Genomic DNA, 72,089 nt, shown 5'->3' with positions numbered 1-72,089 from the left:
CGATCCCGTGCCCAGCGATGTGGCTGACGCATGGAAGGAGTGGATGGAGAGTATGTTGGCTCTGAAGATCGTGAGTGTTCCACGATGCTATGTGGAAGGTGGGCTGCAGGACAAGATGACTGTAGAGCTGCATCATTTCTCCGACGCCAGCGCTGTGGGCTACGGGCAGTGCAGTTACGTGAGGACGGTTGACCAAAATGGACTGGTCAACTGTTCACTGATCATCAGCAAGGCTCGTGTGGCACCAACCAAGCCGGTTACGGTGCCAAGGCTCGAGTTGACCGCTGCCGTACTCTCTGTGAGGATGAGCAAGTTCCTCCAGGACGAACTGAAGCTGCAGCACCTACAAGAGTTCTACTGGACAGACAGTAAGGTGGTGTTAGGCTATATTTCGAACGAAGCGAGACGTTTTCACGTTTATGTCGCGAATCGAGTTCAGGAAATTCGCAACCATACTGAGCCAAGTCAGTGGAGGCACGTGACAAGTGAGGAGAATCCAGCCGATCTTGCCTCCCGAGGCATCAGAGCCGAGGAACTGGTGGACAGTGCCTTGTGGTGGCACGGACCTGCCTTCCTGTCCCGTGCGGTCCTGCCGGAGGGCGAGGGACCACGGGAGGTTGGAGACGAAGATCCTGAGGTGAAGTCACGCTCTGCTTTCAGCTTCGCCACAGCAGCGCGGGAGGAGTTCGCTGGAATTCCGAAGAGGCTCGAGTGCTTCTCTAGCTGGTGGCGAGCCAAGCGAGCAGTAGCGACGTGCGTCCTGTACGTGAGGAAACTTCACCACCTCGTGATGATGAAGAGGAGTGCCGTGCAGTCACGAGATGTTCCCAAAACGCAAGTCGGAGTAGAAGAACTGGAAGAAGCAGAGAGGATCATTCTGACAGCATTGCAGCGACAGGAGCTGCCAGGTGAAGTCGACCGCGCTGGACGATCGGGACAGGCAAGGACGGTGGGAGCCGGACGGCGGACTGCCACGGTTCCCAAAGAGATGTCTCGTCTCGATCCAGTTGTGCGAGACGGGTTGATCTGTGTTGGTGGGAGGCTTCGCAGGAGCGGTTTTCCAGAGAGTGAGGTGCACCCTGTTATCATCCCCAACCGAAGCCATGTGACGTATCTGATCGTCAAGGAGTGCCATGAGAAAGTCGGACATGCTGGGCGAGGTCTCACTCTCGCTCGACTGAGGTCATCTGGCTACTGGGTCGTCGGAGGGAGACGATCGGTGGCACGCCTGATTCTGAAGTGTGTCAACTGCAAGAAGCTCCGTGGCCACGTTCTGAATCAGAAGATGGCCGACCTGCCGCATGACAGACTGGAACCTGCGGCGCCTTTCACCTATTCAGGCGTGGACTTGTTTGGTCCATTCCTGGTACAGGAGCGACGGAGTGAAGTGAAAAGGTGGGGCGTTCTCTTCACGTGCATGTCGTCTCGGGCAGTGTATATCGAGACGGCAAACTCACTGTCGACGGACTCTTTTCTTAACGCCTACAGACGGTTTGTGAGCCGAAGAGGCCCGGTGAGGGTGCTGCGAAGTGACAGAGGCACAAACTTCGTGGGCGGGAAGAGAGCCTTAGAGCAGGCTTTGGACGAGATGGACGACGACAGGTTACGCAGAGAGCTGGTGAAGGAGAACTGCGACTGGGTCATCTTTCGGATGAATGTCCCAACAGCCAGCCACGCAGGAGGCGTCTGGGAGCGCATGATTCGCTCCGCTCGGGCTGTCTTGGGCGGTCTCGTTCAGGAATGTCACGGGGCTCGGCTGGATGACGAGCTCCTGCGAACGCTGCTCTGCGAAGTGGAAGCTATCGTTAATAGCAGGCCCCTCACATCCTTCAACATGACTCCCGATGAACCCCACCCAATCTCACCCATGACTCTACTAACACAGAAATGTAATGTAGTGCTTTCGCCGCCTGGTGCCTTTCAGAGGACTGACGTCTACTGCCGTCGTCGCTGGCGACGCGTCCAGTACCTGGCAAACCGGTTCTGGCAACGATGGCGCTCCGAGTTCCTCCCGAGTCTCCAGGAAAGGAGGAAATGGGCGACAGCGCACGAGAACATCGAACTGGACAGCGTCGTGCTCGTTGTCGACGACAACTCTCCCCGCTGCAAGTGGATGCTGGGGCGCGTCACGCGGCTTCATCCGTCCGACGACGGATTCGTCCGGCGGGTCGCCGTACGCACGAAAGACGGAACATATGATCGACCGATACAGAAGCTGGTGCGGCTCCTCCCGTAGGCGCCGACTTCGGTGGCGCTCGGCGGAGCTGGGCCGCGCGCTGCTGGTGGCTCCGGCGGCGCTTGAGCAGAGTTGGCGGCTGCAGCCATCGACGGCGCTCAGTGGGGCTGAACTGTGCGCAGCTGTCAGGCTGAACTGTGTAGCTGCTGCGTAGCCTGGACTGCTGCGTAGCCTAGACTACTGCTGCGACCCTGAGCGTTGCGCGTGGGGCTGTCTGTGGCTCTGCGAGTGACGACGGTGGCTCATTTGATGACAGTGGCTCAGACGTTGAAGGTTTAACTGAGACATGCAGTTATGCAGTGCCTCAGAGCGTGCGACATAAACAGTTAACAGCCACCGACAGTGTGGTGGTTGTTAGTGCGTTGTGAACTGAGGAGAGTGGCACGTCAGCCGACGAGTGAGCTGACTAGTATGTGTTGGCGCTACGTATCGTGAGCGGCTGACGCTTAGTGATGGACGACGGGCAACTCCCGTGACGTAAGATGATTTCAGTTTGCCACCATCTTTACCGTCGTCGGTCGTGTGGCGCAGGATGGTTGCGCTCCGCGGTCGTGTTGCGTGTGGACTGTCTTGTTAAAGAATCGTGACCGATTGGTGGGAGTGTAACCGCCGCCCAGAGGTCATTGGGCAGCGATGTTTTCTTTTCCCCAATTTGCCGCCTCCAATTAATAGAACCTTGAACAGGGCGTGGCACGCGGTGAAGCGTGGCCATTGACACATACGATTGTGATACTGGGACGTCAGATCCCACAAAAGTAAGATTATTGTCCATTGATAATTGATTAATGTTTTACGTACAATATAGCGGCACCTAGTAGAATGGCGGTTTATCTGTAGAAATTGATTTGAATGGCCGTTACACTCAAATTGAAAATGATCTAAGCGCCAGCAACGTTGATTGATGACTAGAGTCTGATCAACGATGATTATAGAATCTGAGTAGCGAATTGATTGAAAATGGGCTCAAAAATGAATTTGAAAGGGGGAAATTCCCCCTTCCCTCCCTAGCCGCTCACGCACAATTTGAAAGGGGAGCGGAATTTTCGAAGGGGGGAAATTCCCCTTTTCCCCCTTTAAAAGTTACTCGGGGTCAAGGGTGCTAGATTCCTTCCGTCCTCGCTATCCTCAGGAAAAACCAATCCGCATCGCCCCTAGTCTTCATGGTTCCCTCTCTGGACTGGAGGTCGCCCCACCAGCCAACCTGTAGTTGATGTCGGTTCCATTCCAGGACACATAATCCTCTTCGGGTGACCGTTGGGGAGACGGCTGGACCGCCCCCGCGACAGGGCAATCGTCCCACGGGAACAGTCACGCCTCCGCAAATCACTGTCGCTGGCTCGCACAACCAAATTACTACACCAGAGCATAGTTAAGTCATAGAGCTCTGCAAGGGACTTCTCAGACCGAAAAAGATGGCTCCCAACAAAACAAACAATTTTATCATTCATTTTTGCATCTCATCAGGCACCACCTGTTTTCAGGGTGTTTATTCTGCGTTCCGTCCAAAAAAAGCGCAGTTCAACTTTCTCCCATTGACTTCAGCGATCTCAAAATTGACCCGACCTTTCTGTCAGCAATGTCAAACTTGCAAAAAAAAAAAACGTTTCAAATCCATATACTGTTGCCCATTCAAATCGCTGAAGGTTCTAAAGCGATCGGTTAGTCGATGTATTTAGATATGATGACTGATGAGCACAGGAACTTTCCTTGAGGTAAGGTCACTTAACGTGACCTGGTGCTATGACCTTGAATGACTTGACTTGGGCGGGAAAAAATGGGTCATTTGAAATCTTAAAATGTTATATTTTAACAATAATTGCAAACACTATCCCGGCCAAATAGTGAGTGAGAAGGGAGCGATTCCCCAACCCCATGTTTAGCTCCTATAATTGAGCTAACTGCTAGAGCCTCGCGGGAAAAAACGAGCGCTTGCGTCGTTACGTGACGCAGCGACTGTTATCCCATTTTAAAATATCAGTGACCTCTTAGGGCAGGTCAAGGGCCCCAAGGCATTGGATCGGTTTTTGGTGAATAACTTCGCCAAAAAATGGTCGCATTATCGTCATTTCGATACAATCGTGTTTTCTGTTCTCAGACGCGTCGATTTATATGCTTTTTTGCTTAGGTGAAGCAACTTAGGATGTTTAGGTCAATGTCATGTTAGGGCAACACAGGTCACGAAGCTGTTGAAAGGAGGACATGTTGCATAACATTTGATTCGGCAAGTCTTGCAGAGTCCATTGATGGCTGTCCCGACTGGCTAGCTCATTTTGATTGGGAGTTATTGACGAAGCACTCCTATTGACGAGCACTCCGTCACGCAAGGTGAACAATGCAAAAGTAAAGCATTAAACCTTGCCAAGAATGTATGAAGTCACGATTTCATGTGCTTGAGGTATAGTTTTTAGGTCATTTCAGACGCCAAATTAACTGTTTCCATAGTTTCCCATTATGCTTATATGACACTAAGTGCGATACGATTTTTGCATCATTTTATAACCGACAACCGTGCAGTCTGCAGAGGTTTACTTAAGACGTCATAGTTAACCCGCGCACCGACGGGGGTCTGCGCCAACTTCGCACCGACGGGGGCGCGGATGACCGCCCCCCCCTGAGATCTCGAGAACGAAGCAGGATAGCGACAAGCGGTAAACGGCATCGGATACGCACGGCCAAGATCTACAATTTTTACAAAGGTCATTTTCAGGTCAGGTCAAAGATGACGTCACAGGGGTCGAAAAAGTCAAAATGGCGGCGCTAGATATGGAGAGAGTTTTTCTCGAATAACTTTCGAATTAGTCAAGATAGGAACAAACTAAGGGCATCATCGTGATCCTCTCGTCAATCCGCATCGAATGATATATATGTTGACCTCGAAAGGTCAAGGTCAAAGGTTGACCTCAGGTCTTGTGACCTCGAGGTCATCATGTATATCATTCGATGCGTCTTGACGAGCTGAACACAATGAGACCATCCACGCGTCTGTATCTTGTTCCTCTACGGAGTTATTGGCCAAAAACCTTTGGTGACCTTTGATGACGTCACATGACCTCACAGCTGCCCAACAGCAAAACAGACCTCAAGGTAGTGAAGGTTGATCGTATATGAAGTCATGTATGGTATATGGGGCCATTCCGACCCGTTTTAGTGGTAAAAACAGGGAGTTGATTTTTCCCCCATTGACTTATAATGGGGAGGTCGCGAAATTGACCTGACCTGAGGTCACCAATATCAAAATTCCGAGATATACAAATTGTACTACTAATGACCTAATAATATCCTGCGACTTTCAAAGGCCTCCGACATCTACTGTAGCTCTGGCACGGTGACAACGTTGCAAAAAAGTGACTTGAGGTTGGGTCATTCAAAGTGACCTGGTGACCTGACCTTAACCCGCGCCCTGCTGGGGGGGGGTGTTTGAACACCCCCCCTTGTGGTTTTTCGCGAATATCTCAAAAACGGCGGCGCGGAGCGCCGCCGTTTTTGGTACACCTTATCATACATCAATTCTACACATGTTGTGAAAATTTCAGACCAAGGTCATTCAAGGTCAGGTCACCAGGTCACTTGAAGTGACCTCACCTCATAAAAAGTTTCAATGTCTGTCATAGCTACACCGAGTGACCGATCGCTTTGAAACTTTCAGCGATTGCTAAGAGCAATAGCATGTACAAAATGTATATCTCAGAATTTTGATATCGATGACCTAAGGTCAGGTCAATTTTGCGACCTCCCCATTATAAGTCAATGGGAGAAAATTGAAATGCGCCTCTTTTGGATGAAAGACATTATAAACACTCCCAAACACCGAATTACAAGTGGTTTAGACACACTGAACATGAAAATGGTGTCCGTGACCCTTGTTTATGCCCTGAGGTCATCTTAGGTCACGAATGGTATCTAACAGTTTTTCGCAAATAACTTTTGATAGAGGCATGCTAGAGCGATGAAAACGCCTTAGATGTGTTCAGCTCGACGATACGGATCGACTGATATGCAACATGACCCTTTCCGGTCAGGTCATGACCTTGACCTGAGGTCAAATTTTCAAGTTGACGTTTCAAGGTCAAGTTATAGTTCATTCGATGCGTCTTGACGAGAGGAACACGATGCCGGTAAAAGTAAGCTCGTACAGGGCTTGGGTCAAAAGTTATTGCAGAAAAACTGTTTCCGAAAAAATCGGCTATTTTTGCATTTTTTGCCCCCTGCAGGCAAAACCGTTGACGTTAGGTCAAATCTGAGAGAATTACTCAGAAAGGGCGTTAATAGGGCTATCGAATGCGCTTTTCCGCGGCGCTGTAGCTCTATTGGTTCCCGAGTTATGCGTTGGGTTCTTGGAAATTTTCGCCATTCGACCTGGAAATCGGCGAAATTTTGCCTTCAATGACCTCTGGTGACCTGACCTTTGACCTGACCAAAAAATTGACCGAAGTGATTTCGTCATTATTTTTGACGCTCTTTCGAACGCCGCCTTCCGCGTATCGCTACGTGGCCCAGGAGCCGAGTTACAAGGGGGGGTGTTCAAACACCCCCCCCCCCCCAGCAGGGCGTGGAAATCCAGGACCCCCAGCCGGGCGCGGGTTAAAAAGGTAGGAGGTTCAAACTTGCACACCATGTGTAAAATTGATGAGGTTATAGTCATACTAAATTTCGCGGCGCTACACGCCGCGGTTTTCCCGCTATTCGCGAAAAACCTCAGGGGGGGGGGGGGCGGATATCCGCCCCCCGTCGGTGCGAGGGTTAAGTGACCTGACATGAAAACGTGGTTGATTTCAAATGATCCGGCTTGAATCAAATGTAAGGCATATGAAATGTCAGCCTTCTATCATCAGTGTGCTTTGAGCTACCGCAAAAAAATACTTGGTGGCGGCATCCATCCCCTCTTCTCGGCCGGCGAGGGTTAACCCGCGCCCTGCTGGGGGGGGGGTGTTTGAACACCCCCCCCCTGTGGTTTTTCGCGAATATCTCAAAAACGGCGGCGCGGAGCGCCGCCGTTTTTGGTATACCTTATCATACATCAATTCTACACATGTTGTAAAATTTTCAGACCAAGGTCATTCAAGGTCAGGTCACCAGGTCACTTGAAGTGACCTCACCTCATAAAAAGTTTCAATGTCTGTCATAGCTACACCGAGTGACCGATTGCTTTGAAACTTTCAGCGATTGCTAAGAGCAACAGCATGTACAAAATGTATATCTCAGAATTTTGATATCGATGACCTAAGGTCAGGTCAATTTTGCGACCTCCCCATTATAAGTCAATGGGAGAAAATTCAAATGCGCCTCTTTTGGACGAAAGACATTATAAACACTCCCAAACACTGAATTACAAGTGGTTTAGACACACTGAACATGAAAATGGTGTCCGTGACCCCTGTTTATGCCCTGAGGTCATCTAAGGTCACGAATAGTATCTAACAGTTTTTCGCAAATAACTTTTGATAGAGGCATGCTAGAGCGATGAAAACGCCTTAGATGTGTTCAGCTCGACGATACGGATCGACTGATATGCAACATGACCCTTTCCGGTCAGGTCATGACCTTGACCTGAGGTCAAATTTTCAAGTTGACCTTTCAAGGTCAAGTTATAGTTCATTCGATGCGTCTTGACGAGAGGAACACGATGCCGGTAAAAGTAAGCTCGTACAAGGCTTGAGTCAAAAGTTATTGCAGAAAAACTGTTTCCGAAAAAATCGGCTATTTTTGCAGTTTTTGCCCCCTGCAGGCAAAACCGTTGACGTTAGGTCAAATCTGAGAGAATTACTCAGAAAGGGCGTTAATAGGGCTATCGAATGCGCTTTTCCGCGCCGCTGTAGCTCTATTGGTTCCCGAGTTATACGTTGGCTTCTTGGAAATTGTCGACATTCGACCTTGAAATCGGCGAAATTTTGCCTTCAATGACCTCTGGTGACCTGACCTTTGACCTGACCAAAAAATTGACCGAAGTGATTTCCTCATTATTTTTGACGCTCTTTCGAACGCCGCCTTCCGCGTGTCGCTACGTGGCCCAGGAGCCGAGTTAGAAGGGGGGTGTTCAAACACCCCCCCCCCCCAGCAGGGCGTGGAAATCCAGGACCCCCAGCCGGGCGCGGGTTAAACCTCGTTTCGAATTATTGCAGATAATGATGCGACCTAAAACAAAGCATTTATCTGTGTCTAGAACGGCCGCTGACTTGTTGGACAGGATCCCCAATCTTAATTTGCTATAGATGGGAATAAAATACTCGGCATATGATACATATATACCCCACGATTTGCCCTCGCGCTAAGTCAATTCTAATCATCACTGTCACTTTTTTATCCGATATGATGTCGCCGCTAAACGGGTTGTTTTGTTTGCTTGCTTGCGTTGAATGGTCATTACGGATTATTGAAGGATTATGATATAATAGGAATGGGGCAAGGGAGGATATGCACTGCAGTGCAGGTGTTTAACCCGCGCCCTGCTGGGGGGGGGGGGTGTTTGAACACCCCCCCTAAGGTTTTTCGCGAATATCATACATCAATTCTACACATGTTGTGAAAATTTCAGACCAAGGTCATTCAAGGTCAGGTCACCAGGTCACTCGAAGTGACCTCACCTCATAAAAAGTTTTAATGTCTGTCATAGCTACACCGAGTGACCGATCGCTTTGAAACTTTCAGCGATTGCTAAGAGCATTAGCATGTACAAAATGTATATCTCAGAATTTTGATATCGATGACCTAAGGTCAGGTCAATTTTGCGACCTCACCATTATAAGTCAATGGGAGAAAATTGAAATGCGCCTGTTTTGGACGAAAGACATTATAAACACTCCCAAACACTGAATTACAAGTGGTTTAGACACACTGAACATGAAAATGGTGTCTGTGACCCCTGTTTATGCCCTGAGGTCATCTTAGGTCACGAATGGTATCTAACAGTTTTTCGCAAATAACTTTTGATAGAGGCATGCTAGAGCGATGAAAACGCCTTAGATGTGTTCAGCTCGACGATACGGATCGACTGATATGCAACATGACCCTTTCTGGTCAGGTCATGACCTTGACCTGAGGTCAAATTTTCAAGTTGACCTTTCAAGGTCAAATTATAGTTCGTTCGATGCGTCTTGACGAGAGGAACACGATGCCGGTAAAAGTAAGCTCGTACAATGCTTGGGTCAAAAGTTATTGCAGAAAAACTGTTTCCGAAAAAATCGGCTATTTTTGCAGTTTTTGCCCCCTGCAGGCAAAACCGTTGACGTTAGGTCAAATCTGAGAAAATTACTCAGAAAGGGCGTTAATAAGGCTATCGAATGCGCTTTTCCGCAGCGCTGTAGCTCTATTGGTTCCCGAGTTATGCGTTGGCTTCTTGGAAATTTTCGACATTCGACCTGGAAATCGGCGAAAATTTGCCTTCAATGACCTCTGGTGACCTGACCTTTGACCTGACCAAAAAATTGACCGAAGTGATTTCCTCATTATTTTTGACGCTCTTTCGAACGCCGCCTTCCGCGTATCGCTACGTGGCCCAGGAGCCGAGTTAGAAGGGGGGGGTGTTCAAACACCCCCCCCCCCCCAGCAGGGCGTGGAAATCCAGGACCCCCAGCCGGGCGCGGGTTAATTTAGATCACAAAGGCATCATTTCCGGCATCGTGCAGAGTCACTGTCTTCCCCTCCTCTACAAGGCGGCATCTCTGCACCCCACGCACGGCGTCCTCACCCCACGGCCGGCCGCCGCCAACCACGGTACATAGAATACTAGGTAACACCGGTTTGTCCGCTCAACACAGGGCCAATGGTCACCACTTTCTTCAGCTGACGTCTGTGACCTTGAGCTGACCTAGGATGATAAACAGCTGACAATTTAGGCCATTTGGAGCTCACTTGACAGCTGAAGAGCGTGATTTTAAATATAAATATTTGTCAGGCACTGACAAGATATTATTCACCAGTCATTTTTTAAGCACATTCTGTCATAAATTAGCTGACTCCCTCTGGTCTTCCACACAGCAGAAAATGCAAGTGCAAATTCTGCCGTCTTGAAGTGAGCCAAACGCTTATGATACACATGATCGTTTCTCTCAGAGCACAACGGAAACTGCGAGAAAACAAGAGAGAGTCGGACTCTACAAATAAATGAATTTGGAAGAAAAATAGCTGTATTTTTTCCTGTGTAAATGTTGGCTTTGAAAACATTGGCCATCGACTTTAAAATTGCCCCCAAATATGAAAATGTGTGAATTGACAAAACAGGCATTCTTGCTGTTTTTGCCCAAGTTTGTTCATGATTGAGAGAGATTCGATGCGAAAATGCACTGATATATACTTTTGAAAGCGAGGTCTCGATCAGTGTATTAATTTTGATTTTTAACTTGACGCTAGTCCCACTTTTCCCTCCAAGAAAATATATTTGTCAATTTTTCAATAATCATATTATGCGTCATTGCTTTAAAAATAAAGAGAGTCGGACCGTAATTCTTTCAAAATGACTGATCGTGCTCAATATCTATCGGAATATATCAACAGATTGGCCAGACTCATTGGCTAAATATGTTTAAATTGCATTTTTCTTACTTTCTGCAGATTTTCCTGCAAAATTTTACTGTAGTTTAAGCTGCGTTTCCTGCAGATTGTGTTCACAGACCAATGGGAGACAAGTATTTCTTCATCAACAGGTTTATTCGCCATCAATTGGTCTAGCGGGTGTTTTTCGTATGCGCAGCTTATGTCACAGCTGCGTAAGAACACGTTCGCTTTGAATCATTATGGATCATTATAGAGTTCAGTGTTATGGATATTTCTTTTCGGAATATCTATACACTGTGGGAATATCAAAGGTCAATGTTGATGCGTTTCATAAGATTTGTGGTGGCGGGATTATCGTCATTAACTAATTACTTGATATATTTTAATGAGGAGTGGTGTAATGCCCGCACGACTGTTGACTTTCATTGTAATTGCTTGAGCTGGTTCCTGGGCCGCCTCAGATAGCAGGATGGTGTGTCAAGTATCATGGCCTGACAGGAAGGTGGGTACCCAGACCCCTAGCTCAATATTAACCTCAGATGAAGCCCGTATATATGTCTTAGAGTTTGTTAAAGTTTTAACCTCACCTTCATATAACCTAACATAACCTGAAATAACCAGACATGCTAGAACCCTTATTTTGGTCAAATGCTGATGAGCAGAAAATATTAACTTTTTGATGATTTGCCATGCCTACCTATTGCTATGTCTGGACGAGGGTTTCTCGGTTACTGTGTAGATAAACTATGGTGAAGATAAAAAACATCATCTACCCTAGCCTAACCTTTGCGTACTAAACTACCACTTTTAGTAAATGTTCAGAAAGAGTGATTCACTTTTCAGGCATACATTTTGTACATTCTTGCACTATTTGACATCCTGAATCCAGATATGATATTTACATGTGATACAAATACAAAACAAAAATCAAACCTTACCTAACGGCTAACCCCATGCCAGACTGAAAACATCCATACACCATGCCGGATGCCCGTGAGACTATCTTGCGCCGAAATTCGGCACAAGCGATTTTGCGCCGAAATTTCTGAGTGATTTGCGCCAAAAATTAGGTGCCTATTTGTGCGAAAATTAAGCCCTTTTCATATAAAGCACATGTGCACATATACTGATCAAGGCTATATCAACCAGGCAGAGTGTTTCGGGGCTTTGTACACTATCCCATGTTTGAGCGTCCAAATTAGTTTTTATTTCCACGTAAACCCAATACCTCGGTGGGAGCCAGCGAGGGCCCGGCAGCGGAGCAGCACGTGCTCCGGCACATCAGCCTCTTCTCGGCTCACGGTGCAGAGCGCCGCTGGGCACCGCTTGTCTGGGCACTGCTGACACGCGGCGGGGTGGAGACAGCCGATTCGGTGCCGTATTGGAGCGAGCTGCCCCGGTGTTCCGCCCTCATCTGGTGCACCGAAATGGCATCCTCTCGGTCCTCTCCGGGGAGAGGGAGCGGCGGCGTGCTCCCGAGGAGTGGCTTGAATAGTGATTCTGAGCAGTTGTCGCGCCACTGATGCGAGGCCGCACAATGAACCGCCCTGGTCAGCGATCGGGCGTTTGAGGGCAGGGCGGCCGCTAGTTTTGCCAGATCGTCCACGCTCTCATTCCCCTCGATAGGTACTGCAGTGGGCAGGAACCCACTGCTATTGCTTAACGACGCTTGGCGACGTTCAACAAGGTTTTCCATGCCTATCTCTACGCCGAAGGTTGAGGCCTCACCTGGGCGGCCGTTCCTCCGCTGAGTAGACTCAGGGCGGCTCGCCAGTTCGAGCACGCGACGACCGGGGCGGGGACGTCTCGTCCCGCAACCTCTCCAGAGCTGCCCACGGGGCGAATCTGCTGCTAGATTGACCAGCGTACCGCATAAATTCGGTGACTGTTTTCGCCAAAAAATTATGCGACCGCCCTGCACCGAAAAATTCGTCCGCCGCCATGCGCTGAATTCGGCGCATGCGAAGTTACGCCGGACGTGCGCTTAAATTTTCGGCGCAATCCCGCCACTACGCCGGACATATTCGGCTTAACGTGTATTTTTTTCCAGTCTGGACCCCATGTTGCATATTCATATGAACTGTAGATCAGATATTTTTTGAACAAATACCCATCTTTCATCCTTTCAGCATGCCTACAACCTACTAAACAGCCTTGGTATTAACCTACCATTCATACTTTATCTACACATACATATTGATATATGGGGTATGTTTGGTTCAGTAGGTTATAGTAGGTCAGGTGCCTACATGCTATCATTTGTCATGCTTTGATTTCAGGTGGTGTCTTGTGGGCTTTATAGTGGGCTTTGTGGCCCTCTCTAAGTGCAAGGGTTAAGTGTTGATGCACATAATGCAATGTGTTTTTTTTTCCATGGGCGCAGGAACCTCACGTAAAGTGTGGGGGGAGGGGGGCAGAGAACTTCTATGTCACTTTGTGGGAACCCCAATACCCCTATGAACAAATTCTTTACAGTTTCGTGCTTATCTCACCTTGCCGAACAATTTCTTGCTGTTAGTTTTGAATTTAAATGAAAAATAAATATTTTATTTTTAGCATAACTGAAAAGTGGGGACATCCCCTTCCCGATCCTAGGCCGCCTACGTTTTCTTTTTCTTAATGGTACAAATCGTCCAGATTCATATGAGAAGGGTAGGTACTAGGTAGCTACCTACAAAATCAAATCAATGCCTCAATTGTTTATTGTTTTATTACAATAAGTCCCTCCTCTGCCAATCACACTAAACTATCTACTGTCACAATGCAGTGTGCGTCATGATTTCTCAACTCTATGCATACAATATATTTCCATTTGTCAATCACATATTGTTTTTTTTTACAGGCTTTCCGGTTATGACTGAGGCCAGCATCTCACGTGCCCTGGCTACGCCAAATCACTGCGGATGCCGGATGCCGAGGACCGGAGAGCCAACCGCTTTGAGGCGTGAGCTCTGTGGCGTGGCTCGAGTGATCACCAGTTTCTGACGGCTACGGCGCCGTCAACCTGGTTGAATAGGTGGGGCCTGGACGAGGGTGCCCTTATTACGGTGGTCAATCGGTTACGTCCGAGGGACGCTCGAACACGCTGCCGTCGCGTGGCTGCCGGCGGCCGCCCCCTCGCACGTGAATCTCCTGGAGCGAGGACTGCGGGAGGCGACCGCATCATCACCTGTGTCCACGCTCAACACCGTGCCACGCACTAATGGCGGAAGCCCGACTTTCTCCGATGGAGGAGAGAAGCTGGACGCTGGCTGCCAGGCTGCTGGGGAGGGCGCTGGGTCTGCCATCAGGGGACCCCCTGCGCGCGACCGCCGAGGCCTCGGCACCGGCGCGCCTGCCTTCGGTCCGAGGCTGGAGATTGCGAGGCCGCCAGGCCTGGCGAAAGCGAGAATCCCACCGTGGCAACAGACGGCTGGCGTCACCTTCCGGTTGGACGTGTGCCCGATCCGGGCTGGGGCCACGGCGGCGGAAAGGGAAAGCATGGCTACGCTGCACCTCGCGTTCCTGCCCCTGTGTGCTGTCCGGCTTTGGACGGACGGATCTGTGGAGGGCGGAGTCTTCAGGCGCTGGGCGGGAGCCGTGCTGGTCTGGCTGGACGAAGAGGTCGAGGAACTGCGGGCCCCGGCCGGAGAGTTGTGCTATAGCTACCGCGCGGAGATGGTGGCGCTGGTGACCGGTCCGGAGACCGTACTCGGAAGAGACAGAGACCAGGACCTGCGGTCCGTACCTATCTGCTAACTGTGCGGTAGTGCTGGTGTAGTGCAACATTTTTGGATGGCTAGCTACATTTCACGATTAAATAGCTGGTACGTTTCAGTGCAGGTGGCGTGACGAACAATGTATCTGTTGGCCACTTCTGCGGCCGCTGCCATTTCCTACTCGAAGGCGGGCGCGCTGGGCCGGCAGGATGTTCCCATTATGTGTCGACGACAAAGCGAGTATATTCATGTTCTTTTAATGCACAGAAGTCTGTTGTATATTTGAAGTTTTATTTTAGGTTAACGATTGCGAAGGGCAGATTCATCTTCTCTCTTGCATTTGTGTTGCCACTTTAGCGTTCATGTTTGTCATAAGTGTCCTGGTCCGGCTTGGTTGTCATCTTTATTCGTGATGTATTTTATTTTACGAACATGCTGGTGATCAATGCAATACACTTTTGATTAATAATGCTGCTTTAGCTCTGATCCTTTGTGGTATGTCTTGATTGTACTACTGCGATAGTGATTTTTCCTCACCAAAATATGCAGGCAACAAATGTAAATGCTGCCAAAAGTTTGTCATTGCGTGATGTATCTAAAAGACATAAAGTTTCTGAACGTGGTCGTGTACTACGCAACCGGAAACTCAATAGGACGTGGAATGCTGTGAAGCAAAACTACAGAAGTGAGGCTGGCCACGCCAAAATCAAGTGAGATATGTCTGGCCTTTCTCCAGCCGCCAAGGCTTCGACAGACTATCCGCGGGTTCGGTGTCTCTCGAACTACGAAGATTCAACGTCGTCCGGCCAATCCTGGTTAAGGTCAGCGGGGACTAAGCTGTGGTTATGGAACAGGATTGGCTGTCCGAGAGACTCCGAACCTGGGGTATGTTGCAGCACAGCTATGTCGACCGAGTGTCGTCGCAAGCTGCCCCACTCGACGAGAAAAAGTAAAACCGTCCCGTCCTAGGCTGACTAGGCTTAGCTAGGTGGCAGCACAGTCGCGCCGGCAGGGGGCAGTGCCACAACCAGCCGACTGATATTTTCGTGTGACGTCAGAACCGGTGCCTCCCTGCCGCCAACTGACCCACTCGCCGGGCGCCGCGACCTGACCCGTGTCACTGCCGCGGCCTGCGCGTGCGCAATAGAGTCGGGGCTGGAATCCGGGGGTTCGGCCGGCCGGCCGCCTCTGGAGCGGGGGATTTTTTTAGTAGACCTACTGTACAGCTGACTGACCTGCTGACCGCTGTGACCGGTACATCCGTACAGAGTTCCCTGGGCGCTCCCAGCTGCATTATACGCAGCTGGGAGCAGCCGTGAAGGGCGGCCAGTGAGGCGTCAGTGATTGCGCCGGACAGAGAGCCGCCAAGTGTGACGTCTTCCAGGCTGGTGAGGGCGGACAGCAGCCTCTGTAAGGCCCCGGCAGTGACACGCGGGCAGTCTGGGAAACACAGACACATACATATATGGTAGGTGAATGGCGTGGGAGCTGCTACGCTACTCGCTAGCACTGCTGAGACATAGACAGGTATGACACTACATGCTGCATACGAGCTGACTGTTAGGTAATATTGAGCAGTAAATAGTGATAATGAACACATTTAATATTATTTGTATGTATATTTGTGTATATGTAAGTACGTATGCATGTATGTATGAATGTACAGTTTTTATATCTGCAAAGAAGTAGCTATATACGCATGCATGTATACCTACACTGAGAAAACAAAAAACACACTTAAGACACTCCCGGCCAAAGTGTCCGCCCTGAAACCCCTGTAGAACACCTTTCTCGAACACCTTTAATGGTGTCAGGCTGTTGTACACCCCATGGGTGTTTATCAAGTGTCGATTACACCTTATTGGTGTTGTTCGGGTGTTTTGGTCAATAGACACTTCGACAAGTACCCACGAATCTTGTCTTAAATCCCTCTAGAATTCCCGTGGGATGTTCAGTGGGTGTCAACACCCCATACACCCCACAGGTATTAACCCTCGCCCATGTAGGGGGGGGGGGGTTGGTGCAACCCCCCCCCTGAGGTTTTTCGGAAATAGTGCAAAAACGGCGGCGCGCAGCGCCGCCAAATTTTGGGTACCTTATGGGGCAAACCTTGCGCATCTTTTGATAAAAAAAAATTTGACCGGGTCATGTCAGGTCACGGAGTTATGACGTCACAAAGGGAACAGCCTCCGGCCGGATTTTCACAAACTGAGTGCCAACGCCCGAGGTTTCCTGCCGGTGGTACGGAGATCGGTTGATGGATCGTGATGAAACTTCCGATGCATGTTGGGGCAAGTATTGGCTATCATATGGTATAAGAAACTTGACCGGGTCAGGTCAGGTCACGGAGCTATGACGTCACAAGAGGAACAGCGTTCGGTACTATTTTTGAAAAGCGCCCGAACCACTATTTTGCTAATTCTTGTCACCTCAATGGGAATATGCAGCAATATTAGCTTCTATAGGGAGCAAATGGACCTCCCAAATCCAAAAAATACAATCAGATTTCAAAAATTTAAAATTTGATTTTTCGAATTTCTGCCGCCGACTGTGACCTTGCCGACTTCCGGCGCTCCCAACGCGCCATTTTTAGAGCTAGGGAAACGAAATACATACCAAACGATAGAGAATTGATCAAGGAACACGATAGTGAAGGTTTCCAGTCGATATCTCCCACCGTTTTGTTGCAATCGCCGCCAAAAGTTGAAAAAAGTCTATTTTTCCGAAAATTTGACCTTTGACCGGTCAAAAGTAGGTCAAATGTTGACCTAGGACCAAAAAATATACCACCAATCGCGAGATCTCGGCGAGAGCAATCCGTTGGTCTTTTTGCTAAGCTCTACGACGCTCCGTTTTCAAACGCCAAGGGGGGGGGGGGTCGCACCAACCCCCCCCCCTGCATGGGCGAAGGTGGCAGATCGCCGTTTACGGGCGAGGGTTAATGGGGTATTTCCGGCCAAACTGTCCGCTATGAAATTCCCGTTGGGTGTTTAATGGGTGTCAACACCCCATACACCCCACAGGTATTACTGGGGTATTTCCGGCCAAACTGTCCGCTATGAAATTCCCGTTGGGTGTTTAATGGGTGTCAACACCCCATACACCCCACAGGTGTTACTGGGGTATTTCCGGCCAAACTGTCCGCTCAGAAATCCCCGTTGGGTGTTCAGTGGGTGTCAACAGTACCTTTTTGACACCCACTGAACACCCAACGGGGATTGCAGAGCGGACAGTTTGGCCGAAAATGCCCTTTAGTAACACCTGTGGAGTGTAAGAGTGCTGACATCAATTCACCCAACGGGCATTGCAGAGCGGAACGGGCATTGCATAGCATTTCAATAAGGGCATTTCAGACAGTTTGGTCGGAAATACCCTTAACGTAACACCTGTGGAGGACAAGGGTGTCCCGAACACGCATCAGGTTTGCGACGTTTTTTATCAATGGCTCATTGAAAACACTCCGTTTAAATTATACTTTAGAAGTTTCCTTATGGATCGCATATGTTAGCGTAGCCCGTCACACAGCTAAGCGTTTCGGCTAAATGATCACTGCATTTCCGGCGTTATCTTCTCAGAGGGTTGATGGATCAGAACAACGATTCGAGGTTTGAATGACATTTGGCGATGACACGCAAATCCGTTAGGAATATATCGAAGAAAAAAAAATCACGAAAGGGGTGCTTGAAATTGTACTGGAACATATCCACCGGTAACGCACTTAGCTTGATGGTAACTAGTCGTTTATGGGAAGCGGTCCAAGCTGCCCAAAAAAAAAGAATGCTCCGCGTTTGATAACGTATATTTAAGAACAAACAATCTTGAGTAAGAACGGTGGTCATTATGAGCACAAAGCATTCTCTAGGCTCTATCCAACCACCTCTCCACTTTCCTCCGACTGCACATCAGTACTTTATCTCTTCAGCTATTTAACCCTCGCCCGGCCAAGGGGTTGATGCAACACCCTAAAATGGCAGTACTATACGTCACCAGGTTTGGCATACTTTATGGAACATCCTTTTGGCATATTCCCTGAAAATTAAAGTTCCAATTCAATAATATCAGGTCAGGTCACCAGGTCGCAAAAAAAAAAACGTTATATTGTCAAAATAGCCATGAAACTACACTATATATTTTCTATGAAGCCTGAGTTTTCCATTGATGACATTTCAAAGTTGCAGGGTATGCTAAGCTCACCGAGTACCATAACATGTATCCTCGTTTTTGAAATTGTCTTAACCTGAGATCATCCAAATTCTAGAGCCAGGTCATGACGAGTTATTAAGGAAATTTTATGAATTATTTGAATTGTAAAAATATTAGAGAAATCCGTTCCATTTAAACGTTTTTGTGTTGTTTTACCTCAGTTTATACATTGCATGACGTGTTTGTTTGCTGCAAGAACGCTAGATAGGGTCAATTGAGGTCAAATGGGGTCAAACTACGTTTTTGCTAATAACTTGATAGACGGTGTGCCCAGAGCTTGAAAATGGTGCCATTGTGTTTCTTTTGAACAGCCGCCTCGAAAGATATGTTATACTGACGCATTTTAGTAAGCCTGTGAACTTATGAACTTACTCGTATATATTGACTTTATGAACTTATATATTTTGGGTGAACTTTAAAAGGCCACTCAACTGGTGTAATAGTAAATCACTCTATGTGCATTGACGTGCTGAGTTCACTGGTGCTTTTATTTTTGCTCTAGCTTTACTAGATTCAAGTTACTCGTATAAGCGAAAAATTTGTTGTGTTTTAGCGATTTTTTCATTTATTTTATACACCCATAAGCACTAAAAATTGATCTGGAGTAGCCAAATTTTAACGGGGCTGAGATGTCCATATGGTTCCACCTACTCTGTGAATTTGGTATTCCCAAGTGCCATAGGAGTTAATCACCAGGGGTTCGCACCAACCCCCCTTCCCCTGGCCGTCCGCGTTATGAAAAAGGCCCTGGCCGGGCGAGGGTGAAGTCCCTCCTCCCTCACACTTCACAGTTGGCACTGCAGTCTGCCGTAAGCTCAAGAACGATTTGTCTTGAATGATAGCAATCGCCAATAAAACAAAAACATGCTCTCTTGGATCTCTCCCAGGTCCCTGTCCTCCTACCCAGTTCGCAGCAATATTCTCTCAAGCTCTCTGGGATCCTTCCCTCCCCTCGCACTTCGCAAATCACTGAATCCTGTCGCTAACGCTGAGTTTACGAAGAGCCTAAGCCACACATGTGCACGGATCCGAAAAAAATGTATCTGGGATCTGATCCCACGTACCTTGACCTGGAATTTAAAGGGATCATAGATAATAGATCCCTCTCTCAAATTTGTCGAGAAATCATCAATTGGGGTCTTAGATCCAAACCTGCCTAGAGATCTGGTGAGATCATAGATCCGTGTTCACTTTTTGTCAACATAGACATATTCTAGGATCACTTGTAGCAAATCGCAGTGGTTCTATTTCAGAGATATCATGTGGTCACACATCACAATTCATAATTTTATTTATGGCACTTATTTGCCATGAAGTCGCATGGAAACATGGTTTCATTAGGTTGCATGTGGTGGGATTCAATCGGATCTCAGATCCTGATTTTGGTTTGTTATAAGATGCAATGAGATCATAGATTCAGAGATTCAGGATACATTTTCTACGTGGGATACAATGGGATTATAGATCCAAGCTTGTCGTTTGCTTTAAGATCCACTGAGATCATGGATCAATCACTCGGATCCATGCACATGTCTACTACATATCAGCCCCCCTCCTCCCTCTTAACCTTCGCCCCAGTGGGGGGGGGGGGGCATATGTTACCACCCTGTCACGTTTTTTGCGTGTGAATAAAAAACCACGGCGCGAAGCGCCGCGCCGCTTGGGGTAGCTTTTGGTACATTAATTTTGGACAATGTGTGAAATTTTTGACCCCAGGTCATGTCAGGTCAGGTCACCAGGTCAAGTTAACTGACCAAGCCTTAAAAAAAGTTTGCAATCATGTCCAGCCTGCAGTGTTTGTCAGAAAGGTTTGAAACTTGGTGGATTGCATGCTGTTATGGGTGCCTACAATTTGTATATCTCGGATTTTTATATCCGTGACCTAAGGTCAGGTCAGTGGCATGACCTTTCCATTACAAGTCAATGGAGAAAAATGAAAATGCCTCTAGATCCGTGTGTACGCATAGGAACAGTCCAAATATTTCAGAATCACAATGATTTAGTCCACTCGTAATGACCAAGGTGTCATTTTTGCTGATAGCCTCTAGAAAGGTCATCCGAGGTCATTTGAGGCTACAAACAGTTTTTTGCCAATAACTCGCGATTGGAAAGAGATAGAACGCTGGGGATGGTCTCATTGTGTTTGTCTTGTTGAGACGCATCGACGGATATGCAACATGACCTTTTCCGGTCAGGTCATGACCTTGACCTGAGGTCAAATTTTCAAGTTGACCTTTCAAGGTCAAATTATAGTTCATTCGACGCGTCTCGGTGAGGGGAACACGATTCTGGCAATAGAAATGTCGTGGCTTTTTGTAGTCGAAAGTTATTGGCGAAAAACATTTTTCGTAAAAGCAGCTATTTTTGGAGTTTTTGCCCTCTGGAGGCTAAACTGTTGACCTGAGGTCAATATTGATAATGACCTTTTCAAAAGAAGAGTTCAAAAGCTATCGATTGTTCTATCATGCGTTTTTCTAGCTACCATAGTTCCTGAGATAGCGGCATGTTTTCTGAAAAATATAATGACAATTGGCAAATTTTGACCTTTGATGACCTCTGGTGACCCTAATATTGCTCTAAGGTGAAAAATGACCGAAATACTTTCAAACGTACGCACTGAGAGCTATCGACTGCTTTTTACCGCGTCTTTCTAGCCCTCTTAGTTTTTGAGTTAAAGGTGGGTGGTAACATATGCCCCCCCCCCCCTCACTAGGGCGAAGTTGGCCGAGACCGCCACTGGGGCGCGGGTTAAGTCCGTATCAGTTCAGTGTTCACCGAGGTCGCCGTAAGACGCTAGCTCTCTCTAGCCCTATTCACACACTTCGCAGTTCATAATCGCCTGTCGTGCCTACCCCCCCCCCCCTCCCTCGCCACACACACCTTTTACAGCTCTGTTCACTTCAGCGCGGCCCGAAGCTTGATCTCTGAGCCCTTCTATCTCTTTGTCCTTTGCTTCAGCTCTTTGAAAACGGAGCGCACTTGAGTGGGTACATGGCAACTGAGCTCCACTTCGAAGACCGTTTGCTCCATGAAAATGTTTATGTTCTTGGCTTTTGGAGGCATATTCTGGAGAAACACGAAAGGACGACACTTAGAAATAGAAACACGTACAGACTACAGAAACAAGTACAGGATGACTCCGCGGCGGGCTTGAGGTGTTTGAACATGAACACCACTCCCCCTCCTGCGGTATTTCGCAGATCTTAAAAAAACGGCGGAGCCGTGCCCACTTTTGTCCAAAATTTTTGCACATGTTAAAATTCATACCCAGGTCGCTCAAGGTCAGGTCACCAGGCCACATCAAGTGACCTCATCCCAGAAAATTAAGAGTTTGTTCGCCAATGCTACACTATCTGAGTGATCACTTTCAAATTTTAGGCGATTGATAAGATTTTTCATTAATAAATTTTAGCATTAATAAATACGTATCTCTGAAGCTTGATATCTGTAACCTGTAAGGTCAAGAATGCAAACATTATGCATAAGTCAACGGGAACAAATTGAAATGTGTTTTTTTGGACGAAAGTCATGCTTAACGCCCCCAAACATTGAATAACCGAAAAACATTACACACTGAATGGGAAAATTGCACCCGTGGCTCTATTTATACCCAAGACGTGCTATCAGGTCATGACATATATCCACTATCCACTATTCAGTTTTTTTTTTTACAGTAACTTTTTATAGAGCTAGAGCGATGAAAACACATAAGATGTGTTCAGCTCGACAATACTAATCGACTAATTTGTAACATGACCTTTCTGGTCGGGTCATCACCATAACCCTTGGTCAGATTTTCAAAATCACATTTGACGGTCATATTATTTTTTAATTAGACGCGTCTCAAATCGAGGAACACGATGCCGGAACATTAAATGTCGTGTCGGTTTTGAATCAAATGAATTGCTGCAGAAAACAATTTCTGTAAAACCGTTTATTGCATGGGTTTTCTCCTCTGTAGGGCAATTAGTTGATCTTAGACAAATCTGAGGACGCATTTCACACCCACAAAAAAAAACGTTGAAAGAGCTACTGGGTGTACTTTTCGGCGGCGCTGTAGCTCTATTCGTTCACAAGTTATTCGCCGATTCGTCAACAAGTGGCGTAAGAGGCAAAATTTGTCCTTCGATGAACTTTGGTGACCTGACCTTTGACCTAATCTAAGGCTCCCTTAATATCAGCTTCGGGTTACGTTGTTTTTAACGCCCTTTGGAATTTAAGCTCATCCTTCAGGCGTCCATTAAGGGTGTACTTCAACACTGTTAAGACACCCTAGTAACACTCGTAACGGTGTAAAATTGGTAACAAACACTGACATTGCAGGGAATGACGCTCAATGTGTGATAAACTGAACACCCACTTTCATCATTGGTGTTATTCAACCTTGTTATTACCAACAATTCATTTAAACTACCAGTGATACATTTGTACCTGACACCCTGTACCCAATGGGGGAATCAATAAGTTGTATGCATACCTATATGATACAGCGTTATGAAATTACACACAGAATGTAGGTTGCAGGGAACAAATGCCACCACATTGCATCGCAAATCAGTCTAGCAGCACGGATACGCGGAGCATAATAGAAATAAGCAGAATCCAACCCCCTCCCCCTCTCCAGTGGGGTTACGAATTCGGATAAATACCCAAGCAGTGTGCGTGTTAAATTGCACACCAACACAAGAGAAAAAAATCTGAGGATATATTTTTCGGATATTAAAGAACCCCTATCGGGAGTATGCCGCCATCCCCCCCCCCCCAGCGGCCAGTACCATGTCTTTCGGAATCCGCAGCAGTGCCATTGCTAGCGAAGAATAGCTCACCTTTGCTAAAACTGGAGCTCTTCGAGTACCAAGACACCACTCACGATCACTTCTAACTCACTTGCACACACTTATACTCCCAACACACCGTAATCCCACCAGCGCCTCCGCCCGCAGTCGCGCACGTTTCAAACTAGTATGGCGGCCGGCCGCATGAAAGCCAACGGTTGAACATGGGCTACTAGGGCTGCATTATGTTCCCAATATTTTCCCGATGCGTTTTCTTTGAAGTATTGTATATGAATTTATTTATTTATTATCGTGGATTTGTTTATTTGATGTAGTTGAAGCAAATCCATTAGAATATAAATGCAAACTCTGTACACCATACAGCACAGCAGCGCCATCTACCCAACTGCACCCAAGGGAATTTCAAGGGTGTCTGACACTGCAAAGACAGGCTGACGAAGAAAGACGAACGTCTTTCGAAAGCTCCCGTAACTAATAAACGAAGCTGGTGTTTTGAATATTTTTATGCTAGAATGTCTCTGTCCCAGCTAAACAATAACATTTATAACTACATGAAGTACCAAGAGAATAAGAACGGTGTTAGTCATCCCCGAAACACTGCCACTATAAAAATAGATTTTGTTTCGGAATCTTTCCATGCACCTTCCGGATACCCGTAAATTTTGTGGATACTGCGGATAAGTTACATAGGTGTCAGTCATCGAGCCGGAATATCCATGGGGAGTCTAACACCCCTAATATCCTCGATACATTATCCTGGGGAACTCTTAAGGTGTCGGTATCGGCAGAACGGACACTATTTGAGGTGTTTCAGGGGTGTCTGACACTGCAGATGTTCACCACAAGTGTTTTACCATTATCTTTTGACACCCTTCATGGGTGTTACCAAGCGATTTACACCTATATAGGTGTTGACACCAAACAAACACCCCGGGAACTCCCAATGGGAATCTTTTGTTTTTCTCCAAAAATTCCCATTGGGAATTTTTTGTTTCCTTCAGTTACACTTTGGGAACACTTCACTGGAGTTTAAGAGGTGATTTCGGGGTGTTCAATGATCTCGTTTACGCACTTAAAGGCGTTTTTGGGGTGTTGACACCAAACAAACGCCCCGTGAATTCCCCATGGGAATTTTTTGTTTTTTCAGTGTATATGTACTTGTACCTATATGCATTCTGTGTACAAGTAATGATGCCTACTAATGAAGAACTGCCCAGCAGAAAATGAAACAACACATCCACATAACTGGTGATTGGTGATTGGTTATGCATTTATATGGAGCACTCACCCATAGGCGTAGGAACAGGGGGGGCCGGGGGGGCCATGGCCCCCCCACTTTCGGAGGTGGGGGGGCCAGCAATGTTAACTGGCCCCCCCCACTTTTTGCTGACTTAAGTGTCTGTCTGTACCTACCTACCACCCGGTAACTTGACAACTATTCAGCTTGCCCTTGAAGATTCCCTTTTGTTTCTACAGCGTTATTGACCGCAATTTCCTTCCTTCATTGCCATATCAGAGACAAGACTGTGGGTCATTGTGACAAAATTTTGTTGAATACGAGGCGCGGGACAGCGAACACTGAAAAGGTAGGGGAGAGTGGGGTGGGTTGTATCAGTTTTTACTCCGAGACCCATAACCTCGTAACTATCCGTGATAAACTCATTATTTCCATACTATCTCCTTCCTTGATTCTTCTGCTTTTTTGTGCAAAGTAACTTTTCCGCTACCTCTACCAGTTTTTCTTCTACGGTCTGCCGAATAGAACAATGTTTTTGATACAACTTGCCCCATGGCTTGGGTGAGTTGTATCACATGGTGGGGTAATTTGTATCACGAGGTATTTCACGTTTCAGGGAGTGTGCTTGCTACTGGTTTTGAACATAACAACAACATTAAACGGGGTTAATACAATGTATATGCTCAAAGGCTTCACTTTTATTAGACCAAACTTAGGTCAATGCAATCCGAACGAAACATCGAAACGAACGAAACATCAACAGACTATTTGCAAAAGTGGCCCGTTAAGAGCAAAGAAGCCAACACATTGTGCCGAAATGGAACGAGTACTGACTAGCTACCTACAAACGCGAGACAGGGCTTAGCTTTCGCGATCAAAAGCAATATACCCATACATACAAACATGTTACAACATACCCCACCCGGCTCTGATACAACATGTACCTCGCCGCCATCTTGAAAAAACATCCTCGTGCTCAAAAACAGCGGACAGCTGGAGAAATCCATTTTCACTCACGCAGCCTTAGAACCTACCCTCACCACCGCTACGGAGATCTTTCAAATTCGTGCACATCTAAATGCCCAAAACACACATTTTCTTGCAACTCATTTTTTTAGAATGACATTAAAAAAACATAAAATCGGCTCTCACCTCGAGACGCGTCCACCCAGCCACACGACAGAACAGGGAAAGATGGCGCCCGGAAAACCTCGTCGGCTGGTCGTGTCACGAGCGCTATCTATTGGATAAGTTTGGCACAATTCGCCCTGATACAACTTGGACATGATACAACTCTCCCCGCTCTCCCCTATAAGACAATACCAGCACGCCGCACGGTGCAGGAGAATGCGTATACAAACGACCAACGCTTGACCGGATCTGCTTGGGGTCGGCATAGTTCGTCAAAGGCGTACTAGCTAGGGGCCAGGGTGACCGTGCCCCCGCCTCGGATCAAACAGGCTGGGGGCCAGCAATGTCTGTATCTGCCCCTCCCCTTCCACTTTCAGTGCAGTGGCGGTCGCAAAGGGGGATCAGGGCCATACCCTCCCCCCCCCTCCAAAGGCTAATCAGGGGGCCATCATATCATTTGACCCCCCAAACAACCAATGGGCCCCCATGGGCGTATGGGGCTCTGGCCCTTATTCGATTGTCACGAGGCTCAAGAATCCCACGCTAGCTATTAACCCGCGCCCTGCTGGGGGGGGGGTGTTTGAACACCCCCCCCCCCTGTGGTTTTTCGCGAATATCTCAAAAACGGCGGCGCGGAGCGCCGCCGTTTTTGGTACACCTTATCATACATCAATTCTACACATGTTGTGAAAATTTCAGACCAAGGTCATTCAAGGTCAGGTCACCAGGTCACTCGAAGTGACCTCACCTCATAAAAAGTTTCAATGTCTGTCATAGCTACACCGAGTGACCGATCGCTTTGAAACTTTCAGCGATTGCTAAGAGCATTAGCATGTACAAAATGTATATCTCAGAATTTTGATATCGATGACCTAAGGTCAGGTCAATTTTGCGACCTCACCATTATAAGTCAATGGGAGAAAATTGAAATGCGCCTGTTTTGGACGAAAGACATTATAAACACTCCCAAACACTGAATTACAAGTGGTTTAGACACACTGAACATGAAAATGGTGTCTGTGACCCCTGTTTATGCCCTGAGGTCATCTTAGGTCACGAATGGTATCTAACAGTTTTTCGCAAATAACTTTTGATAGAGGCATGCTAGAGCGATGAAAACGCCTTAGATGTGTTCAGCTCGACGATACGGATCGGCTGATATGCAACATGACCCTTTCCGGTCAGGTCATGACCTTGACCTGAGGTCAAATTTTCAAGTTGACCTTTCAAGGTCAAATTATAGTTCGTTCGATGCGTCTTGACGAGAGGAACACGATGCCGGTAAAAGTAAGCTCGTACAATGCTTGGGTCAAAAGTTATTGCAGAAAAACTTTCCGAAAAAATCGGCTATTTTTGTAGTTTTTGCCCCCTGCAGGCAAAACCGTTGACGTTAGGTCAAATCTGAGAAAATTACTCAGAAAGGGCGTTAATAGGGCTATCGAATGCGCTTTTCCGCGGCGCTGTAGCTCTATTGGTTCCCGAGTTATGCGTTGGCTTCTTGGAAATTTTCGACATTCGACCTGGAAATCGGCGAAAATTTGCCTTCAATGACCTCTGGTGACCTGACCTTTGACCTGACCAAAAAATTGACCGAAGTAATTTCCTCATTATTTTTGACGCTCTTTCGAACGCCGCCTTCCGCGTATCGCTACGTGGCCCAGGAGCCGAGTTAGAAGGGGGGGGGTGTTCAAACACCCCCCCCAGCAGGGCGTGGAAATCCAGGACCCCCAGCCGGGCGCGGGTTAACAGCTCCCAAACCAGTCTTTGAGGGTCCTACATTGATCTCGGAGGGCCCTTCAGTGGCGGTCAAGCGCCCACATTGACCGCTGAGAACCCACATTGACCTCATTTGAGGGCCCCTAAACCGGCCTCAAGGGCCCAGCCGGCGTCTGAGAGCATCACACCGGCCTCTGGTGGCCTCATTTCTGTCTCTGGGGTCCCAAGACTAACCTTTAGGTGCCTCTGAGGGTCCCGCACTGAATTCTGAAGACCCGATGCCGGCCTCTAAGGGTCCGCATCGGCCTCTGAGGGTCCATCTTGGCCTTAGGGGTCCAACGCCGGCCCATGCCGGTCTGTTAGGGCCCCACACTGACCTCTAAGGGCCCATGCTGGCCTGTAAGGACCCACATTAGCCTATGAGGGCCTTGCACGGGATTCTGAAGACCTGATGCCGGTCTCTGAGGCCCATCTTGGTTTTTGAGGGTCTTCTGCTGGTCTCAGGGGTCCAACACCGGCCCATGCCGGTATTTTAGGGTCCCACATTGACCTCTGGGCTCTGAGGGACCCTCACTGGATTCTGAAGATCCTATGCCGGTCTCTAAGGGTCCGCATCGGCCTCTGAGGGCCTACCTTGGCCTATGAGGGCCCTCCGCTGGTCTCCAGGTTCCTGGTCCCGCCCATGGCGGTCTGTTACGGCCCCACACTGACCTCTAAGGGCCCATGCTGGCCTGTAAGGACCCGCATTGGCCTCTGAGGGCCTTGCACTGGATTCTGAAGACCCGATGCTGGCCTCTGAAACTCATCTTGGGTTTTGAGGGCCTTCTGCTGGCCTCTGGGGTCCAACACCGGCCCGGCCCATGCCGGCATTTTAGGGTCCCACACTGACCTCTGAGGGCCCATGCTGGCCTGTAAGGACCCACATTAGCCTCTGATGGCCCAAGTCGGCATCTAAAGGTCTCATCCTGCCCTTTGCAGGCCCTGTACTGGTCTCTGAGGGCCTTAACCCTCGCCGGCCGATGGGGGGGGGGGGTGCCGCCCCTCCATAGTTTTTTTTTTCGCGATAGCTCCGAACACGCCGGCGATAGAGAGCTGAAGCTTTGCATAGCTGACCTTTGAATCAAGCCGAATCTTTTGGCACCAACTGCATTTTCGGGTCAGATCAGGTCACTGACCCATGAGGTCATAAGTGAACCTCTGCACGGTCTTCAGATGTCGCAACTTCGCAACGCCCTCACTGCCAGAGGAGATTTCACAGGGAAATGAACCTTGGACTTTGGAGGACCTAGTATCCATTAGGAGTCTCACAACTCATATGAGGTCAGGTCATTTTCGTGACCTCACCATTAGGTATAAGTCAATGGGGATAAACTGAAAACTTTTTCTGGCGCCGGAAACGATCTCCAAATATCTCAAGCACACCGAATCGTGATTTCATGCTTTCCTTGCAAGGTTCGATGCGTCACTTTTGCAATGTTGACCTTGCGCGACGTCATTTATGAAGTTATAAGGGTCATATTAGTTTGACGTCAATACCTACCGATCAAATTGAGCTAGCGAGTCGGGAACGCCATCAATGGACTCAGGAAGACCTGCCGAATCGGATGATATGCGACATGAGCTCAATCGACCAATGTCGTGACCTGGGGGGCGCTGATCTGACCGTGACCCGAGGTCAACACCCTCAGTTTACCTCACCCAAACAAAAAGTATATATCATTCGACGCGCCTGAGAGAGGCGAACACGATGCTGGCAAAATCGCGGCTCTGCGGCCGTTTTTTAAGTTATTCATTTAAAAACGGAACCGTGCCTTGAGACACTTGACCTGACCTCAGAGGTCACCGGTTGACCTAGGACCTTAAAATCGGGTATCGATCTCTGCGTCTTGTAACGGCGCACACGCTCGACGCTCGTTTTTCCGCGACTTGCTAGCTCCACCTGGGGCGAAACGGCGAGGGGGTCGTACCCGCCCCCGCCCCGTCGGCCGGCGCGTATGTAGAAAACCTATAGGTCCGGGCCGTCGAGGGTTAAACTGGCCTCTGAGGGCCCAGCCCGACCTCTAAAAGTCCCACATCTGCCTCTGATAGTCAATCAGCCCAGTTGCAGTGGTCGCTGAGCTGATATAAAACCTCTAAAAACGTTATAGGTTTGGTTGAGCCTAGCTGGGCCGTTCATGCTGATTTTTATAGGTATATTGAAAAGACTCGCTTTGCACTTTTCACGCTTGCTCGTAATGAAAAAGTTGCTGGATGCCTCTGGAATTTGCATGGGTGCCAACGGCTGCGGAGGACAGGGGAACGCGTCCATCAGTTTGAGTTTATGGACGGGAGTCTCCCTGAAATTTTAACCAATTTTGTTTTTGTTTTTGTCTCAATTTTTTTTTATCTCTGAGCATGTTTGTGAAAAGAAAGTGGCCGAAATCCGAGGAGAAATTGGATTTTGGGGGTAGGTTAGGTTTTGGACCTCTGTGAACCTGGCCCCCCCACTTTCGAAAACGTTCCTACGCCTATGCACTCACCACAGGTCGCCAACACCATGTTGGCGACAACACTTCCTCACACCCCACGGAAATGAATATCGACGCATCCGGCATATCTGTCATTTACATACCTACATAAAATATTCCAAATATACCAGCAAAAAGTATCTGACATGACTATTACTCTGATCACAGTCCCTGTTTCACCTCTCCCTGAACGGTGTTACCATAATCAGTTAGGTATATGGTGTTCGTCACTATACCTAACCACTTACAACGATAACCTGTCCGTGTCACCACCACTCACTGAACATGACCAGCGCGGTAACCCGTGGTCCCAGCTCCTTGGCTAGCTGGTTGATGACGTCATCTCCCGCCTGTTGTATGACGACCTCCAGCCCATGGTCGGACCGTCTGCTCTTCGCCAGTTTCGCCGGCTTCCCCGTCTCCCCCGGTCCTGTCGGAGAGAGAGCTGTGTCAGCTGACTGCAGTCGGACGGAGCTGCCGCCGGGATGGGAGGCCGCTGATACTATGGTATGTAACAATGAAACAGCCGATACTGACACCAACACAGCCGACTCGTCACTGATAGGAATGAGTTTGGCAATGTCTGTTGTATACAAGCACACATATTGTTGTACCTACATAGCTCAGCATGGACCATGAACTATGAACAATAGAGATTGAACACTATCGACGATGCTGTCAAAACTCTCTGTATTGGATGTCAGGTAATGATCAACATTAGGCGTCTGTTTCGTATGATCATTTGTAGAGCATGTGGTCTTCAAAACAACGTCTATCATAATTTTGACAAGAGTTACAGTGAATACGCATTACACATTTTTCTGTGATGATGCCACTGCCCGCTAAAACACTGTTTTTGTATGTAGATTAATTAACCCGCGCACCGACGGGGGTCTGCGCCAACTTAGTACCGACGGGGGGGGGGGGGGGGGCGGATGACCGCCCCCCCCTGAGATCTCGAGAACGAAGCAAGATAGCGACAAGCGGTAAACGGCATCGGATACGCACGGACAAGGTCTACAATTTTTACTAAGGTCATTTTCAGGTCAGGTCAAAGATGACGTCACAGGGGTCGAAAAAGTCAAAATGGCGGCGCTAGATATGGAGAGGGTTTTTCTCGAATAACTTTCGAAGTAGTCAAGATAGGAACAAACTAAGGGCATCATCGTGATCCTCTCGTCAATCCGCATCGAATGATATATATGTTGACCTCGAAAGGTCAAGGTCAAAGGTTGACCTCAGGTCACGTGACCTCGAGGTCATCATGTATATCATTCGATGCGTCTTGACGAGCTGAACACAATGAGACCATCCGCGCGGCTGTATCTTGTGCCTGTAAGGAGTTATTGGCAAAAAACCTTTGGTGACCTTTGATGACGTCACATGACCTTACAGCTGCCCAACAGCAAAACAGACCTCAAGGTAGTGAAGGTTGATCGTATGTGAAGTCATGTATGGTATATGGGGCCATTCCGACCCGTTTTAGTGGTAAAAACAGGGAGTTGATTTTTCCCCCATTGACTTATAATGGGGAGGTCGCGAAATTGACCTGACCTTAGGTCACCGACATCAAAATTCCGAGATATACAAATTGTAGCTACTGATGACCTAATAACATCCTGCGACTTTCAAAGGCCTCCGACATCTACTGTAGCTCTGGCACGGTGACAAAGTTGCAAAAAAGTGACTTGAGGTTGGGTCATTCAAAGTGACCTGGTGACCTGACCTTAAAAGTTAGGAGGTTCAAACTTGCACACCATGTGTAAAATTGATGAGGTTATAGTCATACCAAATTTCGCGGCGCTACGCGCCGCGGTTTTCCCGCTATCCGCGAAAAACCTCAGGGGGGGGGGCGGATATCCGCCCCCCCCGTCGGTGCGCGGGTTAATATTATTGCATATGGTATCGGACCGGCTAAACATTACAGCCCACATGCATGGCTGCAATCGCAATACCTACTACTAAGCGCTGTCCTCACCACACAGCAGTGTGATTAGGTACAAGTTTCATCGATGACATCTCACCGTAAACGTCCAGGCGCCTCAAGGACGGCGGCAGCAGCTGCAGCCACCGTCCCGTCGAGTCAGGAGGAATGGAGACTGTGAGCTCCTCCAAGGTTCGGAGGGACTCCAAAACCATTATCACCTGCTTCTCGCTATGACCCGGTGGAAATGTGAACTGCTTCACAGTCGAGAGTTCCTCCTTCTGGACCGTGACTACACTGGCCGCAGGTGATTGGCTCGATGTCGGCATCGAGACGTCACTGGCCGCCGGCCACTGGAGCCCTCTCTGTGCTGTGTCGTTGATGCTGGTTTCTGTAGATTGACTGCAAAAGCAAACGAGAATAACGTTGAAGGCTCATACATAAAACTCGCACCTAGATTGAGAGGGAGCGGTCAGGTGAACCCAATCAGTTTTTGACAAATAACTAATTCGCGTAAAAAAGGGAAATCACGACGAAACTTTCAGTAGCCTGAAGTTGAAATTACACTTATGCCCTAACATTTCATGCTGCTGATCCAGCTGGCCTTAATTTGTGACCTGTTTCTCGAGACCAAGTCGGTTGGTCTCGAGACTGAGACATCTGGTTGATGCACATTGATTTAACAGACGATCAACTGTATCAAAATTATTTCTACCTGGCGACTCGTAGCTCGTATTTGCCCTTATTTACACCCCCCCTCCCCCCGGGATAGACGACTTCTCAGGAATTATAACTGAACTAATAAATAAATCACACGGCGTGTAACATAACAGGGCCTCGGCTAACATACTGGGGCAAATGCCCCTACTGCACCTAATTCCTTGACTCTACTGGGGCAAATGCCCCAGTAGAGTCCAGGAATGCCCCAGTAGTGGTCAGGCTTTGCCCAACATTCACAAAATGATCATATCTTAACCCGCGCCCTGCTGGGGGTCCTGGATTTCCACGCCCTGCTGGGGGGGGGGGGTGTTTGAACACCCCCCCCCCCTTGTAAGTCGGCTCCTGGGCCACGTAGCGATACGCGGAAGGCGGCGTTCGAAAGAGCGTCAAAAATAATGACGAAATCACTTCGGTCAATTTTTTGGTCAGGTCAAAGGTCAGGTCACCAGAAGTCATTTAAGGCAAAATTTCGCCGATTTCCAGGTCGAATGTCGAAAATTTCCAAGAAGCCAACGCATAACTCGGGAACCAATAGAGCTACAGCTCCGCGGAAAAGCGCATTCGATAGCCCTATTAACGCCCTTTCTGAGTAATTTTCTCAGATTTGACCTAACGTCAACGGTTTTGCCTGCAGGGGGCAAAAACTGCAAAAATAGTCGATTTTTTCGAAAACACTTTTTTCTGCAATAACTTTTGACCCAAACCTTGTACGAGCTTACTTTTACCGGCATCGTGTTCCTCTCGTCAAGACTCATCGAATGAACTATAACTTGACCTTGAAAGGTCAACTTGAAAATTTGACCTCAGGTCAAGGTCATGACCTGACCGGAAAGGGTCATGTTGCATATCAGTCGTTCCGTATCGTCGAGCTGAACACATCTAAGGCGTTTTCATCGCTCTAGCATGCCTCTATCAAAAGTTATTGGCGAAAAACTGTTAGATACCATTCGTGACCTAAGATGACCTCAGGGCATAAACAAGAGTCACGGACACCATTTTCATGTTCAGTGTGTATAAACCACTTGTAATTCGGTGTTTGGGAGTGTTTATAATGTCTTTCATCCAAAAGAGGCGCATTTCAATTTTCTCCCATTGACTTAAAATGGGGAGGTCGCAAAATTGACCTGACGTTAGGTCATCGATATCAAAATTATGAGATATACATTTTGTACATGCTATTGCTCTTAGCAATCGCTGAAAGTTTCAAAGCGATCGGTCACTCGGTGTAGCTATGACAGACATTGAAAGTTTTTATGAGGTGAGGTCACTTCAAGTGACCTGGTGACCTGACCTTGAATGACCTTGGTCTGAAATTTTCACAACATGTGTAGAATTGATGTATGATAAGGTGTACCAAAAACGGCGGCGCTCCGCGCCGCCGTTTTTGAGATATTCGCGAAAAACCACAAATGGTGGGGTGTTCAAACACCCCCCCCCCCCAGCAGGGCGCGGGTTAAGTCTTAACCCTCGTCCGTATTGGTGGGGGGTCGAACGGACCCCCCTTGGCTTTTCGCGAATAACTCGCGTAATAAACGGCCGATCGCGACGAAACTTTCAGTACCCTCGCGGGCCTCGCGTTAATCAATTTTACACCTACCCTAATAAAATTCATGACCCTGATCCCAATGACCTTTGACCAGTGACCTCATTTTCGAGACAATGTTTGGCCAAGATCGCGATTCGGCGTATGTCGGCTCGCATTAGCCGCGCGTTTGCAGTCTTTTCATGGTTTCAAGCGTTCAAACATGGGATATCGTGTTCCTCCCATGCATTAGGGGGAGTGTCAATGTCACCAGAAGGTCAGGTCAGGTCATTGACCTTTGATGATTTCGGTTGTTGCCTTCGTAACATGTTAAGAATCTGTCAGAGGCGGTTGCCACCTACTATGAATACCCGGCAAAACCCTTACTGGTTATCCTGACCTGACCAGACCTGGCCTAAATGTATGAAGACACCCTCTATGATCATAACTGACATGATATTGGTGATCATCACCCCGAACAACCCCAAAGAAGCCACGTGTTACGATGTTCTAACAGGTCCCGATTTTCCCGACTTTTGGGTCATTGACTTGATCTGCAAGGTGAACTAATGACCTAGGACCTTAAAATTGGGTATCATCGGCTTTCTCCCGTCATGGGCAACACGCTCGTTTTTTTTCGCGAAGCTCTTTGCTCAATCAGGGGCCAAACGGCAAGGGGAGTCCAACGGACCCCCCCCCTCCCCTTTATACGTTCGCGGCTGACAAACCACCAATACGGGCGAGGGTTAACAATCAAGTTGAGTATTTCGTCGCCTAACTCTCGAAGATTCGTATGTCCGCTTCTCTATGGAGTTTGGACCGTAACGTGTTAGAACGTCGTGAAGTGTGGCTGCTATGGGGGTTTTCGGGGTGCTGATCACGAATATCATCGGTTAGCTTTGATCACAAATGATGTCTTCATGCATTTAGGCCAGGTCGGGTAAGGTCAGGTCAACCAGTAGGGGTCCTGCCGGGTATTCCTAGTACCTATGTGTCAACGGCCTCTGACAGCTTCGTAACATGCTACGAAGGTACAACAAGTACTTCGTAAATGTTCAATCAAAGGGTTGCTAAATTTGAATTCAGCTCCAAAACTAGCCTAGTAACATGTAAAACTCAAAAAAGGAATCGAGGTCATTATAAAATTAATCACCTGACCTGACCTTCAGGTCACCTTGACACCCGCCCTAATGCATGGGACTACTATCTTTTCGCATGTTTGAACGCTGCAAACCACGAAAAAAAAACTGCAAACGCGCGGCTAATGCAAGCCGACATACGCCGAATCGCGATTCCGGCCAAACATGGCCTCGAGAAAAAGGTCACAGGTCAAAGGTCATATGGGTCAGGGTGATGAAATGTTTAGGGTAGGTGTAAAATTGATTATCCCGGCAGTTGTTGGGGTATTTTGCCATCCACCGTTTGCTGGGGGGGGGGGGGAATAAACGCCCCCAGCCGATAACTCGAGAACCAATAGGCGCAGCGAAACGCACGAGGCGGCAAACGAAAGAACGCGACGTGACGCTTCAGATGAGTACTTCTAAGTTGAATTTTGAGTTCACAGGTCGGGTCAAGGTCAGGTCAAACCCCTGAAATCGGGTTTTCAGTAGCATGGACTTCAGAACCTCGCAATGGGCGCCTCTCGTCATAATTTCTGTCACAACGGTGCACAATCCTTTATATAAGGCCTAAAAGAGTGTCAGATCCGTGTAAGAGTCAGTCAAGCATAGGTCAGGGTCAAGGTCAGGTCTACCAGGTAGGCACATATCCCCGAAAATCAAAACTGATATTCGCAGCCTGTGACACATGTTTTAGGGGTAATTTTGGACGTAGAACACGATGGTGGCATTAATCTTATCATATGCGTACGTGTTTGGTTCAAAAAGTTAAATTGAAGAAATGCATGTATCATGGTCGTGAAGTAGTCACGAGAAATTGCCAAGATTCAGTTCAAGATTTTGGAAAATGCGGAACGATAATCAAAAATCGAAGATAGCCATTTGATTGTTCATGGTATTGGCAGTCTCATGGCGTTTACGGCATGTTTGTATGTCTTATCTGTGATTTTATGTTTTTTTAACATATGCCGTTTTTGGTCGAAAACTCAGAAATTATTACGTCACTAAAACCTCGATATCTCAAAAAAGCTTCGTCCGATTTTTTGAAACTTTGTCATAAGAAACTTCAATCAATTCCCTACAGGTATCCAAATTGTGTTTATGCTATAGCGCGGCGAAAAAAGTGGGGGGGCGTTTCACGCCCCTCCCCCCCCCCCCAGCAACTCGCGGGTTAACGCGAGGTACTGAAAGTTTCGTTGCGATCGGCCGCTTTTTACGAAAGTTATTCGCGAAAAACCGATGGCAGTAGGGGTCCGTTCGACGCCTCCCCCCTCCCCGCACTATATGGGCGAGGGTTAATTTAACCCTCGCCCGCACATGCCATTTTACCATCCTAGAACGCACATGGGGGGTTGCCACCACCACCCCCCCCCCCGCGCCATTTCGTTCCTGTTGAAGATAGAGCTTCGCGGTAAAGACCAAAAAGATTCTTTGGGAAGAGACGAATACAATGATACCCAGTTTTACCTTCTCAGGTCAGTCATTGACCTTCCAGGTCAGGTTAAACTAAAAAATGTTCCTGTTTTGGGTCACCGTTGGATATCAAGTGCGCTGCTTATCATATACCGATGACGATGCCGTTTTCTGGTACCAAGCCAGCTAGAACCTCTTTGTCACACTTCCCGACCAGGTTTTTGCGGCTGAGGTCATTTCAGGTCAAGCTAGGTCAAGGTCAATGATATGTGTTTGTATGTCTGTGTGTGTCTGTGTGTATACTGATGTGTGCACCGATTGTTTATGTGTCCATATTACCTACATGAAATCATAATCTGAGAAGCTTTTACCAAAAATACAGTCAAAAAATTCACGAAAAGCAAATTCAACTTGCCTAACGCAATTATTTTAGATGACCTAGGTTGACCTAGACCCTGACCTTGACATCAGTACATCGTCGAACAACATGTTCCATGATAGGTGGGAGGTAAGACTGGCAAAAAAAAGGCCGAAAGCAAGGTGTCAAAAGCTCATAAGGCCCATAGCCAACGCAAGATGTTAATAATTGGTCATTTGGGTCATGACATGACCTGAAAAAGAAAGTCATATCTCCGAAAAAACAGAAACCTGAAAGTTGAAATTTTCAGTGGACATCAAGAAAGGATAGAGGAGCAGCTACACGAAAAATCAGGCTTCTAGCTCTAAAGATATTGAGTGCAGAGCAGAAAGCCTACCTGGGGGGGGGGGGGGGAACCCCATGTGCGGGCGAGGGTTCACAGTCTTCTATATCATCATGCAAAAGGGTATGGAGTTATTTATTAGCAGTTACTGACTAATGCCAGCGCTGCAAAAGCCCAGCATATTACGTTAACCCTCGCACGACCAGGCCATTTCTCATAACACGAACGACCAGGGGGGGGGGGTTGTTACGACCCCCCCCCCTGGCGTTTCGAAACGGAAGGTCGTAGAGCTTAGCGGAAAAACCAACGGATTGCTCTCAACGAGATCTCGCGATTGGTGGTATATTTTTTGGTCCTAGGTCAACATTTGACCTACTTTTGACCGGTCAAAGGTCAAATTTTCGGAAAAATATACTTTTTTTCAACTTTCGGCGGCGATTGCGGCAAAACGGTGGGAGATATCGACTTGAAACCTTCACTATCGTGTTCCTTGATCAATTCTCTATCGTTTGGTATGTATTTCGTTTCCCTAGCTCTAAAAATGGCGCGTTGGGAGCGCCGGAAGTCGGAAAGGTCACAGTCGGCGGCAGAAATTCGAAAAATCAAAATTAAAATTTTTGAAATCTGATTGTATTTTTGGATTTGGGAGGTCCATTTGCTCCCTATAGAAGCTAATATTGCTGCATATTCCCATTGAGGTGACAAGAATTAGCAAAATAGTGGTTCGGGCGCTTTTCAAAAATAGTACCGGACGCTGTTCCTCTTGTGACGTCATAGCTCCGTGACCTGACCTGACCCGGTCAAATTTTTTATACCATATGATAGCCAATACTTGCCCCAACATGCATGGGAAGTTTCATCACGATCCATCAACCGATGTCCGTACCACCGGCAGGAAACCTCGGGCGTTGGCACTCAGTTTGTGAAAATCCGGCCGGAGGCTGTACCTCTTATGACGTCATAACTCCGTGACCTGACATGACCCGATCAATTTTTTTTCGGCAAAAGATGCGCAAAGGTTGCCCCAGAGGGTATTGAAAATTTCAGCCCGCTACGACAAGCCGTTTAGCGTGCACTTCGAAAAAACCTCAGGGGGGGGGGGGTTGATACAACCCCCCCCCCCCCCTAGGCGTTCTAGGGTTAATTATCCGACGGTGGTTTTCGCCGCCATACTCGTACTAAGATTACTACAAATCCCGGCCATCAGAGCCACAATCCCGCTCCGTTCGGAGTAGTGGTGTCAATCGGAACTTGAATCTTCGGAATTCCGATTTTGTCCAATGTCCAATTCGGAATTCGGTTGGATAATGACAGCAGGCTTTGGACAACTTTGGACAATCGCTTGCTACACCTCAACATTTTTATAAAGTAATCGTGTTTAACATTGATTGGCTATTAGAAAGCTCAGCTTTCGATATGATTACCTTGTTTTGAGCTGGTAACGATACATTAATTGCAAATTAACCCTCGCCCGTAAACGGTGTTTTGCCACCTTCGCCCATGTAGGGGGGGGGGGGTGCGACCCCCCTGGCGTTTGAAAACGGAGCGTCATAGAGCTTAGCGGAAAAGACCAACGGATTGCTCTCAACGAGATCTCGCGATACCCTCGCATGTGTGCGGCGTTTTCCAGCTGTGTAGGGGGGGTCGGTTGGACCCCCCCCTTGCCGTTTGGCCCCTGATCGAACTAGAGCTTCGCGGAAAAAACGAGCGTGTTGCCCGTGACGAGAGGAAGCCGATGATACCCAATTTTAAGGTCCTAGGTCATTGGTTGACCTTCCAGGTCAGGTCAATGACCCAAAGTCGGGAAAATCGGGACCTGTTAGAAAGTCGTAAAGTGTGACTGCTAAGGGGTTTTCGGGGTGCTGATCACGAATATCGTGTTAGTTTTGATCACGGATGATGTCTTGAAGCATTTAGACCAGGTCGGGTCAGGTCAGGTCAGGTCAACCAGTAGGCGTCGTGACGGGTATTCGTAGTATGTGTCAACCACCTCTGACAGCTTCGTAACATGTTACGAAGTCACCAAAACTACTTCGTAAATGTTCAAATGGTTGCTAAATTCGAATTCAGCTCCAAAAACTAGCCTAGAAACATGTAAAACTCGAAAAAGTGAACCGAGGTCACCCGAGGTCACCAAAGGTCAATGATCTGACCTGACCTTCAGGTGACCTTGACACCCACGGGAGTAACATCAAATCACATGTTTGAACGTTTGAAACCACGAAAAGCTTGCAAACGTGCGGCTAGTGCGAGCCGACATACGCGAAATCGCGATTACGGCCAAACATGGTCTCGGAAAAGAGGTCACAGGTCAAAGGTCCTTTGGGTCAGGGTCATGAAATTTTCAGGATAGGTGTAAAATTGATCAATGCGAGGGTACTGAAAGTTTCGTCGCGATCGGCCGCTTTTTACGCGAGTTATTCGCGAAAAACCATGGGGGGGGTCCATCCGACCCCCCCCCCCTACACATGCGAGGGTTAATATTTGACCTACTTATGACCGGTCAAAGGTCAATTTTTCGGAAAAATCTAACTTTTTCAGATTTCCGCGCCGATCGCGGCAAAACTGTAAGAGATATCGACTTGAAATCTTCACTGTCGTGATCCTCGATCCAAAAGTGGAAAAAGTTACCCCGGCCGCGCCGGGGTCGGCCGAAGGTTACCCCGGCCACGGCCGGGGTGGCCGGGGCAGGTTCTCCACCCATGCCTCGATCAATTCTCTATCGTTTGGTGTGTATTTCGATGTCATAACTCTAAAAATGATGCGTTGGGAGCATCGGAAGTCTGCAAGGTCATTTGTGCATTGGGTCACGTCAGGCGTGTGACGTCACTGACCTGACCCTGACCCCAAATGAACTACAAGAAACATCCGACGATGCCTGAAATGGATAGCAAGTTCGAATTCAGGGCATCAAAACACCCCGAAAAGGCATACAAGTGCAAGAAGTCATTACAGGTCAACCGAGGTCACTGACCTTACCTTGACCTTTAGTAACCTTCAAAATGTCAACGGACATTGTGCCAATGTCAAATCAGCCAGTTGTGATTCTAAAACAATCCATCAGTGTGTCAGGTCAGTCGGCATTTATACCAATGTGAAGCAATCTCCAATTTAGCGTAAATCTGGCTGGAGGTTGTTCCCTTTATGACGTCATAACTCCGTGACCTGACATGACCTTGACAAAAAAACAAAAGTTGCGCAAAGGATGCCCCAAAGGGTACTGAAAATTTGAGCAGGCTATCTGAAACGGTTCGGCGTGTAGCTAAGAAAAACCTCAGGGGGGGTTGCACCCCCCCCCTACATGGGCGAGGGTTAAATAACGGTGTTGAGTGTAAACTATTGCGTAGATGTCGGACATCTTTGGACAAATGGCTGGCTTGGACATTTTTGGACAAACGGTCGACGTAAGCATTGGACATTGGACAGACATTGGACACATGTTTTCTAAAATAGACATCCCTAGTTCGGAGCCTCACCCATTGGTCGGGGCCGGGGTGGCCGCAGCGCCGGCACCAGTCGATCCAGTGGCGGCGGCCGGTGGTGCCGACGGGGCCGGGGTGGCCGCAGCGCCGGCACCAGTCGATCCAGTAGCAGTGGCCGGTGGTGCCGACGGGGCCGAGCCGGAGCTGGCCGGCTCAGGCGCCTTGGGGGCGGACGAGTTGGCCGGAGTAGGTGGCTTGGCCGCGGCGCCGCTCTCGCTGGAGGCCGGCTTAGACGCGGCGCTACCGAACGACGGCCATCCACCGAACACTGAGGAGCTGGAGCCGAACGGAGACGACTGGGCACCAGAGGCCACACCAAAGCCGCCGAACAGAGAGGCGGGCTTGGAGTCAATCCCGGAGCCGCCGAATATCTGGTCTTCTTTGGATGTCTTGTCGCCGGTGGTCGCCCCACCGAAGAGAGATACGGCTTTGTCAGTTCCCTTTTCTCCGAACACCGATGGGGTACCAAAGATGGACGTGGTTTTGGTTTCGGAAGAGGTCGTTCCTCCGAAAATAGACGCAGGTTTGGTTTCAGTTGACGACGCTCCTCCGGAGATCGAAGTTGTCTTGTTACCCGATGAACCTCCAAATATTGACGTGGTCTTTGTGTCCGCTGCCGCCGCTCCTCTGAAGATCGAGGATCCAGACTTGTCGGCGTCGCTGCCGAATGAGAATTTGAACGGCGACGAGGCTGCGGACGACACGCCGAACTCGAACGTGGCCTTGGGAGTCGCCTCGACGACCTTACCCTGGTCGCCGCCGAACGCAAACCAAAACGGGGCAGCCTTGAAATGGAAGGAGCTGTTGGGAGTGGCCGCTCCGGCGCCGGCGGCGGGGGCAGAGGTCACGACGCTGGAGGTGGTGGTACTGGAGACCGCGGCGCCAGAGCCAGAGGTCGAGCTGACAGGCCCCTCCCCCGTGGTGTTCTCGCCCCTTGCCTGCGATGGAAACCGGTGCAGGGGCGGCTTTAGTTCAGACATCCAGTTGAACACATCAGTAGTTGAACATATGAAAATACAATATAAAATAAAGGAACAATGACAAGGCGACAAGGGAACACTTAGCCCTCGCTGGACCTTTTATATTTTCTACATACTCGCACGTGCCGGCCGATGGAAGGGGGGGGGGGGTACGAACCCCCTCGCCGTTATGCCCCTGATGGAGCTCAAGAGCGTTGCGGAAAAAACGAGCGTGTGCGCTGTTACCATACGCAGTAAATGATACCCGATTATAAGTCCGCGCCCCGCTGGGGGTCCTGGATTTCCACGCACTGCTGGGGAAGGGGGGGGGCTCCCCCAGCACTCACCGCACCCGGCTACGGGCGGTGCTCGGCTTACGGGCAATCCCGCATGGGATAAAGTTGCCCGTCCAGCGCGGATCAGGGGGTTGCGGCGTGGAGGAGAAGGATTTGACTATCCTGAGGATGGAAACGATGGAACGGTGCGGATATCGATGGAGGCAGATATAGTCACTATAAGCTGAACATTCCATGAGCAAGGTTAGCAGGCGAACTGGCGACGAAATGGAGAGTGTGGTACTATTCTATGGGCAGACAATAGTGATGGACAGAGGGTGTCGAGAAACTATTAGCCACGTGCCTCGGGAAAGGTAGTGAGCCCTGGGGGCATCGTTCGTAGCTGGCTGACGGTTTGTGTTCTGACTGACTGACCTTGGCCGGTGTGCTGGTGGCGCCCTCGGCGGTCGGCGGACGGAACGAGAAGCTCGGCGTGCTCGGCTGAGCAGGTGGCGCTGTGGTCGGTCCAAAGCTGAAGCCAGTGGAGGCGGCAGCAGAGGCGCCGGTCGTGGTAACGCCAGTCCAGGCCGATGGTGCCTGGTCGAGCTTGATACCGCCGTTCGTGCTGGAGACCGTCCCGGTAGAGGGCGTCGTCTTACTAAACCCCGACCCGAAGATGGTGGAAGCCGTCGTGGCGGGGGCCTTGCCACCGCAGGAAAACAGCTCTTGCGGTATGGGGAGCTGCTGCAGCTGTAGTGACGCCTGCACCTCCAGCTGCTTCTGGTTCCTCATCTGGTCCACCTCCAGCTGCCGAATGGGCAGAAGGAGTGTCAGAGCTGGATACTTCAGTGACAACGGGACACTATCTAGGAGCACGATACGCAAGAATGCATGCACAACACTTATCGTTCCTTGCAACGTGATGAGATCCGACACAACATACCGGCGATGGTTAAATCAACAAGGGTGTGAGATAAACATGGTCAGCACAGTGAAGGTCTCTGCCATTGATGATGCGGTCGGACATTGTTGTGACTGCAGAGGCCACCCACCGCGGGGTTTGACGGGCCAGCAGCGCTCCGTCCCAGTGGGCCTGAATCGCCGTCCCCCTGACTCACGCTCAGCTCCTGCAGCTCTCGGCGCAGCTGCCGCAGCTCCTCGTTCAGCATGTCGCGAACGTCGGCCAGCACCGCGTCCCGCAGCTCCGCGGAACTCTGGGGCCGGGTGTGCGGGCCGGCCGCCGGCGGCGACTGCTGTTCCGTCAGAGTTATGACGGCTTCCTTCAGACCCTTCAGCTCGTTGCACAGGCGGTCCATGAGGGGACGCACCTCCTGAGCGGAGAGTACAGGTCTCGGGTCAGCCACACCCTCAGGTCCGCCAGAAAGTGTCATTCCTTGGATAGGGCACAACAATCATAAACACATACATACATCCGTGACGTTCAGAGTAGTAAAAAAAAACCTAATTCGTTTCTCTAATGTGGAAGTTCCATCCCAGGTCTCTTCTCCCTGCGCACGATTAGACCACTGTCCTGACCTCGACCCGAGGTCAACACCTTCAATCCGCGACCCACTGCACTGGTTTTTTTTGCAATAGCTTCTAAACCGCTTGACGTATCGCCGCCAAACTTTCAGTACCTTCGGCTGCATCAATTTGATACTTTTTTTAATTTCAACTTCGTATCTATCATAGGTCGGCCGGAAATGACGTCAGAGTGACGTCATGTTCGGCCAATTTCGACGCAAAACATTGAACCATTGGAATCGCTCCCAAGAGCTCAGTTTTTAACCCGCGCACCGACGAGTGGGGCCGGATATCCGCCCCCCCCCCTGAGGTTTTTCGCGAATAGCGGGAAAACCGCGGCGCGTAGCGCCGCGAAATTTAGTATGACTATTCCCTTATCAATTTTACACATGGTGTGCAAGTTTAAACCTCCTACCTTTCAAGGTCAGGTCACCAGGTCACTTTGAATGACCCAACCTCAAGTCACTTTTTTGCAAATTTGTCACCGTGCCAGAGCTACAGTAGATGTCGGAGGCCTTTGCAAGTCGCAGGATGTTATTAGGTCATTATTAGCTACAATTTGTATATCTCGGAATTTTGATATCGGTGACCTAAGGTCAGGTCGATTTCGCGACCTCCCCATTATAAGTCAATGGGGGAAAAAGCAACTACCTGTTTTTCCACTAAAACGGGTCGGAATGGCCCCATATACCATACATGACTTCATATACGATCAACTTTCACTACCTTGAGGTCTTTTTTGCTGTTGGGCAGCTGTGAGGTCATGTGACGTCATCAAAGGTCACCAAAGGTTTTTGGCCAATAACTCCGTACAGGAACAAGATACAGACGCGTGGATGGTCTCATTGTGTTCAGCTCGTCAAGACGCATCGAATGATATACATGACGACCTCGAGGTCACGTGACCTGAGGTCAACCTTTGACCTTGCCCTTTCGAGGTCAACATATATATCATTCGATGCGGATTGACGAGAGGATCACGATGATGCCCTTAGTTTGTTCCTATCTTGACTAATTCGAAAGTTATTCGAGAAAAACTCTCTCCATATTTAGCGCCGCCATTTTGACTTTTTCGACCCCTGTGACGTCATCTTTGACCTGACCTGAAAATGACCTTTGTAAAAATTGTAGATCTTGACCGTGCGTATCCGATGCCGTTTGCCGCTTGTCGCTATCTTGCTTCGTTCTCGAGATCTCAGGGGGGGGGGCGGTCATCCGCCCCCCCGTCGGTACTAAGTTGGCGCAGACCCCCGTCGGTGCGCGGGTTAACCCGCGCCCTGGTGGGGTCTGTTCATAACGCGACCTGGTGGGGGGGGGGGGGGCTATCTTTTGCCCCCCCCCCCTCGTATCTCCGAAACTACTGGACAGATCCGCAAAATTCAAACGGCGTTCGAAAGGCCTGTCAAATTTGTCGAATAAAACCAAATTTCATTGACCTCGGGGTCACCGATGACGTCACAGGTTAGGTCAAAGATAAAATGTTTCACCGTTCACGGGTCTTCTAGGGAATGCGCTATAACACCGAGGAAAACGCATTTTGTCGAGAATCAGCGATAGGGCGTCAGTTGCCTAGTAGATATGTTGCTATTAGAGGTCACTGGTAATAACAGGTCAGGTCACAGGTCAGGTCACCAAGGGTCACAGGTCAGGTCACATGAGCTCAACTTTACTAAGGTTGTGTGATACATGTTTTATGGCCAATTTTTCATTTCCAACTCAATGGTGTTGGTTATAAGACTATCAGGTACGGCTTAGGTCACTTTCTGGTGAAGTTCAGGTCAAGGTCAGGTCAAGGTCAGGCGAAAAAAGGTCAAATTTTAAAGTTGATAGTTTTGCATAAAGTAGGTATTGATTCGATGCAGCTCGTCACGGGGAGTCTAAAGGTGGTCTTTGTTTTGCGCTACGGGGTCTAGAATTGCTAAAAATTGGGTTTGAAAATTTGACGTCATCAATTTTGAACAGTTTTTTTCGCTATAACTTCGCCAAAAAAATAGCGGTATCAATCTCAAATTTGGTATGTGGATGGAAGGCGGTAGGGACTATCACATATATTCCGGTTTTTGCGAAAATCAAAAAACTTTTTGGATTTTTCGATTATTATATCCAAAAAATCTATTTTTTGATTTTTAGGGGTCAAAATCCATTAATTTCAAAAATCCGAGATAGCAGTTTTGTAGCCCTGTCCAATCTACAGCTTTTATGTCCTTATCATTTTTCTGTATTTGCAAAGCTATAGGCCTGACAGCTCTTCCCACGAAACCCTTTTTTGGGTCGAAAACGGCAAAACATGACGTCACTCTGACGTCATTTCCAGCCAACCTATCATAGCCTTTGGAAAAATTTTTGGTCACAATGTGTAAAATTGATGTCCGGGAGGGTACTGAAAGTTTGGTGACGATCGGCGCAGCGGTTTTGGAGATATATCAAAAAGTCTGGAGGGGGGCAAAAATAGCCCCCCCACCAGGTCGCGGGTTAACCCGCGCCCCAGATCGCGGTCTCAGCCAGCTTCGCCCTAGTGGGGGGGGGGGGGGCATATGTTACCACCCACCTCTAACTCAAAAACTAAGAGGGCTAGAAAGACGCGGTAAAAAGCAGTCGATAGCTCTCAATGCGTACGTTTGAAAGTACTTGGGTCATTTTTCACCTTAGAGCAACATTGGGGTCACCAGACGTCATCAAAGGTCAAAATTTGCCAATTGTCATGATATTTTTCAGAAAACATGCCGCTATCTCAGAAACTATGGTAGCTAGAAAAAAACATGGAAAAGCAATCGATAGCTTTTGAACATTTCTTTTGAAAAGGTCATTATCAATATTGACCTCAGGTCAATATTTTAGCCTCCAGAGGGCAAAAACTCCAAAAATAGCTGTTTTTACGAAAAGTGTTTTTCGACAATAACTTTCGACTACCAAAAGCCACCACATTTTTAGTAACAGAATCGTGTTCCCCTCGTCGAGACGCGTCGAAAGAACTATAATTTGACATTGAAAGGTAACTTCAAAATTTGACCTCAGGTCAAGGTCATGACCTTACCGGAAAAGGTCATGATGCATATCAGTCGATGCGTCTCAACAAGACAAACACAATGAGACCATCCCCCTGACTCACGCTCAGCTCCTGCAGCTCTCGGCGCAGCTGCCGCAGCTCCTCGTTCAGCATGTCGCGAACGTCGGCCAGCACCGCGTCCCGCAGCTCCGCGGAACTCTGGGGCCGGGTGTGCGGGCCGGCCGCCGGCGGCGACTGCTGTTCCGTCAGAGTTATGACGGCTTCCTTCAGACCCTTCAGCTCGTCGCACAGGCGGTCCATGAGGGGACGCACCTCCTGAGCGGAAAGTACAGGTCTCGGGTCAGCCACACCCTCAGGTCCGCCAGAAAGTGTCATTCCTTGGATAGGGGACAACAATCATAAACACATACATACCTACATCCGTGACGTTTCATGGTAGTCACCCTAATTCGTTTCCCTAATGTGGAAGTTCCATCCCAGGTCTCTTCTCCCTTCGCACGATTAGACCACTGTCCTGAGTCCTGACCTCGACCCGACCCTCGCCGGCACAGGTCATTTTGCGTCCTTCGACGGCACACGGGGGGGGGGGGGGTACGACCCCCCTCGCCTTTAGCCCCTGATCGAGCTAGAACTTCACGGTAAAAACGAGCGTGTTGCCCGTCACGTCAGAAAGCCGTTGATACCCAATTTTAACCCGCGCCCCAGTGGCGGTCTCGGCCAACTTCGCCCTAGTGAGGGGGGGCATATGTTACCACCCACCTCTAACTCAAAAACTAAGAGGGCTAGAAAGACGCGGCAAAAAGCAGTCGATAGCTCTCAATGCGTACGTTTGAAAGTATTTCGGTCATTTTTCACCTTAGAGCAATATTGGGGTCACCAGAGGTCATCAAAGGTCAAAATTTGCCAATTGTCATTATATTTTTCAGAAAACATGCCGCTCTCTCAGGAACTATGGTAACTAGAAAAACGCATGGAAAAGCAATCGATAGATTTTGAACTCTTCTTTTGAAAAGGTCATTATCAATATTGTCCTCAGGTCAACGGTTTAGCCTCCAGAGGGCAAAAACTCCAAAAATAGCTGTTTTTACGAAAAGTGTTTTTCGACAATAACTTTCGACTACAAAAAGCCACGACATTTCTATTGCCAGAATCGTGTTCCCCTCTTCGATACGCGTCGAATGAACTATAATTTGACCTTAAAAGGTCAACTTAAAATTTGACCTCAGGTCAAGGTCATGACCTGACCGGAAAAGGTCATGTTGCATATCAGTCGATGCGTCTCAACAAGACAAACACAATGAGACCATCCCCAGCGTTCTATCTCTTTCCAATCGCGAGTTATTGGCAAAAAACTGTTTGTAGCCTCAAATGACCTCGGATGACCTTTCTAGAGGCTATCAGCAAAAATGACACCTTGGTCATCACGAGTGGACTAAATCATTGTGATTCTGAAATATTTGGACTGTTCCTATGCGTACACACGGATCTAGAGGCATTTTCGTTTTTCTCCATTGACTTGTAATGGAAAGGTCATGCCACTGACCTGACCTTAGGTCACGGATATAAAAAATCCGAGATATACAAATTGTAGGCTCCCATAACAGCATGCAATCCACCAAGTTTAAAACCTTTTTGACAAACACTGCAGGCTGGACATGATTGCAAACTTTTTTTAACCCTCGCCGGCCGAGGGGGGGGGGCGGGTGCCGCCCCCCCCATAGGGTTTTTTTCGCGATAGCTCCGAACAGCTGGCGATAGAGAGCTGAAACTTAGCATACATGACCTTTGATCCAAGACGCATCTTTTGACACCAACCGCATTTTTGGGTCAGGTCAGGTCACTGACCTATGACGTCATAAGTGAACCTCTGCACGGTCTTCAGATGTCGCAACTTCGCAACGCCCTCACTGCCAGAGGAGATGTCACAGGGAAATGAAACTTACAGGATCTACTATCCATTATGAGTGTCACAACTTGTATATCTCGGATTTTTCCTAAAGGTCATATGAGGTCAGGTCATTTTCGTGACCTCACCATTATAAGTCAATGGGGAAAAATGAAAACTGCTATTCTGGCGCCGGGAACGATCTCCAACTATCTCAAGCACACAGAATCGTGATTTGATGCACTCCTTGCAAGGTTAGATGCGTCACTTTTGCAATGTTGACCTTGCGTGACGTCATTTATGACGTCATCAAGGTCATATTAGTTTTTCGTCAATAACTCCCGATCAAATTGAGCTAGCGAGTCGCGAAAGCCATCATTGGACTCAGGAAGACCTGCCGAATCGAATGATATGCGACATGACCTCTTTCGACCAACTTCGTGACCTGGGGGTGCTGACCTGACCTTGACCTGAGGTCAACACCCCAAGTTGACCTGACCCGAACAAAAAGTATATCATTCGACGCGCCTGAGCGAGGCGAACACGATGTTGCCAAAATCGCGGCTCTGCGGCCGTTTTTTGCAAAGTTATTCACCAAAAACCGAACCGTACCCTGGGGCACTTGACCTGACCTCAGAGGTCACCGGTTGACCTAGGACCTTAAAATCAGGTACCAATCTCTGCGTCTTGTAACGGCGCACACGCTCGTTTTTTCCGCGACGCGCTAGCTCCACAAGGGGCGAAACGGCGAGGGGGGGTCTTACCCGCCCCCCCCCCCTCGGCCGGCGCGTATGTAGAAAACCAATAGGTCCGGCGAGGGTTAACCCTCGCCGGACCTCGCCGGACCTCGCCGGCTTGGTCAGTTAACTTGACCTGGTGACCTGACCTGACATGACCTGGGGTCAAAATTTTACACATTGTCCAAAATTGATGTACCAAAAGCTACCCCAAGCGGCGCGGCGCTACGCGCCGCGGTTTTTTATTCACACGCGAATAACGCGACAGGGTGGTAACATATGCCCCCCCCACTGGGGCGAAGGTTAACCCTATTCCTGGCGGGCTCCGCCGGGACAAGAAACTGGCGGGGGGGGGGGGGCGATTCGGCCCCCCCGCCCTCAGATCTCAAAAAGTACACATCGCAGCGACAAACGGCAAACGGCATCGGATTCGCACGGTCAAGATCTACAGTTTTTAAAAAGGTCATTTTCAGGTCAGGTCAAAGATGACGTCACAGGGGTCGAAAAAGTCAAAATGGCGGCGCTAGATATGGTGAGAGTTTTTCTCGAATAACTTTCGAATTAGTCAAGATAGGAACAAACTAAGGGCATCATCGTGATCCTCTCGTCAATCCGCATCGAATGATATATATGTTGACCTCGAACGGTCAAGGTCAAAGGTTGACCTCAGGTCACGTGACCTCGAGGTCATCATGTATATCATTCGATGCGTCTTGACGAGCTGAACACAATGAGACCATCCACGCGTCTGTATCTTGTTCCTGTACGGAGTTATTGGCCAAAAACCTTTGGTGACCTTTGATGACGTCACATGACCTCACAGCTGCCCAACAGCAAAACAGACCTCAAGGTAGTAAAGGAGTATATGAATGTCATGTATATGAATGTATATGAAGTATATGAAGTCATGTATGGTATATGGGGCCATTCCGACCCGTTTTAGTGGTAAAAGCAGGGAGCTGATTTTTCCCCCATTGACTTATAATGGGGAGGTCGCGAAACTGACCTGACCTTAGGTCACCGATATCAAAATTCCGAGATATACAAATTGCACATACTGGTACCCTAACTAAAGCCTGAAGAGAAGAAATTGATCGGTCAAAAACTCTAGCTCTGGCGTGATTGCAAACTTTTCTGAGGTAGGGTCACCAATCCGCCTCTGGTGACCTGACCTGAGGTCAGATCAACTCAAAATTTTAAGACATGTTGCGTAGAAGCCTTTTAGGAAAAGTCAGAAAATTTGAGCTTCCTAGCTCAACGCGTTTGGGAGAAATAACCAAAAAACCTCAGGGGGGGCTCCTGAGGCCCCCCCGCCAGGAATAGGGTTAACCCGCGCCCCGTTGGGCTCTGCCGAGCAACGCGCCCCGTTGGGGGGGGGGGGGGCCATTTTGGCCCCCCCCCCTAAGATCTCGAGAACCACGCAACGTAGCGACAAGCGGCAAACGGTGTTGGATAGCCCTATCAGGGAACTACCTTGTGACCCAATTTTATTGACCTAGGTCAAACCGATGACGTCACAGGTCAGGTCAAAGGTCCAATTTTCACCGTTTACAGGCATTTCAAGAAATGCGTTGTAAAATCGAGTAAAATGCATTTCATTGAAAATCATCGATGGGGAAATGTTCTTCAAACACATATTTTGCTAGTTGAGGTCACTGATACCAGGTCAGGTCACTGAGGTCAGGTCACTGGGGGGTCACATTATGAAAGTGTCGTGTGATACATGTTTTATGGTCCATTTTACATGACAAATGCGATTATGTGGGTCAGGCAGCCTTTGGGGCCAGCTTAGGTCACGTTTTGGTCAAGGTCAGGTCAAGGTCAGGTCAAGGTCAGGTCAAATAGGGTCAAATTTCAAAGTTGATATTTTTGCATAAAATGGATATCGAATCGATGCAGCTTGTCACGGGAAGTTCAATGGTGGTCTTTGTTTTGCCGTACGAGGTCTAGAATCGCTAAAAATTGAGTTCAAAAATTTGACGTCATCATTTTTGAACAGTTTTTTCGCTATAACTTGGCCAAAAAACGAGATATCGATCTGAAATTTAGTATGTATATAGAAGAGCGCAGGGACTATCACATATATTCCGGTTTTTTTTCGAAATTCGGAAAAATTTTGGATTTTTTTTAGTTTTTCTAAAAAAAATCAATTTTTTGAATTTTTTTGGGTCAAAAACCCAAAATTTTGAAAATCCGAGATAACAGTTTTGTAGCGCCGCTTTTTGTCTATTAGACCATATAAAGAACTTTGAAATTGCTTGATAACTGTAGATTTGGTGAGCGTTTCAAGATTGCATGTTTTTTGCTCATTTTTGCTCGAACATGACCTCAGTTTGACCTCAATAACTCCTGACCTAAGGTGACCTAAGACTTGAAATTTGGTGTGAAGGTGTCAAATTGATGCCCGGAAAGGTACTGAAAATTTGGCGGCGCTGCGCGCCGCCATTTTCTTGCTATTTAGGAAAAACCACAGGGGGAGGGCCAAAATGGCCCCCCCCAACGGGGCGAGGGTTAACCCTCGCATGACCAGGCCATTTCTCATAACACGAACGACCAGGGGGGGGGGGTTGTTACGACCCCCCCTGGCGTTTCGAAACGGAAGGTCGTAGAGCTTAGCGGAAAAACCAACGGATTGCTCTCAACGAGATCTCGTGATTGGTGGTATATTTTTTGGTCCTAGGTCAACATTTGACCTACTTATGACCGGTCAAAGGTCAAATTTTCCGAAAAATCAAACTTTTTCAACTTTCCGCGGCGATTGCAGCAAAACGGTAGGAGATATCGACTTGAAACCTTCACTATTGTGTTCCTTGATCAATTCTCTATCGTTTGGTATGTATTTCGTTTCCCTAGCTCTAAAAATGGCGCGTTGGGAGCGCCGGAAGTCGGCAAGGCCACAGTCGGCGGCAGAAATTCGAAAAATCAAAATTTAAATTTTTGAAATCTGATTGTATTTTTGGATTTGGGAGGTCCATTTGCTCCCTATAGAAGCTAATATTGCTGCATATTCCCATTGAGGTGACAAGAATTAGCAAAATAGTGGTTCGGGCGCTTTTTTAAAATAGTACCGGACGCTGTTCCTCTTGTGACGTCATAGCTCCGTGACCTGACCTGACCCGGTCAATTTTCTTGCACCACACGATAGCCAATGCTTGCCCCAACATGCATGGGAAGTTTCATCATGATCCATCAAACAATGTGGGTATCACCGGCAGAAAACCTAGGGATTCGGCGCACACGTTTGGTAACTGTCGGCCGGAGGCTGTACCTCTTATGACGTCATAACTCCGTGACCTGACATGACCCGATCAATTTTTTTCGGCAAAAGATGCGCAAAGGTTGCCCCAGAGGGTATTGAAAATTTCAGCCCGCTACGACAAGCCGTTTAGCGTGCACTTCGAAAAAACCTCAGGGGGGGGTTGATACACCCCCCCCTAGGCGTTCTAGGGTTAAGGCCCTAGATCATCGGTCGACCTTCCAGGTCAGGTAAATGACCCAAAAGTCGGGGAAATCAGGACCTATCAGAACGTCGTATAGCATGGCTGTTATGTGGTTTTTCGGGGTGCAGATCACGAATATCATGTTATAGTTATGCCATCATAGATGATGTCTTCATGCATTTAGGCCAAGTCGGGTCAGGTCAGATCAGGTCACTAGTAAGGGTTTTGCCGGGTATTCGTAGTAGATGTTAACCGCCTCTGAAGGCCTCGTAACGTGTTACGAAGGCACCAAGACTAAAGCCCGGTTCTGACTGCCGAAATCGATCGGAGCGGATGGTAAGCGTATGGTGATCGTATGGTGAGCGTGGCTGGCGGAAAAAGATGAAAATCTCTAGGCCCGATACGATCTGGTAACTGGTAGATCGTATCGTGCGGATCGTGCGTATCGTGTGGGAGTCTGCGTCCGCCATTACTGCCGGCGGTGATAGATAAGAACGAGATAAATACTTTTTACGCTTAAAGAGACGTTAAATGTAGTTTGAAACATCTCTCTAATTCAATAATTTAGTTTGAATAGTCGGGTCTGACTGTTCCGTGAAGTTTATCAACATTTCGGCTTGATTGGAGCGGCATGGCGGTGGAAACCATTCTCGGCCGTGGAAGGTACGCGATTTTGAAAATGCGTGGAAAATAGAAAATAATGTCAAATTGTCCTGGAAAGTAACCTACAACCTAAAAGTGAGTATTGTGAATCCTTGCATCGGTTTTCTTGAAAATCGGTTCGTTGAAATTGACAGAAATTCATTGGTAAGATATCTATGTACCACCTCCTACCACCTCCGGTGTCGCCGGTAAATCGCCGGTCACCACGAGGCTTGCCGGCTCGGCAGAGCGCAGGCGCACAGATGACGTCATCTGGGGGAAGCGCGTTGATTGGCCGCAGTGAACGGGACGAGATCTATAAAGAGGGTAATTAATACTTTTCAGACTTAAAAAGAGGTTAAATGTAGTTAAAACATTTCTTTAATTTAAGTATCAAATTAACATTATCGGGTGAGGCTTTTTCGTGCAATAAAATTAATACTTTGACAGATGTAATTGACGCATCTGAACGAAACAATGATTTTTCGTATGGTATCTTCTAAGTGGAAGTACCTACTTTGATTATAAGTATGTCAATCAAGCTTATTTATTTAGAGTATGCTACTGTACTGATAAGATAAGTTATATCAAATTGATATCAAATATGTTAGCACAAACCTTCCACAAGACAGCAGCAAGAAAAGCAGCAGCACAGCGAGTTCTCCACACGATGTCAACTGTACGATACAATCAAGACAAAAGATAAACTCAATCCATCTTTCGACGGAACGCAATACGACGTACGATCTGCCGCTACCGAACGACGCGCACAGTCACGTTTTTTCCCGGTTCTCACTGCACACATACGATTACCATCGCGGCGATCGGGAAACGAGCGTGCCGATCCCCATCCCATCACCATACGATCACGATACGATCACCATACGATCCACCAAACGATCGAAAAACGGCAGTCAGAACCGGGCTTAAATCGTAAATGTTCAAATTAACCCGCGCCCTGCTGGGGGGGGGGGGGTGTTTGAACACCCCCCTTGTGGTTTTTCGCGAATATCTCAAAAACGGCGGCGCGGAGCGCCGCCGTTTTTGGTACACCTTATCATGCATCAATTCTACACATGTTGTAAAAATTTCAGACCAAGGTCATTCAAGGTCAGGTCACCAGGTCACTTGAAGTGACCTCACCTCATAAAAAGTTTCAATGTCTGTCATAGCTACACCGAGTGACCGATCGCTTTGAAACTTTCAGCGATTGCTAAGAGCAATAGCATGTATAAAATGTTTATCTCAGAATTTTGATATCGATGACCTAAGGTCAGGTCAATTTTGCGACCTCCCCATTATAAGTCAATGGGAGAAAATTGAAATGCGTCTCTTTTGGACGAAAGACATTATAAACACTCCCAAACACTGAATTACAAGTGGTTTAGACACACTGGACATGAAAATGGTGTCCGTGACCCCTGCTTATGCCCTGAGGTCATCTTAGGTCACGAATGGTATCTAACAGTTTTTCGCAAATAACTTTTGATAGAGGCATGCTAGAGCGATGAAAACACCTTAGATGTGTTCAGCTCGACGATACGGATCGACTGATATGCAACATGACCCTTTCCGGTCAGGTCATGACCTTGACCTGAGGTCAAATTTTCAAGTTGACCTTTCAAGGTCAAGTTATAGTTCATTCGATGCGTCTTGACGAGAGAAACACGATGCCGGTAAAAGTAAGCTCGTATGAGGCTTGGGTCAAAAGTTATTGCAGAAAAACTGTTTCCGAAAAAATCGGCTATTTTTGCAGTTTTTGCCCCCTGCAGGCAAAACCGTTGACGTTAGGTCAAATCTGAGAGAATTGCTCAGAAAGGGCGTTAGTAGGGCTATCGAATGCGCTTTTCCGCGGCGCTGTAGCTCTATTAGTTCCCGAGTTATGCGTTGGCTTCTTGGAAATTTTCGACATTTGACCTGGAAATCGGCGAAATTTTGCCTTCAATGACCTCTGGTGACCTGACCTTTGACCTGACCAAAAAATTGATCGAAGTGATTTCGTCATTATTTTTGACGCTCTTTCGAACGCCGCCTTCTGCTTATCGCTACGTGGCCCAGGAGCCGAGTTAGAAGGGGGGGTGTTCAAACACCCCCCCCCCCCAGCAGGGCGTGGAAATCCAGGACCCCCAGCCGGGCGCGGGTTAATGCTAAATGTGAATTCAGGTCCAAAAACTAGCCCAGAAGCCAGAAACATGAAAAATTCAAAAAAAAAACTGAACCGAAGTCATCAAAGGTCAATGACCTGACCTGACCTTCCGGTGACCTTGACACCCACCCTAATGCCATGGGAGCAACATCATATCCCGCTCCCCGCTGGGGGTCCTGGATTTCCACACCCTGTTGGGGGGGGGGGGGGGGGCTGTTCGAACAGGGTTCCGGACAAAATATCGAAATTCAAAATATCGAATCGCAAAATATCGAAGGTAAAATATCGAAGTGACAAAATATCGAAAGCAAAATATCGAAATGGAAAAATATCGAAATGGAAAAATATCGAAGTTGCGAAATATCGAAAAGCAGAATATCGAAATGGCAAAATATCGAATCGCAAAATATCGAAATCGCAAAATATCGAAAGACAAAATATCGAATGACAAAAGATCGAAAAGACAGGATATCGAAAGACGAATTATCGAAAGGCAAGATATCGAAAAGGCAAAATATCGAAAGACAAAATAGGTATCGAAAAGACAAAATATAGAATGCAGAATATCGAAAAGACAAAATTTGGAAAGCGGAATATCGAAAAGACAAATTATCGAAAGCAGAATGTCGAAAAGACGAAATATCGAATGCTAAATATCGAAAAGACAAATTATCGGTAAGGAGAATATCGAAAAGACAAAATATCGAAAGTAGAATATTGAAAAGAATCGCTGATGCACTGACATTTCCGACACTTCTATCTTTGAAATGAAAAAAAAACATCATAGGCTGTGTTGCTGTTGGGCTGGGTTAAGTTGGGCTGGGTTAGGCTAGATTAGGTAAGGTTAGGTTAGGTTGGGTTAGGTTTCATTAGGTTTGATCAGGTTTGATTATTATTTTAGAACAAATGCAACTGTTTCCTTCTAATGAAACGCCAATAACGGGAAGGGTTGAATCAAGTTATGGCTTAGTTGTCCACTGGTTCAGCAGTTTACTGGTTAACTTGCCATCGGTTCATCTGTGACTGGTTTAGTTGTCACTGGTTCAGTTGTCATGGAATAAAGTTTTAGTGCCTCGTCAATTATCCCACCCTGGTGCCGCCTATGCCTTCGTTTTTTTATATTTCGCTTTATCGATATTTTGTCTGTTCGATATTTTGCATTCAATACTTTGTCCTTTAGATATTATGCTTTCGATATTTTGTCTTTTCGATATTCTGCTGTCTGTATTTTGTCTTTTCGATATTATGCATTCGATATTTTGCCTTTTCGATATTATGTTTTCGATATTTTGTCTTTTCGATATTTTGCATCCGATATTTTGTCTTTTCGATAATTTGCTTTCCATATTTTGTCTTTTCGATATTTGGCGTTCGATATTTTTCTTTCGATATTTTGCCATTTCGATATTTTGCAACTTCGATTTAGGTATGCGAGTCGATATTTTGCTATTTCGATATTTTGCGATTTCGATACTATGCGACTCGATATTTTGCGATTCGATATTTTGCGTTTCGAAATTTTGTCATGAAATCTCAACAATCGTTTGAACACCCTCCCCCCTTTTAACTCGGCTCCTGGGCCACGTAGTGTTACGCGGAAAAGAGCGCCATAAATAATGACGAAATCACTTCGGGTCAAAGATCAGGTCACCAGAGGTCATTGAAGGCAAAATTTCGCCGATTTTCAGGTCGAATGTCGACAATTTCCAAGAAGCCAACGCATAACTCAAGAAACCCCTCCAAACACAGCTCACATCACGGAGGTCAGCATGTGAACATGCAAGTTCATTGACCTGTTCACCACGGCGGTTCGTTCTGTACTGGTTTATTGAACCGCGGCCTCGGCTCAGGCCGTGCGCCGCGGGCCGTGTCAGGGGCGGGCCAGGTATGTACAGCGACACATGGGCCACTGGCGCAGCCAGCGGTGGGGCAATCTACTACATCCCTCCACCTCAGGACAAAACATGACACTTTTGGACAGTCGCCAATAACACTTTACACATAAGACAGTCTCTCAGGCGGACGGAGCCGCGCACGGTCTCGCAAAGCGTAACGTCCCCCCCCCCGGGCCGTCTCCCTCGGCCTCCGTTGCCAAGGGCGACGTCTCAGCGGCCCGTGAGGACGGCTCACGCACACATGAGGGAGGGTATCCAACACTGGGAATGCTGACATTGCGACGGGCAGCATTGCAAGCATTTTGGCCAGACGTCCGCACACGGCCGAGGTGTCTATGGATCACACGCCCATCTCTGAGTCGCACTGACAGTTTCACACCCTCTCTCCCCACCAGGACACCGGGCAGCCACGTCCTCCTCCCGCCACCGCTGAGCTGGTCCACTGCAGACACAAACACAGCATCGCATACGGCCACCTGACGACCAACCGTGTGCCGATCGCGATACAATTTCTGTTTCGCCTGAGTGCCGCACTGTCACACCTAAATCAGGCACTAGAGCGTTCAGCGGTGTTCGCATACGCCGCCCCAAAAACAACTCTGCCGGTGTAGCGCGAGTCGTGGTATGGGGAGTCGCTCGGTAATGAAACAAAAATCTCGAAACTTTTGTGTGCACAGATCCCGACTGCTGCTTCTTGAAACTGCGTTTAAAAGTTCCCACACACTTTTCAGCTAAGCCATTCGATTTCATCTCGCCAATTAACCCTCGCCGGACCTATTGGTTTTCTACATACGCGCCGGCCGAGGGGGGGGGGGGTACGACCCCCCCCCTCGCCATTTCGCCCCTGGTGGAGCTAGCGCGTCGCGTAAAAAACGAGCGTGTGCGCCGTTACGAGACGCAGAGATTGGCACCCGATTTTAACCCGCGCCCCACTGGGGTCTGTGTATAACACGCCCTACTGGGGGGGGGGGGGGGGCTATTCATAGCCCCCCCTCCTAACTCCGAAACTACTGGGCCGATCGTCAAAATTCAAACGGCGTCTGATAGCCCCGGAAAAACTGTCGAGCGAAACCTAATTTCATTGACCTCGAGGTCACCGATGACGTCACAGGTCAGGTCAAAGTAAAAATTATTAGCACTTTGGCTTGTTCACATTTTGGGCTCTGGCCACCGTCTTACAAGTCAGATCAGGCTCATTTTTGGTTTCCACACTCGTGAACAGATGCTCTAGATACCTTGAGGGTACCAAACTTGTACTTTGATTTTCAGGTCAGGGTCAGGTCATCACAGGTCACGAAAATATTATATCATGCGTCGGTCACGTGACACATGTTTTATGGTCCATTTAGGCCATAGATTTCGAATTTGATGTCGTCTGTGTCATTCAAGGTCATTTTGAGTCGAAATTAGCTTAGGTCAGGTCACTTTCAGGTCAAAAAAGGTCAAATTTTGAAGTTGAAATTTTTCAACAAAAAAGGTGTCTATTGGATGCAGTTTGAGCTCAGGAACACGATGGTGCCATTTATATTGGTGTACGATGCCAAATACGTACTGAAAAATTGATTTGAAAAATTATTAATTGTGAATTTTTTGCAATAATGCGTATAACTTGGGCATTTTTTAAGATATTTAGCTAAAACTTGCTAGGGTTAGTCATAATCATGCGTTCTGTCACATATATTCCGGTTTTTTCGAAAAGTCAAAAACTTTTTGAAAAAAATATAAAAATATAAATTTTGAATATTATTATATAAAATTTTCGAAATTTTCACAATTTTGAAAATCCGAGATAGCAGTTTGATAGCGCGGTCAATTCTGAGTCCTTTCATGCAAAGAAATTGGATCTAACTTAAAAACTGAGCTCTTGGGAGCGATTGCCGTGGTTCAATGTTTTGCGTCGAAATCGGACGAACATGACGTCACTCTGACGTCATTTCCGGCCGACCTATGGTAGCTACGAAGTTCAAATTTTGACACAAGGTGTTAAATTGATGCAGCCGAAGGTACTGAAAGTTTGGCGTCGATTCGTCAAGCGGTTTGGAAGTTATTGCAGAAAAACGGGAGGGGGGCTATAAATAGCCCCCCCCCCAGTGGGGCGCGGGTTAAGGTCCTAGGTCAACCGGTGACCTCTGAGGTCAGGTCAAGTGCCCAAAGGTACGGTTCAGTTTTTGGTGAATAACTTCGCAAAAAACGGCCACAGAGCGCCGATTTTGGCAGCATCGTGTTCGTCTTGCTCAGGCGCGTCGAATTATATACTTTTTGTCCGGGTCAGGTCAACTTGGGGTGTTGACCTCAGGTCAAGGACAGGTCAGCACCCCCAGGTCACGAAGTTGGTCGAAAGGGGTCATGTCGCATATCATTCGATTCGGCAGGTCTTCCTGAGTCCATTGGTGGCTTTCCCGACTCGCTAGCTCAATTTGATCAAGAGTTATTGACGAAAAACTAATATGACCTTGATGACGTCATAAATGACGTCACGCAAGGTCAACATTGCAAAAGTGACGCATCTAACCTTGCAAGGAGTGCATAAAATCACGATTCTGTGTGCTTGAGCTAGTTGGAGATCGTTCCCGGCGCCATAATAGCAGTTTTCATTTTTCCCCATTGACTTATAATGGTGAGGTCACGAAAATGACCTGACCTCATATGACCTTTAGGAAAAATCCGAGATATACAAGTTGTGGGACTCATAATGGATACTAGATCCTGCAAGTTTCATTTCCCTGTGACATCTCCTCTGGCAGTGAGGGCGTTGCGAAGTTGCGACATCTGAAGACCGTGCAGAGGTTCACTTATGACGTCATAGGTCAGTGACCTGACCTGACCCAAAAATGCGGTTGGTGTCAAAAGATGCGGCTTGGATCAAAGGTCAGGTATGCCAAGTTTCAGCTCTCTATCGCCAGCGTGTTTGGAGCTATCGCGAAAAAAACCTATGGGGGGGGCGGCACCCGCCCCCCCCCCTCCCCTCGGCCGGCGAGGGTTAAATCCAGCAGGGGCTTATGATCAGTTTGGATAACGAACGTCTTGCCAGCTAAATAAAAGTGAAAATGTTTGACCCCTGCCACCACTGCTAAGCCTTCTCTACACCTTTTTACGGCGAAATATAGAAATAGTGCACACAGTTCAGAAATAGTGCAACCATTTCGACAGTTCGGCATAGTGCACCGCTTCTTGGGCCGAGTGCATGAAATTCAGTAATAGTGCACACGGCTCCGAAACAGTGCAAGCAATTTAAAAGAGAATGCATTCATTTTCAGTAGTTGCGATTTCAGTTTCGCCAGAGTGCATTGCTTCGTCATATGCATTGGTATTCGGCGTACCGCAACGCAATTTAGTTAACCTTCAAGTGAATTCGGTGCCCCATCTAGAAAATATTTTTGAAAACGCTCTTGCTGTTCATCAAGTGTAGCGTGGTGCCGTTCAAACAAGCTGCTAATGAAATTTCACTAAATTATTGAAATTTTACCGCTAATAAAGTTAATGAGATTTTAATGAATGTAATGAAAAGGCCCAATTTAGGCGGCAGTGCACACATTTCAAAAATAGTGCAGGCGATTTCGACAGTACGGCATATTGCATTCATATATTGAATCGCGGCACGATATTCGCCATATTGGCCGTTTTCACGACGGAACTTTCGCAGAGGAACTTATTTGATACCTAAAAAGTACCTTCCCTTAGAGGCCTTAACATCCCTCAAACTGAAATATTTTATGTTCAAAATAATTTTAGAAGTTTAAATCTGGGCATTTTTTGCCCTCAAATCACTTATTTATTTACAAACACAGCAATTTTTGGTTCTAGTAGCCCACCTTTCGACTATGAGGTATTAAATCAGCGTGGCAACTTGCTCCCTCTTTGCTCCCTCGGGTATCTAATTCCGGAATTCTTAAAAACAAGGAAAGTATATATCGAGTTCTCTTTTATACCTATTCAGTTATGTTTTAATGGTGATTAAAATATGACAAATTTTTTAATTACATTTCATATAAGAAAACACGCAAAACAATGAAACAAAAATAACTACGGCAGATAATTACCTTCAGGTATCTAATTCCGACCAATCAGCACCTCAGTAGGATATGACGTCATACAAGAATGGTGGTGAAGGCCGTTTGCAGTCCCGGCCGGTAGGTCACGTGACCGCCGGGCGCCTCGGGTCACGCGGCGGTCGGGAGTCGGACGCGGGGCGTGGTCGCGGGCGGACGCGCGGGGCATCATGCTTTGCTTTGCTTGCTTTGTCAACTTCATATAACTTACTATCGCATTCGTGTGAAAGCCAAACACTGCTCAGTGCCCTTAGAAATTGAGTTTTGGAAAGCTCAAGTCCCTATAGCTCCTCAGGTCGGCAACAGTTGAAGCCTCATCTGAACCCATGTGAAAAAACGAGGGTAAGGAACCTTGTGTTGCTTTTTCTTTTACCGTCATAATTATCTCAAACCATCACAATTTTGAGTTGCCACATTGTCTGCTTCACTACATTCGTGTAAAACTTGGGTGAAGGCTGGTGGCTCAAAGAAAGGTGAAGATATTTCTTTAAGTGCCTAATCCGTGAAATTGAAATATCCCGGCTTTACAAATCTACACTTTTCATTTTCTCCACGATACATTTTTTTAAATTGTTTAAATTTTATCTACATTTGTTAAAATCGGGGCTTTGGTTTTTTGTAAACTAGATCATAAAGTTTACTATAGTTTTGTGTAACCTGATGGCTGAAGAAAATAGTAATTTTGCTAAAATGATGTGCGGAAATTTGTTGCTTTCCAAATCAAATTACTCATACCTATATTTCATTCAAAATTAGGAGGCATTATTACTGCTTTTTCTTGTAACATGAACTGAGTTTGGGTACGGTGCTCCGGAAACGTTGTGGAACTTTAAGCTAGCTAGAGCAGTTTCCATAAAAATTGTTTAGATAGTTGAAATGGCTTGTTGATAACTCTTTTGCTGTTTCTAAAAAAGTGAAAAAATAATTTCCTGCATTAAGCACACAAGGCATGTTATTCTCATAAGCTATCGAATGTGTGTGTGTGTTTTTTAAGCTGTTTTTTTTTAAGCTTTTAAGCTGTAACTTCAGTTACTTCACTTTAGAACATATTGCCCAGAATGCGTCACTGATCATGAGCTGGTATATCATATCATATGTAGCAAATACATAAATGAGAATAGTGTGTCATGAATTTTTGTGCATGCTTCTGGATCATCTGTAATTACATCAAAGGCTCGGCTCAAGAGTGTCCTGCCGACCAGCTTATGCCCAACCCTTTCTGTCCGCAGAACGTCGCCTGCGACTCCCGCACGCCGTTTGCCCCGGCCGTCCGTACTGGTCTTCGCGCTGCGAGCCGCGCTGGAGTTCGCGGCGGCGTCGTGGAGCTCCCATCGGGACGGCGTGTGATGCCCGCGTCGAGCTTATAAGCCGTGAGCTTCGATTGGCGGCTCACGCGGTCACCAGCTGTATGTACAGCCTCGGCCCCGACGACCCCGCTAATGGCCGAGACCGGCATACCCCCGGCATGGGTCCGCTGTCCGGCGCAGCGCTGGCCGCCCGCATGCTATGCTACTTTTGGCTGTATCGCTGCCCAGCGGGAGCGCGCTCCACGCTGCGGAAGAGGTACACGTTGCGACCCGACTGAGGACTGCAACCGGATGGTGACACGTCGGCCTCTGCGCCCTGGCCGGGGCAGGCGTGACCGACGTCACAGTGGAGGAACGCCCAAACAAGACCAGCCCACCGTCGGAGCAGCATGGAAATATCATGTTCTGCCTGGACGTCGGACCCGGCGGCCGCAGTGCACCTGCACACGTGCGGAGAGGGGCGCTGGAGGCTACTCTGGAGCTTCTGCCATTCCGCGGCGCGACTGCTGGCAAAACGGCGGCGATTGAGGCGGTTGGGAACAGCTGCAGCAATGGTGATGGCGGTGATGGCGACATGGCGGTTTGGGACTTCATCTCAGCGCGGCCGCCGCCCAGGCGCCGCTGCGCCCGGCTGCTCAGCCACCTACCGGATGGCGGGGTGGCCCTTACGGCCCTCACGCCCGTTCGGTCTGCGGCCACGTTGTGGGGTGGCGGTCGCGGGGTTAGCGGCGTTGGACTTCGTCCTTTATCCAGACTGCACCGTACCATCTGAACGGATGGATCTGCCAAGAAAGATGACATCCAAGGCGGCTATGAGGCGATCACAAAGCTTCACCAAGAGCTTCTCCTTCATGGGGCCGGCCGGCCGTTAAGTCGCAACACCGGCTGCCGAGTGCCAACAGCTGCGTGCGCTGGCGCCGACGCGTTGTGGGCCGCGCTGCTGACGCCCAAGCTGCGATATCAACCATCTATGAATAAGTGGCAGCGGTGGCGGCTTGTCAGTTGTTAACGTGCCTTAACAGACGTTGCGAATAGCCCGCGTTGGAATCGCATGGTTGGGAACACAACGCAAGTAAAAATGGGCTTCCTTGATGAACCTACTTTTTAAGCATTGTAGCCTTTGTAATTTTGGATGTTTTGCTGTAGATATTATTTTCTACATATATACTATATAGGCACTCACGTGCTTTAAATCGCGCAATGCAATTGAACCATGGTAAAGACAATAATAAATGAACTGAGAGCTGACATGCCCCATGCTTTGTGTGTGTATGTGTGTGTGTGTGTGTGTGTGTTTTTTTTTTGGCGAGTCGATAAAAGTGGTTTTGGACACTGGATGAGTTTTTAGGGGTGTGGTGAGGGGGGATGTAATTCCACAGACATTCTGTCAGATTCACTAATGCAGTAGGTCTGTGCGGTGTTTAGTTATCGGAGCATTCTTTGAAAGTCGTGAATAGGGCCACCGAGTACCTAAAGCCGTGATATTCCCCCACAAAAACTTCTTTTAAATAACCGGGGATAGGTACATGAGCAGAGTAAATGCTATTACGAACGCCTATCACAATGCTGAGCGAATAGGAAAATCCATAGATGGAGAATTGTGCCGCGTTACGGGTGCTCGGGCGCACCCAATCCACCGTTACCCCAGCGGTGACCTTGACCCGCATCGTCTGTCTCGGCTCCAAAGCCAAACCGGCGTGGAATTGGGAGCGTTCGAGCACTCATGGTCCAGCGCAATTCTCCACCTAAATCCATTCCTGATACACATTTGCTTGCTCATAGTCATGTAACCCCGGTAAATTCACCCAACTTTCATATTGGTCGCTCCATAGACAGATGGCCACAGAGATCAACTTAAAAGGCCATTGTTGCATTCATTTAGTGGAGATCAAGCCGTGACAGGCCACAAGTCGCGTGACATCATACGTGTAACGACCAATGACGACGGCCTGCAAAACCCAATGGAAGCGGCTAGCAACGTGCAATAAAACAGGGCGCTGCTTTCTAAATGTCTGTCGTGCGCCATAAATGAATATGTTCTTTGTAGCCTGGCAACTCAGTATCTTTTTTTAACTATTGTACTAGTATTTAATAATTTCATAATTTTATAATTGTGCTTACGCTTTATGTTGATATTAGTGATAAATCCTTAGATAAAGTAAATCGATGTGATATTTAATAGAAAAATAGCAAACTAACGCACCATTCATTCGAAAGCTGGGGAACCTACTAAAAAGAACTACTAAAATTCCTGAGGAACTTAATGATCAAATGGGGATTAAATAGATGCCTGCTATTCCGTCGTGAAAACGGCCATTGCAGCCATTTCGTCATAGTGCAGGTTTAAAGTGACACAGGTTCAGACATATTAGACATATCGCACATTATTCGTCAGATCGTTTCAATTTCGGGGTCCCGCATGTAATTTAGGCACTGTTCAGTAAGACGGCATTGCATAAATAAATAGTAACTATTTTTATTTGACATTTCACGCTACCTGAGCCTCCAATGACACTCGTAGTCAGTCAGCAACGCAAAAAAATCAAGTAGCCAGCTGCACTGCTCTGAATGCAAAAGGTAAAGGGTATTTAATGTTTCATCTGGGTGTCTTAGCTTCAATCATATAAGACATAGTGCACATAATTCGTCGGGTGCTTTTATATTCGGCATGAGCAATATTTTTTCGGCTTTGTTCAATCAAATTCGCCATGATGCTGAAAGGCGATAACAAGAATCCATAGCATTTCTGATCTTTTTGAACCAGTAACGAAGTTATGCACCCGATTCAGAAGCCCTGAATGCCACGTGACCGCCACTTGACCGTGTCACCGAGTTCTTAGAGCGAGACTAATGATAAGTTAATTCCTGAGAGCTGAAACTGCATTTGAGCAGGTTTTTGAACAAGATTCACGCTACTCTTGACAGACAGATACGGGCTTTCAAAAATATTTTCCCAACCTAGCAGCGAATTCACTTGAACATCGCCTAAATCGCTTTGCTGGACGCCGACTATCAGGCCACATGACGAAACCGTGCACGATGACGAAATTGAACCTACGGCTCACTGAATTTGAGCGCACCATCTTCTAAATTGATTGCTCTTCTTTTGAAACGTGTGCACTATTATCGAATATCATGCACTTGGCCGAACTAAGAGGTGCGCTATGCCGAACTGTCGAAATCGGTTGCGCTATTACTGAACTGTGTGCACTATTTCTATATTTGGCCGTAAAAAGGTGTAGCGCATTTCACGTTCACGTGACATCCCACATTCTTCATTAGGTCCAGAGCTTTGCTGAGGGCTTAAGTTGCGTAGGAAGGTGAGATTTGCTTACATAATCGCTTATTTATACCGTGCTGGATTTATTTGAACATTGCCGTAAGCACATGCCGTATGTCGAAATTAAATTAACCTGACGAATTATTATTTGCACTAAGTCCAATATGTCTGAACCTGGGCCACTTTTAACTACCCTATGACGGAGTGGGGTGCACAATGACGAATATCGTGCCGCGATTCAATATATGAAGGCACTATGCCGAACCGTCGAAATCGCCTGCACTATTTTTGAAATGTGTGCACTTCCGCCTAAATTGGGCGTAAAAAGGTGTAGATCTGCTTGCGAGTAACGCCGCTCCGTCTCATTGAGCGTGCGCGAATAATACGCTACTGGACGCTCGCCGGACGGCGTCTTTTGACTGAGGACTCAACCGATCCCCACCGGACTGGCGTCACATGCCAGCGTGATCGGTAACTGAGGATTAAAGTGTGCCAGAACAGGAGGGCTCCGTAACAGGCGCTTGGCATCCTGAAACGCCTCCTTTTCCGCGTCCGCCCATTTCCAAACAGCATCCTTTCGCAAAGGAGCGTACAGTGGTGACAGCGTAGTGGCGAGACCACGCAGAAACTTCCCATATAACTTAACCAGTCCCAGCCAGCAGCGCAGCTGGGACACATTTTCCGGCTCCGGGGCCGCTGTGATCGCCTCCACGTTGTCATCTGTCGGTTTGATACCCTCACCACTGATCTGATGACCCAGGTACACCTCCCTGTGAGCTCGGAAAACGCACTTGTCCTTGTTAAGCCGCAGTCCGGCCTCACGGATACGCGCCAACACCGCTCGCAGTGCGACATTATGCTCCTGCAGCGTCTTAACCGAGACTACGACGTCATCCAGGAAGACGCACGTCCCTGGGATGCCCGCTAAGAGCACCTCCATCGTCCTTTGGAAAAGTGCTGGTGCGGATGAATAACCAAACCCGAGTCTCGTGGGCATCAGTAAGCCTTTTAGAGTGTTGACGGTAAGATATTTTCGTGATTTTTCGTCTAGAGGGAGCTGGTTACACTACGCAACAGGCATTTTGTTCCTGAGTAACGACCGTTTTTTTTTTGGACTCATTGGGTCCCATTATAACCGAAATGGGCATTTGTTTTGATCTGAAAATGCTTTTCCGGTTTTCAGAGACGATTTTCGATTTTTGGCCCCGAAATTCGGTTTTTGGCCCACTGTGTCCGGTGTAATTGAGTAATCGACTCGCGGTAACTTTCATCGCCCTTCCTATGCCACAAGCTTTGGAATGATATCCGGTTTTGCATATTTGCGCGTAAAAATAACGTCATAAATCTATGTTAAAGTAAGAAAATATTGAAATTTTGTAAAAATGTGACATATCTTCGATTTCATTTCAAAATAGAGAAAAAACTCAAGGCCCTATCCAAATTCTGAGCCCAGTTCCTTGAAGAGCATTCAATTTCCGTTCGGAAGGTACTATTTTAGTGCATTTTATCGGTTTACTGTGGCGTCCAGATTGAGTCACTTGAAAAACGGGCCCCCAGCCATTTCCATGACAATATGTGTTCAGTGCATGAAGAATCATTCAAACAAATGGAGGTACAGATCAAGATTCTGAGCGACAGGACTGCTCAAAAGTAAGTTCCTGCGTGTGACCCGAGGTCACAAGGGGTCAACAACATGACCTCAGTTGACCCCTCGTTGATCCTATGGCGTTAACATACGCTATCAGGTTAATGCTATGTGATATGACTTAGGATATGTGTTTAGGTTAACTCAATCTGTACGCCACAGGAATCCGATAAAATGCACTAAAAAGGTACCTTCCGAACGGAAATTGAATGCTCTTCAAGGAACTGGGCTCAGAATTTGGATAGGGCCTTTAGTTTTTCCTCTATCTTCAAATGAAATAAAAAAAATGTCAAATTTTTACAAAATTTCAACATTTTCTTACTTTAACATAGATTTATGACGTTGTTTTTGCACGCAAATATGCAAAACCAGATATCATTCGAAAGCTTGTGGCATAGGAAAGGCGATGAAAGTTACCGCGAGTCGATTACTCAATTACATCGGAGACGGTGGTCCAAAAACCGAATTTCGGGGCCAAAAATCGAAAATCGTCTCTGAAAACCGGAAAAGCATTTTCAGATCAAAACTAATGCCCATTTCGGTTATAATAGGACCCAATGAATAAGAAAAATTCGGTCGCTTTCCAGGAACAGAAAATGTTTCATTTTTTGTTGCATAGTGTTATAGGCCGATTTGAGATCAACCTTTGAGTACACCGTACTCCCCTGGAGCTTTGCTGAGAGCTCTTTTAATTAAAACGCGGTAAAGGATACTGCTCCACCGGAGCCGCTTTAGCCCTCGCCGGACCTATTGGTTTTCTACATACGCGCCGGCCGAGGGGGGGGTCGGGTACGACCTCCCCTCGCCGTTTCGCCCCTGGTGGAGCTAGCGCGTCGCGGGAAAAACGAGCGTGTGCGCCGTTACGAGATGCAGAGATTGGTACCCGATTTTAACCCTAGCCGGCCGAGGGGGGGCGGGTGCCGCCCCCCATAGGGTTTTTTCGCGATAGCTCCGAACACGCTGGCGATAGAGAGCTGAAACTTGGCATACCTGACCTTTGATCCAAGCCGGATCTTTTGACACCAACCGCATTGTTGGGTCAGGTCAGGTCACTGACCTATGACGTCATAAGTGAACCTCTGCACGGTCTTCAGATGTCGCAACTTCGCAACGCCCTCACTGCCAGAGGAGATGTCACAGGGAAATGAAACTTGCAGGATCTAGTATCCATTATGAGTCCCACAACTTGTATATCTCGGATTTTTCCTAAAGGTCATATGAGGTCAGGTCATTTTCGTGACCTCACCATTATAAGTCAATGGGGAAAAGTTCAAACTGCTATTCTGGCGCCGGGAACGATCTCCAACTATCTCAAGCACACAGAATCGTGATTTGATGCACTCCTTGCAAGGTTAGATGCGTCACTTTTGCAATGTTGACCTTGCGTGACGTCATTTATGACGTCATCAAGGTCAAATTAGTTTTTCGTCAATAACTCTTGATCAAATTGAGCTAACGAGTCGGAAAAGGCACCAATGGACTCAGGAAGGCCTGGCGAATCGAATGATATGCGACATGACCTCTTTCGACCAACTTCGTGACCTGGGGGTGCTGACCTGACCTTGACCTGAGGTCAACACCCCAAGTTGACCTGACCCGGACAAAAAGTATATCATTCGACGCGCCTGAGCGAGGCGAACACGATGCTGCCAAAATCGGCGCTCTGCGGCCGTTTGTTGCGAAGTTATTCACCAAAAACTGAACCGTACCCTGGGGCACTTGACCTGACCTCAGAGGTCACCGGTTGACCTAGGACCTTAAAATCGGGTACTAATCTCTGCGTCTCGTAACGGCGCACACGCTCGTTTTTTCCGCGACGCGCTAGCTCCACCAGGGGCGAAACGGCGAGGGGGGGTCGTACCCGCCCCCCCCCCTCGGCCGGCGCATATGTAGAAAACCAATAGGTCCGGCGAGGGTTAAGGTCCTAGGTCAACCGGTGACCTCTGAGCAGGGCTGCGGAGTCGGAGTCGGAGTCGGAGTCGGAGTCGGTCGGAGTCGACAGTTGTGACCGGAGTCGAAGTCGGAGTCGGAGTCGATTTTAGAAACCCGAGCCGGAGTCGGAGTCGGAGTCACCGAAAATCTGTCGACTCCGCAGCCCTGCTAGGCCTGCGGAGTCGGAGTCGGGAGTTGGAGTCGGTCGGAGTCGACAATTCTGCCCGGAGTCGGAGTCGGAGTCGGAGCTGGTTTTTGAAAGCCGGAGTCGGAGTCGGAGTCGGAGTCGCCGAAAATCCATCGACTCCGCAGCCCTGCCTCTGAGGTCAGGTCAAGTGCCCCAGGGTACGGTTCAGTTTTTGGCGAATAACTTCGCAAAAAACGGCCGCAGAGCCGCGATTTTGGCAGCATCGTGTTCGCCTCGCTCCGGCGCGTCGAATGATATACTTTTTGTTCGGGTCAGGTCAACTTGGGGTGTTGACCTCAGGTCAAGGTCAGGTCAGCACCCCCAGGTCACGAAGTTGGTCGAAAGAGGTCATGTCGCATATCATTCGATTCGGCAGGTCTTCCTGAGTCCATTGGTGGCTTTCTCGACTCGCTAGCTCAATTTGATCGGGAGTTATTGACGAAAAACTAATATGACCTTGATGACGTCATAAATGACGTCACGGTAGGTCAACATTGCAAAAGTGACGCATCTGACCTTGCAAGGAGTGCATCAAATCACGATTCTGTGTGCTTGAGATTGTTGGAGATCGTTCCCGGCGCCAGAATAGCAGTTTTCATTTTTCCCCATTGACTTATAATGGTGAGGTCACGAAAATGGCCTGACCTCATATGACCTTTAGGAAATATCCGAGATATACAAGTTGTGAGACTCATAATGGATACTAGATCCTGCCATTTCCCTGTGACATCTCCTCTGGCAGTGAGGGCGTTGCGAAGTTGCGACATCTGAAGACCTGCAGAGGTTCACTTATGACGTCATAGGTCAGTGACCTGACCTGACCCAAAAATGCGGTTGGCGTCAAAAGATGCGGCTTGGATCAAAGGTAAGGTATGCCAAGTTTCAGCTCTCTTTCGCCAGCGAGTTCGGAGCTATCGCGAAAAAACCCTATGGGGGGGGGCGGCACCCGCCCCCCTCCCCTCGGCCGGCGAGGGTTAAACTACCATAGTAAAGTTGGGTTCATGTGGTGACCCTTGGTGACCTGACCTGTGACCTGACCTGGTATGACCAGTGACCTCTAATAGCAACATATGTACTAGACAACTGACGCCCTATCGCTAATTTTCGCAGAGGTGAATAAAACTCAAAAGCTGTCACCTACGCAATGTCTAGCTGTCACCAATTTTTTACAAGTCATCTTGAAACAGTATGTACCATATTTTTACGTTTTCTCATCACCTTTGTAGGCCTAATGAAATGAGGCCAGAATGTTAGAAAGAAACTGACCTTTCAAATTTCGGCCTCTGTGCATTACAATGCATCACCACATTTCAGTGACACAACAATACAAAAATAAATTACTAGCATCCAACTTACCTAAGGTCTGATTGACTTCCTAGCTCGTCCTGGCTTCCTGATCCAGTTCAATCAGAACTCACGAAAGGATTATCAGTTGTCACTGATTCACTTGCCTTTGCTTCAGTATAGTCAGAACCAATTATCAACGCTCCTACCAAGTTTCTGGGACCGATGGTCATGGACCTCACCCCAGTTGTGGCCCAGATGTGACGTCCCCCGTTTCGTCGCCCGGTCCCTCCCTATCTCCGGCGGCGGCCAAGGCCGCGCCGGTCCCCGCCACCGCTCAAACGGCGACGAGCGGGGACGAGCTGTCGCACTGTCGCCGTTTTTTCTGCGTTGTCTATGGCGCTTCATAACGCACCGGCTGTCGTACCGGCGGGATTTTTCAGCAGGAGCTGGCTACAAAGAGATGACGCTGTTAAATTTTTATGCCGTGGTCCATAGTGTCCCTCTGTGGGAAGACAGCTCTGATTTTAGCAGAAACGGCCTAGTTATCTATTTTAACCCGCGTGGGGCTGGGAGGGGGGAGGGAAAATTTTACCCACCCTCGCGAATTTTTGTAATAACTCAAACACGGCGGCGTACAGCGCCGCGAAACTTTCAGTACCTTTTCTTACATCAATTTGACACGTTCCCTGAAAATTTGAGCGAAATCCGTCGGAAATTTTTTTGAGAAATTGCAGCACGCTACATCTTGAACATTTAACGTAGGTAGTATCTTTTCGGCACGGCTCGGTCCGGCAGTCCCTCTCCCTCGCAGTCATGCCACACGCCTAGCCTCGCTTTCCCACACCCAATTCCCCCCCCCCAGTTCCCTTAATCTATCACTGTCCGCACAGAATGGGCAGCCGTTAAACTCCCATTAAGACGCGCGCTTTTGGAGACAGCTACCGCAGGATGAACGATTCGAATCCCAACAAGTAACAGCTGGATCAGTAACACTGTCA

At 47.9% G+C, this 72,089-nt stretch overlaps 1 protein-coding gene and 1 long non-coding RNA gene across 2 annotated transcripts; one reads left to right on the top strand and one right to left on the bottom strand.

The window, feature by feature from the left end:
• Positions 1-11,015: 11,015 nt before the first annotated feature.
• On the top strand, positions 11,016-14,893 carry LOC122389507. The gene is made up of 2 exons (XR_006257987.1): positions 11,016-11,228; positions 13,569-14,893. It is a non-coding gene; the product is annotated as an uncharacterized LOC122389507 (long non-coding RNA).
• A 15,387-nt stretch (positions 14,894-30,280) lies between these two features.
• On the bottom strand, positions 30,281-66,980 carry LOC122389504 (keratin, type I cytoskeletal 9-like). The gene is made up of 7 exons (XM_043381618.1): positions 66,687-66,980; positions 46,762-46,974; positions 43,247-43,459; positions 42,564-42,935; positions 41,024-41,832; positions 32,039-32,340; positions 30,281-30,444 (listed from the first exon to the last, which is right to left on the bottom strand). The coding sequence occupies exons 1-7, from the start codon at positions 66,978-66,980 to the stop codon at positions 30,281-30,283; spliced, it is 2,367 nt and encodes a 788-aa protein (XP_043237553.1).
• Between the last annotated feature and the right edge of the window lie 5,109 nt (positions 66,981-72,089).

The sequence above is a fragment of the Amphibalanus amphitrite genome, unplaced genomic scaffold (genome assembly GCF_019059575.1).
Source record: "Amphibalanus amphitrite isolate SeventyFive unplaced genomic scaffold, NRLGWU_Aamphi_draft 000360F_arrow, whole genome shotgun sequence".
In the NCBI taxonomy this organism is placed as follows: Eukaryota; Metazoa; Arthropoda; class Thecostraca; order Balanomorpha; family Balanidae; genus Amphibalanus; species Amphibalanus amphitrite.
Note: the sequence above shows the minus strand (reverse complement) of the source record. Positions and strands in the feature narration are given on the sequence as shown.

Excerpts from the sequence above, each read along its gene's own strand:
- LOC122389504 (XM_043381618.1), bottom strand. The coding sequence starts at position 66,980 with ATGGAGGTGCTCTTAGCGGGCATCCCAGGGACGTGCGTCTTCCTGGAT. Across the intron at positions 43,460-46,761 it reads GAGAGCTGCAGGAGCTGAGC|GAGGTGCGTCCCCTCATGGA; the intron begins GTGAGTCAGGGG and ends CTCTCCGCTCAG. Across the intron at positions 30,445-32,038 it reads GAGGCGCCTGGACGTTTACG|GACCGGGGGAGACGGGGAAG; the intron begins GTGAGATGTCAT and ends TCTCTCCGACAG.